The sequence below is a fragment of the Primulina tabacum genome, chromosome 9 (assembly GCF_025594145.1).
Source record: "Primulina tabacum isolate GXHZ01 chromosome 9, ASM2559414v2, whole genome shotgun sequence".
Lineage (NCBI taxonomy): Eukaryota > Viridiplantae > Streptophyta > Magnoliopsida > Lamiales > Gesneriaceae > Primulina > Primulina tabacum.
In genome coordinates this window covers 35,312,856-35,363,846 of record NC_134558.1, presented here as the reverse complement: position 1 = coordinate 35,363,846, position 50,991 = coordinate 35,312,856, and the positions used below count along the sequence as shown (strand labels likewise).

Sequence of the window (50,991 nt, the reverse complement as noted above, 5' to 3'; positions counted from 1 at the left end):
ACGATAGAAACTGGAATACCGTGGAGTCGGACTATCTCTCGGATATACAGCTCTGCATACTGAACCATGGTGAAAGTCGTCTTAATAGGCAAGAAGTGCGCTGATTTGGTAAGACGATCTACAATCACCCAGATAGCATTCGATCCTCTGGCTGACCTCGGCAATCCGGTCACAAAGTCCATGGTAATGTTCTCCCACTTCCACTCGGGAATAGGAAGAGGCTTGAGCAAACCTGCTGGTCTCTGATGCTCGGCCTTCACTAACTGGCAAGTCAGGCACTCGGATACAAAACGCCTGATGTCCTTCTTCATTCCTGGCCATCAATACAATAGCTGCAGATCTTTGTACATCTTCGTACTCCCAGGGTGAATGGAGTACGGGGACGTATGGGCCTCTGATAAGATGTCTGCTCGGATAGAATCACTGCTAGGAACCCATATCCTATCTCGGTATCTCACAATACCGTCGCTGACTGAATACAAAACACTGCCCTTGGCTTCATCTCTCTTCTTCCACTGTGCCAACTGCTCAGGTGCTGCCTGACCGCTGCAAATACGGTCAATAAGAGAGGACTGGATAGTCAAGGTAGATAAACGAGGAACTCTACCTCGAGGGTAAGTCTCAAGATCAAACCTCTGCATCTCGATCTGAAGAGGTTTCTGAATCGTCAAATGAGCCATCACTGCGACTTTCCTGCTCAAAGCATCCGCAACTACATTAGCTTTACCCGGGTGGTAGCTAATGTCACAATCGTAGTCTTTCACAAGCTCCAACCAACGTCTCTGACGCATGTTCAGCTCCTTCTGCGTAAAGAAATACTTGAGGCTCTTATGGTCGGTAAAGATCTGACACTTCTCTCCATACAGATAGTGCCTCCAAATCTTCAAAGCAAAAACTACGGCCGCTAACTCCAGATCATGGGTAGGGTAATTCTTCTCGTGGATTTTCAGCTGTCGAGAAGCATACGCTATCACTCTCCCATGCTGCATCAAAACTGCACCTAAACCAAGCTTCGAAGCATCGGTATAAAGGACAAACTCACCAGATCCTGACGGTACAGCCAAAACGGGTGCTGAGATAAGAGCTTGCTTCAAAGTATCGAAGCTCTTCTGACACTCCTCGCTCCACACAAACTTCACATTTTTCTTTGTCAGTGCTGTGAGTGGAACGGCAATAGAGGAAAATTCTTGGATGAATTTTCTGTAATATCCTGCTAGCCCAAGGAAACTGCGGATCTCGGATGCATTCTGAGGCACAACCCAATCTCTGACTGCTGCAACTTTCGCCGGGTCTACCTCAATGCCACTGCTAGAAACAATGTGGCCCAAGAACGCCACCTTCTCTAACCAGAATTCGCACTTACTGAACTTTGCGAATAGTTTATGTTTCTGCAATGTCTGCAACACTGTGGTCAGATGCCTGCTGTGCTCCTCCCGACTCTTGGAGTAGACGAGAATGTCATCTATGAACACTATCACAAACTGGTCAAGGTACGGCTGAAATACGCGATTCATTAGATCCATGAAGATCGCTGGCGCATTCGTCAGACCGAACGGCATCACTAGGAACTCGTAGTGGCCATAACGAGTCCTGAAAGCTGTCTTCGAGACATCAGCATCTCTCACCCTCAACTGGTGATAACCGGAACGCAGATCTATCTTGGAGAAAATCGAAGCTCCCTGCAACTGGTCAAACAGATCCTCAATCCTCGGCAGTGGGTATTTATTCTTCACTGTAACCCTGTTCAACTCCCGGTAGTCAATGCAAAGCCTCATCGTGCCATCCTTCTTTTTAACGAATAAGACTGGCGCGCCCCATGGAGAAAAGCTCGGGCGAATGAACTCCTTGTCGAGAAGTTCCTGAATCTGCTTCTTAAGCTCTGCCATCTCTGTCGGTGCTAGATGGTACGGCGCTTTGGATATCGGAGCCGTACCTGGCATAAGCTCAATGGAAAACTCCACCTCTCTCTCTGGTGGCATACCTGAGACGTCTTCGGGAAAAACGTCTAAGAAATCTCTGACAACCGGAACATCTGAGGCTGACTGGCTGGGTTCCTCGGGGACAGATAAAAAGGTTGCTAGAAATGCCCGACACCCTCTATGCATGAGCTTCCTAGCCTGAACATAAGGAATAATGCGCGGTAAGGAAAAGTACATGTCCGGCTCAAATAAGAACTGCTCCATTCCAGGCGGTCGGACAAGAACGGATCTCCGCTGGAAGTCTATCAACACTCTGTTCCTCAATAGCCAGTCCATCCCTAGGATGATGTCAAATTCCGGCATCGGTAGCACAATCAAATCCGCATAAACAAGATTACCGTGCAGCTCAAGGTCTATATCTCGGATAACATTGGTGGCTGCCATCTCCTCGCCTGACGGCAACACTACTGAAAAGGCTGTATCTAGCCCAATGGTCTGGATCTTGAGAAAGTTTGCAAAGATCTCCGAAATAAACGAGTGAGTGGCCCCTGAATCTATCAAGGCCTCGGTAGCGGAACCAGATATAAAAATTCTCCCTGAAAGAGCGGAGCTCTAAGTTGAATCCCACTACAAGATCTAAACTTATAGACACGCAAAGGTCTAGGTTCCTCTAGCTTAATTTCCCCGAAATAAATCTGAGTAGAGCATGCAATCCTATAACAGTTCTAAGTTCAAAATCTAAATCCCGATTCCCAAAACGCGGAAATTCGAAGAATAACTTAAAGTTTAGAGGTACCTGTCAACAACATAGTCTCCGGGTTGGTTTCCGCGGCATGGAGAGCAAAAACTCTGCCTTGGGTAGGCAGATTCCTCTGAGGACACTGCAGCAACATGTGGTCTGGACTGCCACACTTAAAACACTTTCCTGAGCCAGCCATACATGCTCCAGGATGGCGACGCGAGCACCTGGGACAAACTGGGTGCTCCTGAGTCCTCGGGGCTGGGCGTCCCCGCTGCTGCTGCTGCTGCTGCTGCTGCTGCTGGCCTCTGTTCCTGGGCGGTCCATGAAAAGGCCTCTTATTCTGCTGCTGATGCTGATGAGGAGGAGGGCGGTGCGGTGCCTGGACTGGGCGCTTGCCCTGGCGATCCCTCTCGATATCCCGCAGATCCTGCTCTGCGGCTAAGGCCTTGGAAACGGCAACCTCATAAGTAGCAGGGTCAGATACCCTAACATCCCGGCGCAAGATCGGCCGTAAACCCACCAGGAAGTGCATCAGCTTGGCTTTGGCATCATTCGCTATCAGGGGCACAAAGTGACAGCCCCTCTCGAACTTACGGATAAACTCCGTAACCGACATATCCCCCTGTCTCAGGCTCATGAACTCGGTGGTCAGCCTGGTGCGAACCTCCTCAGCAAAATACTTGGAGTAGAAAACCTCCGTAAAGCGGGTCCAAGAAAGTGTAGCCAATGTCAGGGCTACCGAAGCTCCTTCCCACCATAAGCGGGCGTCTCCAGTGAACAGGTAGGTGGCACATCGGACTCGGTCTGCATCTTCCAGCTCCATAAAATCGAAGATAACCTCGAGGGATTTGATCCATCCCTCGGCAACCATGGGGTCAGATGTCCCAGAGAATTCCTTCGGGCGCATCTTCATGAATCGCTCATACACTGCCTCGGGCCCTGTCGGCCTGGCTGCGGCTGCGGCTACGGCTGCGGCATTGCCCCCCGCAAACTGTGCGAAGAACTGTGCCATCCCAGCTAACATCTGGGCACTCATGTCCGGTGGTGGCGGTGGAGGAGGTGGTAGGTCTCCCTCCGGTCTATGCTCCTCTCTGTCCTCTCGGCGAGGCTCCACCTCTCTGTTGCGCTCTAAAATGCGTCTAGGGGGCATACTGTTCCAACATAACCCATACGTAACTAACATGTATAATTCCATAATTTATTTTAAATGAACTCTGAAATACTGAAAATCTGGAAGCATGCTGACAAAATAATTCATGCTATAACTGAAATGCTGAACAAAATGCTGAACTGAAAAAAAACTTACAGACCAAAGGCGTGGCTTCGTGAGCTTCTCGCGGTCAGTAGTAGTGAAACCCTATACAGAACCACCGCTCTGATACCAACTGTGAAGGCCCTCGAACTACTTGCTTGGAAATTTGCGGAAAATTAAAAATTTTCTTTTTAAAAGAACTTAAATGGCCTCATTCATAAAATCACTGGTGAATCAAGTTCAATATTTCAAAATATTGCAGCGGAAGAAAATCAAAGTTTTGCCAACAACAACGATTTAAAAATATCCAACAACTGATAAAAATTGTTTGCGAAGAAAATAACAACTGCTGCTCTGAGGTCATCGGGTGCCACTACTGCCGACCCAAGCTGGCTCACTGGTCCCCGCCCTCGGCCCTGGCCTCATCAGTACCTACAACAATCAAGTCTAGTGAGCCTAAAGACTCAGCATGCATAAATCGCAGGTAACGAGTAAAAATCTGAATTTAAAATATGCATGTGATAAAATATCCTGTCCTGAGGCATACTGAAAATAATCTGTACTGAGCAATTATAATACGTGCATAACTGAACTGGAAATCACTGTAAAAATATTTGCTCCTTGGAGCCTGTACTGAAATATCTGGTAAAATTTTCTGTTGAGATTATGTTTTACGCCTGTGGCCACTGCACTAAGCTGAACTGATCGGTAACTGGCTACCGAGGAGGCTGAAACTGAACTGAGCTGGCCGGTCACTGGCGACCGGGTGGTACCATACTGAACTGATCGGTCACTGGCGACCGTATAAAATAACACTCCCACATAGTGAATGAACCACAAGCCATATCGCATAAATCTCAAAAATAATCATTTTATATTTAATGCACGTAAAATAATTAACTGGCGTAATGAAAATTCCTGTAATTTTACCAACTGGATTGGATTGGATCGTTCCCAGGCTCGCTGCAACCTAACTGTGCCATGAAAAATATGCAATAGTTTAAACATGACCAACTATGCAATTTACGTTCAAAAGATGCGACTATGACGCCTAATGACTTCGCATTTAATCATGACTCCGAGCCAACCTGAACCGACACTGAACCGACGTATAGTCATGATTAAAATACGCTGAAAAATCATAAAATAATGTTCCTAAAATGGTAGGGTCGAAATCTAGGTGGAATGGAGGCCAAAACACGAAACGCTCTTTCGAGAGTCAATTTGGCACATTGCACCGTAAATTCTCGTACGACCTCAAAAATGATCCAAATGACGAACGGTCGAAAACATGACCTTCCCAACTCAATGAGGCACTGTCCAGTCCAAGACCATGGGCTAAAAGCCAACCAAGAACTCAAACGACGCTTCTGAACAGCAGCATACTTGCTGTCAAAAAAATACAGCAGCTGCGCACTACAAGACTTGCATTGGTTTCGAGACTATCGGCCATTAGGGGCGTGAACCACCGACCAGAGACTCTTACCAACATCCCAAGGAATGATTTGAACCATGGCTAAGGGCCCTAGGCCAGCCACAATCCGCATCACACCAAATCTTAACCGAAGGGTCCAACCGAGAGCAACGTGCATGCGTGTGTAGTGTTTATGCTATGATCGATGTCTTGCGTCGTTCCAGTGGCCATTTGATTGACCATGGCACGATCTAGACATCTAGGAGCATGATATGAACCGTGGCTAAGGGACATAGGCCAACCAAGATCCACACCAAGCCACAAAAGAAACGAACCATATGCTGAAAAATGGAAGGGCCGAATGGGGAAAGGGGCTGTTCTTGTTGATTATTTAAAAACCGATGAGCCATGGACCAAGCCACCAAAAGGGCGACTTAGTCACGTCTTAGACATGCTAGGGAAGTGATCCAACCATGGCTAAAGGCCCTTGGGGCAGCCAAGATCAGATCCTTCCTCCTTGACATCCAAACTGAATTTCGAATCACATTTCTGAACTCACAAACCAAAAGAAATCGTGAAGCTTGTCATGAAAGGGCCGAAATTCTGCATGTGTGTTCCCAAAATATTTTGACATGTATCTCGGTTTTTGCTTGCTAAAACATGATCATGTACTGAAAAATAAATGATAATATGACTTGATTGAGGTTTGAAAGAAATCTAGACATGCCTGGTTTCGTTTCGAAAGAAAACGAAAAGAAGAGGCGAGACGGCGCGGAGGAGACGGAGTGGCTTGCTTCTCTACCTTTCTTGGCTCTCGATTTTTCTCCCTTTCTCCCTAGCTGTTATCCACGTTTTTTCTACTGAAAAGGGGTCTTATTTTCGGTGGAGGTGGAGGGGGGAGTGATGGTTATGAAGGTGAGGAGAAGGGTGCACAAAAATAGGATCATATCAAGACCAAGTCCACTCCCCTTTTGAATTTGAATTTTGAATTGATATCAAATGAGTTGGTGGATGCTTCTAGGAGGTGGTGGCCGAAATTTAGCTTGATTCTAGACTAGGATATGTCCATTTATTTAATTAAATTGTGCTCCCAAAAATCCTAGAATTATCCTACTAATTACATGCAAAGAATTGGTCAAAGTTGGTGAGTTGGAAAATGAATCTTCTAGCACTAAGGGTGGCCGAAAAATGCATGATAAAATAAAGGGAAATGTTGATTATCTAGTCAACTAATAATCCTTGAAAGCCTTACTAATCCTTTAAATAATTTAGTGAGCTAACCCCTTAATTTAATAACTTAAATGAGTTCATTTCTTAATCACCTCAAATAATTAAATTAAATCTTCAAACCTTCCTTTCTAACTTAAATGAACTTAGTTACTAGCTAAATTAACTTCTGGAAATATTTCTCAAATCTTAAATTCTATCTCAAAACTCCAACTCTGGTCCGGCCTCACTGAAAATACTGAAATGCTAAAAATCAAACCGCTGAACTGAAATAATAAATAATTAACTTCAAACAAATGCATTTAAAATAATCATGCAATGAAGTCAATTAAATTTAAAAACCTAGAATTATGCATGGCTTATACGTCTACTGATTTACGGGTTCTACAAATATATATATAAGTTTTCATGCAGTGTAAAATTCATTTAGATTTTCTGTAATTTGTTATTACAATAAATCATAATGATGCATCCAAAATTAAAAGTTAGTAAATATGCACCATCAAACACATACTAAAATCTCATCACTTATAATCATGCAAGATCTGCTCCACAGTCGTGGTTATTCCCATTCTCACCCATAAATTTTCTCCTCTCACCGGAGAACACAAAATCCAAATGATACAGCACCGGAACCATCGTCATTGAGCACAAGAAAACCAGAACCGGCCCAAAAATCCACAACAGAAGCGGCAGGGCCGCGTAGAACATCCTGTTCCCCACCGTGTTCAGCAGGAAACCCTTCTCCAGCAACCCCGACACGTACTCCGCCGTCACAATGCCGCCGCTCTGGTTCCCTGGAGGACAGTTGATGAGGAAGTTGACCTGGTTGATGAAACGTATGGAGAGGGAGTGACATAGGAAGGAGAAGACGAGGATGAGGAGTAGGGTGACGTATTTTACGGCCAGCATGAACTCGCCGTGGGCGCCGTAGACAACGTTGTTTAAGGGTTTCTTGATGCTGTAAGTGCTGCTGATCACGGCGGCGAGGCCGCAGCAGAGGAGGATGGAGGTGGTGGCCATGAGGGTGGCTCCCATGATCGTGTTCCGGAGGGTTTGGACGGCCAGGATGTTTTTCTTCTCATTGTCCTGGATCGGATCGATCGAAAATATACCAATGAAAATTAACCACTGCAAGGGACACACTGAACCCCCAGTACTTATGCACGTCAAAGTTTTCGAGCAATGATCGTGAAACTAATTATCACATGTCGATATCATGCAAAATTTGTGGAGGAAATATATATATACATAGATTGGTACAATCGGTACGCGCATTTTAATCTATGAAATGTTTTATTGATAAATATTTCATTTAATTTCAAAAATTATAAATCAACACAAAAATGTCCATTATATATTAACTTTGTTATAATAATTAAATCATAAATTTTAATTTTGAAATTAAAGTGGTATGTTTACCTGTAAGGCTGTAAAAATCAATAGCCACAGGGGGAAAATAATGCATGTAGCTATCGGGGAGTAGCACGTGAATCTCTCTCACATTATTATCGCATAATCTTTGGAAACGGAAATGCGACATTTGTGTTTGCACACATGAAACGCATTAATAGACTTTTTTCATCTCATATTCCTTTGCGTGTCAAATTCATATACTATACATTTTGCGTCACGTATTTATACATATAGTGATAATTGAATTAGCATGCTAGAATATATCAAACTCATGTTTTTTTTAAAGAAAAATAGTTCTTAAAAAGTTAAGATATTTGCAAATGAAACAAATAAACATATTATTTAACATAAAAAAATGCATGCTCTCGACTGATAAAAATGGCGGATACCTTCATGATGGAGGCCACCCAAAATCTCCTTCCACGGGCATTAGTTCCGATGATCGTCGAGAGGGGACGGGTCCGAACCATATGCCATAGCCATACATGATAAGCTACGGATATCAGCAACCCTAATGGAACAAGAATCACATCCAAATAGCACTTCTTCCACTCCATTTTGCTATGCTTTTGAGGGATAGTTTTGATACTTTTAATTTCTTCTTAATATATGCTAGCTGAATGGGTAGCACCGAATATATATCACTTATATATAGAGAGAGAGGCGTGTGTATGGCCAGTCCGAGTGAAATGAACTTAGACTTGTTTGCAAGCAAAATGAGAATTCTAAACAAATTTGAGGGGCAAAAAAAGAGAGCTCTCCACTTTGTGAATAAACAAGAGATATTATTATATATGTCATGTGGGTCTGTTCATGTGGAAAATATGTGTAGTTTTTCATTTATTGATTGGTGTGGATTTCAATGTCGGTCTTCAAGAAATTATGCATCCAAGTCAATCTTTTTGCGGAGTTTTTGTATTTATAAGCACATTTTTTTACGGTGTGGTGTGTATATTTTACAATGGATCATATCGTGACAGAAAGGAAGATGTTGCATGTCGGGAGTGCAATAATTTGCATACCATGCTAGGAGAATAATCAAAATTTTATGGTCGGGTTGTTGCATAATTTTTTTTTAAAAAAAATTAACTTTAAGTATAGATCAAGTTGATCTGTCTCACGACAAATAATAAATGAAAAGTTTGGATAACGTGATTACATATTCGGCCAAATTATTTACGTGCACATCAACATTTAGTAGTGGTGCTTTAGATTCATCGCCCATAATAAATTTTTAATACTTAATATGTGGTAGCTTATGGAATTGGTTTTATTTTATTTTCAAAAAATATTATATAAATTTTTTATGAGGAAAAAGTTAATTGATTGCATAAATTAAAGATACTTCTGTTTTGTACGAATTAAATATGATTTTAAAAAGGAGAAAGAATTGATTTTTTTTTTTACAAAGTAGTTTTTTTTTAACGAAAAATTTATTTAATCCGGCCAAATTTTGATGAGGAGTAGGGTGACGTATTTTAAGGCCACCGTGAACTCACCGTGGGCGCCGTAGACGACATCGTTTAATGGTTTCTTGATGCTGTAAGTGCTGCTGATCACGGCCGCAAGGCCGGAGCAGAGAAGGATGGAGGTGGCGGCCATGAGGGTGGCGCCCATGATCGTGTTCCGGAGGGTTTGGATGGCCAGTATGTTTTTCTTCTAATTGTCATGGACTGATTGAAAATAATTCCTTAGTTAGCCCATTGTTAGTAATTAACAATTACCATTAATATTTTTTAAAAGTTGGAGAGTGTATTATTACAATCAGTGGCGGAACCACAAATATAGCTCCGTCCGAGCTGAAATTTTAAACTCTAAAATTTTTTAATATTTTAAATTTATCTACCCAAGTTAATATCATATTATTTCAAAATTATACAAAATTTACATATATATTTTTTTTTAAAAAATTGAGCTACCCAAACTAAAACCCGGGCAAATAAAAATGTGGCTCTGCCTCTTATTACAATGATAAAAAAACTCGAGACTTCGTCTCAAACCATCGTTATCAGGTCACATCTTCTAGTAGTTGTCACATGAAAGATATCGGGCAATGATTCTGGAACAAATCATCATATATATATATATATATAATGCAAAATTTGTGGAGTAAGTGGTAACAATCTGAATTTAAAGAAAACATTTTATTTGTAGATATTCAATTTAATTTGCAGGATATTATCCTCTAAACCATCCTCTTACTTTAAAAAAATTTTATATTATAATTTAAATTATGAATTGTATTTTATAATTTAAATGCCATACTCATAAAAATATTAATAATTTTTTTTATTTAAATGATCATATACTTATTTTAAAAATTAAAAAATATGTTGCATCTATCACGTCATACTACGTTGTCCAATGAGACATTAGTTGGTTGCTCGCATGAAAAGCATTAAGAGACTTTCTTTTTAAATTCTCTCCCTTATTTATCCTTTTTCCTTTGCGTGTCAAGGATTATTATATATAAGTGAACTTTTTCCACTTTGGTGGATTATTAGGTATCACCATTTATATATTATTTTTCTTTAATGTAATAATAGAAAAAGTGCCCATCAACGAATAATGATATGGTTAGTTACATAAGTTAATTTCCTTAAACCAATCAAAATCACTATTTAAGGTATAAATCGAACTTCCCCGGTTTTGTCCAAGTTTTAGAGTAGGTCTCTTATGAGAAGGTCTCACGAATTTTTATCTGTGAGACGAGTCAACTTTAGCGATATTCACAATAAAAATTAATACTCTTAGCATAGAAAGTAATAATTTTTAATGGATGATCCAAATAAGATACATGTGATACCATTTCATGCAATTTTTTGCCCAAGCTTTAATGTTGTTAACGTATTCGGTTTTGTCCAAATATCGAATTTTCATTATATCGAAGATTTCGGTACGGTATGGTAATGATACCGAATTTTGGTACGGTATGAAATTTGAAAATTTCGGTATATACCAAAAAATACCGAAAAATTATATAAAATTTTAAAATATATAATATTTTTAAAAAATAAATTTATAAAATTTTAAAAATATAATTTTTTTCAGTATAAAACGGTATATCCGATATCGTACTGAAATATCAGTATACCTTCATGATGGCTGCCACTGAAAATCTCCGGCCACGAGCGTTGGTTCCGATGGTGGTCGAAAAGGGTTGAGTCCGAACCACATGACATAGCCATACGTGGTAAGATATGGACATTAACAACCCTAATGGAACCAGAATCACATCCAAGTAGCACTTCTTCCACTCCATCTTGATTTTGGGTGTCTGTATATATTTAACGTTTTTTATTCTTTATTTTCTTCTTATTTCTTGCTAGCTGAATGGTAGCAGCGCAATAATTATAATTTTGTTCATTTGCATTATACGAATAAATATAATTTTGTTAAAAATTATATTTTTAATATTAATCATGATATAAAAATAATAGTAGGAATAATAATTTAAAAATAATAATAGTAAATATAAATTTGTGATTTTTGAAATTTTTTTATCAAGGTTAGTATTTTAAATATAATTATTTTATTTTAATATGAACATGAGAAAATATTATTGCACTTGATATTAATGGAATTATAAAGTATTTTATTATGTTTTTTTAAAAAAATTATAAGTGTTCAGTATGAAATAATGTATAGTTACGCAATAACTTCGATCATTTTAATATAATCTAATATTCTAATTATGTTTATGTTAATGCAAAATAGTATAAAAATTAATAATTCTAATTAACATATTTTTATCCAATGATATATTTTGAATTAACTTACATAAAAATTTAATTTAATTAATGAAATTAATTTTTAAGGTTAAATTTTATTATGTGGTTATATAGAAGATAATTTTATTAATACTCTTAATTGTTAAAATGATTAATATAAGAAATTAATATATGTAGAAATTATAATTACACAAGTTCAAAATCTTACTTTTTTAATATAAATCATAACATATTTTTATTATTATAAATAAAAACATAGGTTTTATTAAATTTATTTTGTAATTAAATTAATTTGACAATATTTATTTTAATAATAATAATAATAATAATAATAATTTTTTAAGTGATTCTTGAAATTTAATCTAATATAAAATATATATTTTAATATATGTGTAATAAACAAATAATTAATTTTTTTTATGATTGTATGACATTGTATCTTAGTTTTCGCTCCAGACATGGATACTATGAGGGTCTTATTCTACGTAGGTGGCTATGTTATTATTGAAAATGGTAGGGTTGGATATTGTATCCCCACGACCAGGCCCATGAAAATCTCACTGTCTATTACATTTTTCCAATTGGTGAAATATGTGCTTCGCATGCTGGAGGTCGACTCATCAAAATTCTGCATCAAATTGTCAACCAAATATTCTTATAGCTCATTGTCTCGTTATATTGAAGAGCGTGTCTATATCACAGATAATGATAGTCTACAATTTATGTTTGATTTGCCCACACTGGATTGCATCAAATTGTCAACGAATTTTTTTTTAGACCACACTAATCGTGTGTGTTACAACCGAGAAAAAATTCAATAGGGTTCTACTATTTAATTATATTATTGTTAATCGGTTAACAAATAATTTATTGAAGTTGTTTCAAGCAATCAACTTTGTAATTATAGGGAGAGACACTAAAATTCTTGTGTTTTTCTAAATTAATTGACCAAACCCATCATTCAGTCAAAACCCATCAATAACAAATTTGAATCTAAATGATTTCTATACGAGCTCGATATGATTTTTAAAATTTATACATTATAAATATACCTATAATTTACACAAGCTCACAAGTTCAAACCCGAATTCAAGCCTTTGCTAAATAGTTTCAATAATAAAATCTGAACCAAATATATGACGCTCGAATGCAAACTCTGAAGCAAGCTCAAATTCAAAGCGAAATAATTATTTTTTGTTCTTGGCATATGCTAAAATGGTTTCATGTTTTTCAAAACGTGGTTAATAGGATGGTAGCGGTTTAGGTGGGGATGTCAACTCAATATTTTCTCATACTTGATCTTGCAAACACCAAAAAAAAAAAAAGAAACTCAATCGACACGACAGAAGAAAATTGTGAGATTATATTATGTTGAGCTCAAAAGGTGAGGCTTTCACCATCATTATGATCCGGGAACGCAACACATCTGAAAACTTTACATTTTGAACACAACACGCTTCCAATCTGCACAATTTTTACAGAATAAGGCGACACGATCGAACCCAGAAAAGATTTTGTAGCTAAATACAAATAACATTTGAAATATAGGAACGCAGGCAGGCTTAAAGGACAAAATCTGTACAAAAGAATACAAATTTGGCGATTGCTTACAGATTTACAAGCTGGGCAACGGCGGTAAATCCGGTTGCTCTCGGCAGTTTTGACGTTGGTTTTTTGCCCTTTACAAAACTCACAAAGCAGCCACCCTCTTCCACTGCAAGATTCACACATAATCCCAGAATCCAACTTTCAAGCAAAACAAAAACCAACAGAATGTCAAAATCAATGGAAAAACAGAATAGAAGGGCGAGTTTGGAACCAAAGAAACACCAACGAACAAGAACACAATATCTCAAATCCAAACAAGTGAAACTTTAGAGCAAGAATTTGTGTACTGTTACTTGTTGTTGGACAGGAACGCATCCAGCCGGTCTAAGGTCGAGACGGGCTTTTGAGTTGGATGGCGATGGCTTACTGATGCAGGGGAAGTTGAGCTTCAAATTACAACTGGAATGGGCCGAAGCAACATCCATTTTCATAGCAACTGCCATTGCCTATTCTCCGTCAAGAATTCCACCACAGCTACCATATCCATACATTTATCACCTTTGTGGGGTCCAAATCTGCCTCAAAATCATATCTTTTATCAAAAAATTGTCAGACCACAACCCAACTTGTGGCCCTAAATTTAAGATCAAATAGCGTAAGATTCACTTAAAATTCTTCAACGTTAACCCGTTTCGCCGCTGATTAAACATTTAAACGCAACCTTAAGGCCATCTCCAACCTCGCCATTTTGGCGCCATTTTGGTGCAGGGTTGGAGATGCCCTAAATCTTGCACAAAAGTTCTTTGAGTATAATAAATAGCAAACATGGCCGAATCCATGCGAGCATGGCAAAAGACTGAAGACGTAATGATATTCTTGAAAATGTAATCTTTCAACAAGGTTTTAAAATTTTAGCAATTTTAATGAATAGGGTAGATCGTGATCCGATTTTGAAACTAAATAAATGCAGGCACTTCAAAAAATTTTTATGACAATAAAACTCGTATGACTGTGTATTGACAACTTTTGGCCTTCCGTGTGGATGCAATTAGCTTGTAAAATAGAAGATTCGTCATGCTCTAAAACACACCAAAAACATCCGCTCTCTCCCTCGTTCATGTTTTCTTTCTCTTGTTTGCACACTACGCATGCTGCTTTTGATTATGTGTGATCTGCTTATAAAGTTCACGTACTATTTCGTTCTCCAGTGTGGTAATTTGTGCAACATTGCTACTTGTCTGCCCATTGTATCATGAGAAATACTCGTCCGGCTAAATCCTCGTAGCACATACACGAGGTGATGAATCTATTTTAAAGAAACTGTAGTTGTTACGTACCTCGATTTGGTTTACTGTTTACTTGTTGTTCTTATGTACACGATATTCATACTTTCAATAATATACTTATTTCGTTTATTGATTTATTTTTACTAAATTGCGTTCGTTTACTGCTTTTTACTCGCCATCTTCATATTTTCTCTTTTTAGCATTTTGTATAACAGTGGAGCAATGCAAAGTACTACCCGCAAAAGATGCTGCTCCATTTGCACATCCAAACAGAAAACTGAGAGAGATGGTTGCTTCTTAATTGTTGTAATTTTTCCTATCGTGCTTAATCGTGTAGAAATTGAATTTTAGTTTTCTCAAGAGTCTATAATTTCTCCCAAGTTTCCCAAAAAAAAATGTAGCAGTTTCAGTCTAATGCAATTGATAAAAAAAACTCCGAAGAAAATTTGGATCATGTTAAGCTCATAAATCCTCTCTCTACTGTCATTTATATTTACATATGTTGTTAGTGAGCATTGGAGTAGAGATGGAGAGAAAAAGGGCCAGTATTTTGGTTATTAAATAATCAAACGTAGTATCCATTGTTCTCAAAGTACACGAGCAAACTTGCAAAGAATCGTAGACTTTATCCATAAACCAAGGTGGAACTGCATATTTACCTATGCATTGTGCAGAAAGAATGTAAAGACTAAAAGGCAGTCGGCGTCTACTAGTTTCTCAAAATTTCATGCCTTTGAAAACGAGAAATCGTCATCAGTCATTGTTCTAGAAGAATATATATCAACTTCGCTTGCGTAAGATGAAAAGTCATCATCGCTATCCTTTTCCTTTAACTCTTCTATTTTCTCAACGGCCTCCTTCAAATCCCATCTTTTATCCACATCCCAATCGCAGCAGCACATTCCAATTTTGAGTAGTCGAAGCATCTGCCCTTCACCACGTCTTGCTAAATTCATGTCCTTATCGAACACCTCACCTGTCCACTCTTCTCTCACAACAGAGTTAACCCACGTAGCCAAGTCTGCGCTAGGTCCTTTGCCTTGTTTGAGATAGTTTGCAGGAAACTTGCCTGTCAGCAACTCGAGAATGAGAATTCCGAGGCTCCAAACGTCAGTCTTCCTCGTTACACGGTCATTTTGAGAGGATTCTGGTGACTTGTATGCTACCATAAATTTTTGAGCATGATCCTTGTTGATTACCGGTACTAGTGCATAGTCAGCTAGAAGGGGTTCAAATGTGCTGTCGAGTAGGACATTTGACGATTTTAGATGGCCATGAGGAAGACTTAATGTGGGAAGTTCCTCATAGAGGTAAGCCAATCCTCTTGAAACACCTTTGATGATTCTTAAGCGTGTTGGCCAATCAAGACCTGGTTGGTTCGGGCCCCTTTTACCTTCTCAAGAGAATTCAAACATGTTAAGATCATGTAACTTTTTAAAAAAGAAATGTGATTTCTGTGTTTTGTATATTTTCATTCTCTCAGGTTATAATAGATACATCCGAACAAAATCTGGAGATGAAAAACTTACTGTGAAGATGACTAGCCAAACTCCCATTTTCTGCAAAATCAGCGATCAAAAGCTTTTCTTCTTTCCTGTGATAGAAAGCAACCAAAGGCAACAAATTAGGGTGTGACAGCCTTCCTAGCTTTCTCATATGTTCTTGAAAGTCTTCTTTTCCGACATTGCTCATTTGTCTGAATCTCCTTACAACATAAGGTTGGCCGCTAAAAAGCACGGCTTTATAAGACGAGCCAAAGCTTCCACTCCCCAACACTTCAGCGGATGCCCTTAGCAACTCTTCCAACTCGAATCTTTGTCTATTGTTTCTGACAAATTGTAGTTTTCCATGTTCACTGTTCTTGAATGTCCCACTCTGGCTAGAAATTGGATCTTCTCTGTGGGATTTGTCTATTGATTTTTGGTATTTCAGCGGCTTTACACGCCTGCTGAATATCAGGAAAAATATGATAATAGCAGCTAATGCAATTCCCACAGCAACCGCAATGATTAAGCCGATTTTCCAGGTCAATTTCTTTGGTTTGCAAATGTCTAAGGGCATACCACATAGCTTATTTCCTGACAGATAAAACAGACCCCAAAATACAGAAAATGAGTGAGCGAGTAAATTTTATTGCATGGCGATATTTGGGAGAGAGATGGTCTTTCTATAATCTAAGTAATGTTCTTTCTTACAATAAAAAAAGGTGTTATTTCTAACGTTATCACACGATCAACGTAGAAATAGCAAAATGTAATTAAATCTATTATAACGTTATGTGCCGAACTCTTGAATTTAGTTCAAATGATTATTTAGGAAGTGCTTGATGAAATTGAAATGACTAATTTCAAATTTCTTGACTCCCTTCGATGAACAAATTTGAAGTGAATTTAATCAGCTTTATATCAAGTTATACAATTTTAATAATAATAATAGTCGTGAATTTCAAATCCGTCCAATAAGTATCATTTAAAATCATCCAAATCAAGGGTCGCAGTCCTTCCCAGCACTCCTAATAGAAAACAGAACAGTAAGACCAATAATAAGCGACTGTTTAGCTGTCAGTAGCATATGAACAACGTGCATGTCAGTTACAGTTCTTAAAGAACATAACTAAAAAGTTGAAAACAAAGCTACAAAAAATATTTTGGACAACCGTCATCTAATATTTTAATACCTCTTCTGGATTAGAAGCCCCTTTGATATTGACGTAAACAGCTAGCAGTAATCCGATAACTGATTTCGATATTTAGACCAGTTCTGATTATCAAACTAAATTGGAGATAAAAACAAGTCGATAACCTTGAAATCAACTTCGAAAATAATCAAAAAAGTTAACTATATGATCAAGAAACTCAGCTACGTGATATAAAATCGATATAGACGCGACAAGGATGATCAAAATCAAGAAAGTATGAATATCGAAAATTACCATAAAATGAGCTTGCATTCTGGCTGCGAAGTGTAGCAGGTATAGATCCCTCTAGCTTATTGTAAGAAAAATTTACTGTCAAATTCTCCTGCCAAAAATCCGGTATTTCCCCTTCAAACTGATTACTCTGAAGCTGCAAATCCACAAGCCTTGGCAGTTGAAGCAAAGACATAGGAATGTTTCCGGTGAATTCATTATTTCCTAACACCACTCTCCTCATACCCTTCATCCCTGAAAAAGCTTTATCCGGTATTTCACCGTTGAATTTGTTATTTGCCAAATACAAACTTCTCAGTTTTTGAAGCTTGTTTAAATCACTTGGAAACGACCCTGAAAAACTGTTGTTCATGACGCTTAGGCTGGTAAATGATGACAAGTTTGATAGGGATTCTATGTCGATTTTTCCTCCAAGCCCCATCCCTTCGAGTCTCAATCCTGTTAAAACACCATGTGTGCAGACACAGCCAATCCAAATAGGAGAACACAGGTTAGCAACTGGTTCTTTCCAATCACTCAGCATGTTGGCATTGGTCAGCGATTCTTTGAACTTGAGGAGGGATTTAGACGTGTCCGTCTCATCACCTGATGATGGTATAACACAAAGTAGCACGACGCAAAACACAACCAAACAATGACGAATGTTACGATCCATGATCATTATTCGAGAGTTCAACACTTAATTATGTACAATAATATAATGATCTTGAAGGAATATCTTGGCTGAAAAAATGTTGTATGAATGTCTAAAAATGTTTTGGCATTGTTTCTTGAAACGGTGATTGATTGTTTGAGGAAGGCATGTTGGATGATTAATGATTTGAAGATGACAAAGGGAGATATGTTCGGATACAAAGTATGCCATATTTAAAAGGATTAGCTGTGTTTTGGCCGGCTTTATTTTTGGCTTTATTTTTTTGTATTTTTGGGAATTAAGTAGATTATATCTCTTGGTTGGGTGGTCATTACAAGCAAGAATATTATGTGGGATTTTGACCTTTTTCTTGTAAACAGTGTTTCAGTTGTCACCTTTTATTTATTCTGCAATTAATGAAATAGAGAAAAAGAATAGTGTCGAGTCTTTTTTCTATTTTCATTTGTTTTACTGAAATGCAAATTTTCTCATTGGAAAATTTGAATAATCCTTCTAGTACTTGAGAAAAAATAAATTCAATTTGTTTTTTTGACAGATATCTACTTTAATTGAAAAAATAAATAAAATTTATGCGTAATATTTAAAAATTTATGAACTCTTTAGCCATTAAAATCGTTTTGCAAAATGCTGGAGCTTTTTGTTAGTGTCAACGTAACTCATATAAGAAACTTATTATGTTAACAATATGCTCCAATTTTGCGTAAATCCTGAGGCTGTACATGAGCTGTATGTGTCCTATTCTTCTTTATTATTTTACTAAATTGGGTATTTTTTTTCAATAGAGTTCCAAAAGGGGTCATTAAATGCACTAACATTTATTATTATTATTAATAATTTGTTCTCATAGTCAAGTCCGCATAGCACAAATTGTCGGGGTACGACCATCTCAGAAGTCTTTATTCCTAAGATTGTTGGATCGTATCCATATTGACAATAAAAGGTAATATTTTTGGTATAAAAATTTATAATTTTTTATGGATGATCTAAATATAATATTCGTCTCACAAGATTGACTCGTGAGACCATCTCATAAGAGTTTTTGTGTGTATTGTTATATTTGTCAATACATTACATGTTCTTCAATATATTCCACATGAGATGACTATGATCCAATGATTTATATTAGATAACTATATTTTACGTGATATGATGCATGTTTGATCAAGAAATTGCCATGAGAAGTGGGCCGAAGGGAAACTAAATCATGAAAAAAAAAGAAGAAGAAGAAGAAGAGAGAATTGTGCAAATGATTACAATTACAATTTGATTAACTTGTAAACGATCAAGAATCAAGAAAATGGACAATAGTTCGTTATTCAAGAATGATTCCTATATTTAAAAAAATATAAGGTAAACATAATCTTGAAGAGGGCAAGTCAAAAGTCACTTGTATCATGATTCTTCAAGTTCTCCGAAATATCGTGTTATGAAGAATTAATAAGGATTATTTATTAATAAAACATTAAAAGACTTCAAAATCATCTTTATGATATTCTTGGAGAATATTTTTGAAAAACTTTATAGACTAAATTGATTTTTTGCCTTTACAAAAAGCAAGAAAACTAAGAAACAATCCCTCACGATAACATCATTTGCATTGTTCAACCAGATCAGAAAAATCCTTCAGGGTTCTCGAAATCTTTTCGAGATAAACGATAAGCTTATGGCCCTGTTGTCTCGTTAAATCCGTTTCTACAGCCTCAGCATTTTTTACACCAGCCAATTTGTAATCTCTGTCGTCAGCAATGTCACATTCAAGTATCGCATTTATCTGTAATGCATTTTCCCGAAGGATTCTACACAAAATTTGCTCCTTCGTTAATGTTGCTGTTTTTGTTTTCCAACTTCCCATTTATGTTGCACGAGTCTTCAAGCTTTATCTTTGGGCTTGTGAAGTATCCCCATGGATTTACCTTTTCAATTCTTCGTTTTTGGCGCTTCATCCTCCGCTTTTGTTTCTTGGAACTTAGTCACATGAAAAAACACCTAAGACTCAGCATATGCTATGTGACTGAGAATGCAGTTTTCTTGGTTCTTTGATCAATATTCCCTTGAGCGTCACAGTTTTTCACAAGGTATAACAAAGCTCAACCTTGATATACATGTTGACCGGAAAGGTCATTGGTCAGCAAGATCAAATTCAGAACAAGGATATCTTGCAACTGTATTCCCCCCCATCTTACATCAGTTTGTGGCAATGATTTGATACAAGGTTTACAAGAATATGTAATGGATTTTAACAACTTGAATCGATATTTTCGTAAACAGAGAAATAGTTTCTGGGGGAATCCTTCATGTAGTGTGCCACTAGCAATGGCCACGCCCTTGACTGGAACAACCTTATTCTTTTTGTCACCCATGAGAAAATGATGTTCCCCTCATATAATACCGCGACCAGGATTGCAAGCAAGGGGAAGAATGTTTCTCCCAAGGTTCGACTCCAGACAAGATAAGGAACAAGTACTAATTAGGACCAGCCCCCTTTGGAGCGCATGGCTACTCAAATAGCAACAGCATTGGGCCCTTGTGGAAACAACAGGGGTTATCTCTTCCTTTTGGAAAAGGCCATGTTCGATATCAGTGAGTATGCTCCGAGTGATATGTTTTGCAATTAAAACTCGAAATATTTAAAAAAAAAAGTCTGCAACGTTTGGAGGTTTTGAATATGAGCAGGCCATGAAGATGAGTATGTGATTGAGCTTGCAAATGAAGTGAGAAAGATACTTGTTGGGTTGCAGAAGGAGAAGTTTGATCGGTGGATTGCCTGAACCAATTGCAATTGCATTGCCTGAACCAATTGCAATTGCCTTGATTCTTGAGATTTGACTCGCAACAACAAATTTATTCTTCTCTAACAAAATTTGTAGCTTTTGGATTTGTCACCTTTTTTCTCTTAGATTTACTTCATTTCTCACACATAATTCATATATGAGAGTAAGATTTGTAACACTCGGCATATTGAAATATTCATCCTTGTAATTTTCTTCGTATCGAGTTTATTTCATCAAAATATCAAGCTGATTAAGACAAAGTGGCACTCTTTTTTCTTGACACAGAGGATTGGATAATTCAACAGAAAAACATATATTTGGTGCACACACAGACACTTCATTTGTAATAGTTATTGTCAATTATAAGTTCCAACCATTTGCTACACTCAGTTGAAGAAAATAGGGGATGTCTAATGATGATACTTCTGGCCTTTGAGAATAGTCCAAGCCCTGAAAAAATCATATGATGAACTATATATTTGGAATGATCTGCCAGATCTCACTATTTTGTTAAATCTAAAATAACTGTGAATTTAAAAAATAAGCTAAAACAAAATACAAACCTGTAAAGTTGCTCGATGAGTACAACTAAAGCAACTTCATGATTCAAGACTAGGGATGATAGCTTGATTGATACGTCGGCCCTCTCTTTTAACTGTCTTCCATGGCCATAAGGTCCTCCAATGCAGAACACGATGCTCGAAGCTCCCTGCTCCACACAAGAGGGGAACAGAATAGTTTCCAAATATGAGCATTTCGTGTCCCATACGAGCATTTGATGTACAGATTAACTTGTAATTAACTCGTAAAAGAAAGATATGTTGAGGCAGTTCATACCGTGTTTCCAGCATCCCCAATGAGAGAAGCCATTTGTTCAGATCCCACGTCGGCTCCGTGCTCGTCTAACATTACAACCTGCAGTGAAAAGTAAACTAGGAACATAAATTTCACATTGATGATAAAATCTTCAAATCAGTCACGCTTGTTCAATGCATAGCTTGTCCGACTAAGATACACACGTATGCCTTGGATTCCATTCTTGAGGGAGTCTGTTGCATTGCTCAGACAAATTGTGATCACGTGATGCTAAAATCTAATTGTTCCCTTCGCATTCTTAAAAGTATTTCAAAACAAACTTTTTGTGAACTGGTGACAAGGGTTCACAAAAAGTTTCGAAAAGGGACCTCTAACAAATTACGAGATGATCAAAATAGGCAACTGTTATGTTATACCCATTCATTGGATTTGACAAGGCTCATCACAGATATATCTTCATGTTCAATCTGAGCCATCACATCCCTGATACCGAGGACAAACAAAAGTATCTTAAATAAATTATATATCATTTTGAGATATTAAATAAGAGATAATCGATAGAACAACTAATCATTCAGGCATCACTAGGAGTGAGGATTTTATGGAGAAAAAAGAGATACTCTAGCCTGTTTACTATATGAATCGTGCAAGTGTAACCACCTAATGGTAGTGAAATGCATAACAAGGCTATTCTCACACTTGTTGGGTGGTAGTTGTCGCGAACTGCTCAAGCTGCATACACACACAAACACCACAATTCAAACCTCCACAAATACTGTTTACTATCCGGTACTATTTCGATCCAAAGAACAAGAAGTCGAAGTTACGCTAGTGGACTAGATAAAATCAAAGGTTAACCACAAAAGCAACATCAACGGGTTTGTTGATAGCATTCATCACAAAAGCCAAATCCTCCCATTTCAGGTAGAACGTGTTATTATACTATACAGCACTTGTCAGATTAAAGGTAACTAAAATTCCGACTTTGTCTCAATAAACACGACTTCTGTCCAGCAAGTTAGTAGCCTACCTTTAAATCATGGCCAACCCCATCATTTTAATGCATTGTTTTCACCAAAACAAATGGCTAAAAATTCAAGAAACAAGTAGCATTGTGGATTTTGCTTCGAGATAACCCTATTCAAAGGACAGAAATATGGTTTTTTTTAGAGTATTTTAGATACGTAGCCTTTCGTAAGGACGTAATATGTATAAAGAATCGAACATAAGCCCATTTTTCAAACTCTCGCCGATGCTCAATTCTTCCTGAAGTAAGAAAAAACCTTATCCAAGCTAGCTAATACGAAAACATTTGTAGAAGAGCAAAAAAAGAGAAATTCAACAAACTTGGCATTTTTAGGATTGGATTTGAGTCTAATATCCTGGACAGAGCAATAAATCTTGAGCTTCTCAATATACTCGTCAACTATAAGTTGAACTCCTGGCGACCTCTTCTTCCCCACCGTAAGGATTCGAATTGGTAGCGCTCTCTGCGAAGATAACGATGCCTTCTTCCATATAAAAAAAATTGCACAAATCATACAAAGAATGGAGAGTGAGCGCAATTACCACTGTTTGGCCAGCATACTTGCACTGTTTACCTGATAGAAAAAAGACTTGACATGGGTTTTGGATTAGGTGCTTCAAAATGTGAAAAATAAGGATAAATTCGAAGAAAGAGAAGAACCTGGAGGGTAGGAATAATGGGTTTTGCTGATGGCGAAGAGGGATAATCCCATACCATAAACAAGAATTTCTTGGGATTCGAAACCCGTGATGTTTTCTAAATGAGGGGAAAATGTCAACTTTCATGGAGCAACAATTCTAAAAAAATATATATAAACCCATCTACCGTAGCTCATAAAAAAGATTGAATCTTCGAGCAGCCTAGTTCAAGATTCTTCGGTGTTCCAGCTTGGAAAAATGAGTTATTGGGGAAAAATAACCAAGTCTTACTGGAAACTAACTAAATTTCAGTTGATGAAATTTTGAAACCAGAAACTTCAATAAACTTCATTTTTGGAGGGAGAATGGATCTGGATTTGTGTGGATTTGTCATAATTATATTTTTAGATCTTTCCATCTTCACCTTATATTCATATTGAGTTCTTAAAATTTTGTTCACTAGCTAAGATCTTGGGCTGATGACAACTTTTATTAAAACCATTTTCTTGCCAAAGGTATTCGAATTTTATTTCTTCTGTAATCACATTGCTCTGGTCAGGTGCATCGAATGTGTAAATTTTGGAGCGGGAACCATTTGGTCATTTTTATTTTTGGAACTAAATTACAGAAGCAACTAATTCCTCACCTAGTTAAATTCTCAGACTCGTACCGATATTATTACATTGAAGTTCTTCAGTACATGAATGCATCTGTAGTATATAACGGATCATTCATCAGACTGTATAGTGCTGTTGAGTTGTGTCAATATCCAATCCTTTCAACTTGACCACAGATTCAACGTGCCCCTTCAGCGTATGCACCTCCCTTTGCCTGCACCAACAATTCATTGATCCATATCAGAAAGCAAAATGTGTGCTCTGACAAAAGATTATAGGAATCTGATTCAGATGCCATCCCTGAACCAGCTCAAGAAACTGTAAGATGCACCATAATATTTATAAAACTTGGTCAAAATTCGAGAACATATTGACTACCTAGCAAGTTCTGCACGTCGTTTGGCTTGCTCCGCAATCTCGAAAAGCTCCCTGTAGCTACTTTTGCCAGCAAAAATGTTTGAAATTTCCCACGGTTGAAGACCATGAAGAGTCCTCTGTGCAGCTGCCCATTGTGCTTCTCGTTCTTCTATGACATAGTGGGAGTTCGTTGTAAAGGTAGTCTATCAACAGATTCAATCAAATATTAGTTAAAACGGAATCAAGAAAGTTTGGTTTCGGATATTTGATTATTATTGTATTGAAAATGGCATAACTTTCTTCATACTTGTTGTATTGCACCGTGCCTAGCCACTATTAATCATAGATTTAAGGGTTTTTTGTGGTACGAGAACTCGCAACCGTTATCTTTTGGTACATACAAACTGGATAAACCACCGGACTAACACAACAGCTTGCAAACCACGCTAGTCAGATAAACAATACTAGACAAACCTTGTATGACAAGCTCGTCCTACCAGACTTCCATTTAGGGCTAAATTTAAGGGCTTTTGATTAGGGATATGAGTCTTCAATGTAGTTGATGGAATAGTCATTGAGCATATTCTCCACCAAAGAGAACAAAAATGTAATCCACAAACAAAACAGCACATATGCTGAACTGTTAGTCAATTAGTGAAATAAATATAGGAAACTTAAAAGTGCTTTTCACTAAACAGAAACTATATTTCAACTAAATGAAGCCCTAGAGGCAAGCTACGGGAGTATATCTACATCCTAAGTGCAAATAGAGCCAAACAGAGCTTAGAAACAGAAAAAAGTTACTCCCAATATTGTAGTAAAAGCAGAACGTCTTGTTTCTGCTTCCAGATAAGGATTGTTCACTATAATTTGAGTTCAAAGCGGCGTTGGTAATCGCCTACTGTTGGACAATTCCCCCAGGTTATTGCTTCGCATGGGCGGACCCAATCGTCACGCTCTAATTTCAAGAACCAGACCCAACCCTTGAACTTCATCTGGAGTCCTTTGGTTCTCTCACCTGTTGAGCCACCCAAAGGGATCGGATAACCCATCATATTTTGGGAAATCCAGCTTGGCATTAAACAAAGCAACCATCACCTTTTATCATAACTTTTATCACTGCCTACATAATTTAATTCGATAAAAAAACGAATTTACAAATTAATCACTATCATACATAGTTTCAAATTATCCATCAACTAAACATGTCTCAATGAGGCACGAGCCAATAAATACTACAGGAAAAGATTTGTGGGTCCTCTGATGCGAAAATAATAACTTACGATGCCCTTTTTTTTTTGCGTCAAACTGTGACGGTGAAATTTGACAACCATAATATATTTAAATCCCAGAAGAACTTTAAATTCAAAGAAATGTTCTGTATCATCCATCCATTTGCATTGTGCATAAAAAGGCAGCCGGTGGCCATATAATACAGTTCTCACCAAATGCCTGCCTAGATATCACTAAAATCCAAGAAAATAGAAGAAACACATTTTGTACACAGAAGGGTTCTTTTCACTAAGAAGATGTTCCCGATGGGGCTGCAGCAATCTTGCAAATGGGGCAGCAATTCTTGAGCCGCAACCACTGGTTAATGCATGTAACATGATACCCGTGCTCGCATTCCACCAATGCGCCAATCTCATCCCCGAGAGCAAAATCTTCCTGCAGATAATGGTTGTTTTGTGTTATAGTGCAATCTTCACTCTATTTATACAGCTTTAAAATTATAACGGTATATACATGCTCTCCTGGAGATCTTATAATCAATTGAATAAGAGAATAGAGATCACAGAGTAACACATGATCATACCAAGAAATCAAGCGGTTTAATCATCTAGTGTAAAATTTCAAGTTCAATTAACTGGCCTTTTTTCATATACTCTTAATCTCTGCAAACTAGCATGGAGCAGGTTAATATCTAGCTCCAAGTTTTAGATTTGAAACAAGATGTTCAAAAATTGTTCAAGTTGGATTGTCTATTCTATTACTTTATAACTTTCCTCGGAGCTGATGATAAGGAAAGTACAATAATCACGGTGAAATAAATAACAAAAATTGTTTACCTGACAAATACTGCATTTGATACCATCTCCATCTTCATCCAATCCAAAAGCTCGTACGTCTGATGAGGCCACCTGATATATGCTTCTCCTGAGGCACTTTGTCAGTGCCTCTTCAGGAACTGCTGTACTCACTGAGCCTATCCTATCTTCCAGAGCTAACAGTTCCTGAAGATGTAATGCATATTGAATTCCATTAAAACTGAGAGCAGATATCATAAAAACAACTGGGGTAACGATCTCCATGGAACAAAACTAACGACCCTTATCATTGAGACATCTCATTCAACAATGGAATTTGACAAAGTCACGGCAGAAGAACCTTAAGGCAACACCAACCTCATATGACATGTTATCAATATCCAGTCTCATCTCTCTGTGTTGGTCGTGGAAGTTCAAACTACCGAGGAAAAAACTGGTATCCAGGGCAAGGGTTTGCTATAAACGAGAAGAAAAGCTCATTATTAAATATTTCAATTAGATGTTATGGAGAGCAAGGAAGATAAGAAACCTCATGTGTCAATTCCTCGTCTCGTTCAATCCTCTCAAGAGCTAATAATAACTGCACCATGAGTTTATAATGTTTAAAATAATTATTAGTTTGGGAAAACGAAATGCTAAGGCAATTTTGATGCACAATAAGGACAACACCTCTGCGACTCCATCAATGTTGTATCGCTGTAATGCATCATGACTCATGAAATGGGTACAACCGAATTCACCCGAAGTGAGAGGTAAGGTGTATTGATAATCATCATTGCTGCTGGAAATACTATAAGAGCTTGAACCACTCATAAAACCATTTGCTGAAAAGTGCTGTGAGGAACTTGAGCCACCAATATTGATAGGTGTTCCAGATTGAGGAAACTGAGGGCTACCTGAAGCAGGTTTCCTAGCAGAGGAACTGTTCCTTATATTTGGTCTGGAAGAAAGCCTTGTCCTGTTGTTTATATTCACTCTCCTCTGAGTCCTGAAACAAGTGGCACCATTGTTAACCTCACCAGAAGCACGATTACTATTTCTTGAATCACAGACGGAGCTACTACAAGTTGAAGGGGACGCATTCCCATCAACGGATGATGCAGCGGTTGTTTTTCTACGAGACAAGTAGACTTCCCTTTCTGGGGTTTGCTTATTCATCAGATTCTTTCTGACTGGCTTTGAAAATGATGATGAACTTGATGGTACGACATCGGGTATGGAATTGCATTTCAGACTCCTGAGACCATACCTGCTCCCACAACCGTCCTTAGACGGGCCTTGGTATGGGCTTTTAGAAACTGCTGAAACAGAGGGAGGTAGAGCGTTTGGCTTGTGCAAACCTGATCTGATCGGAGATATTTTTTGAGGTCTAATGCTTGATGATGCACTAGAACTTCCTGTTTCGGTCAAAGTAAATTTTCCAGTTAGACTCGTACAGGGTAAAGGCGTTGGCTCTAGACCTTCTGAATCACCAGAACGACCAACTTCTGATGGATAAGATTTCAGTCGGGAAGACAACTTGCTCACTGAATCAGAATTCAACTCTTTTGCACTGGTTATCACAGAATTGCCCCTAGAGGAATTTCCATATGTTTTGTTCCTATTCAGAGAACGTAAAGAAGGCTTATAACATTTGGATGTATCAGAGGTTCCATGTTTTGCATTCTGACTATAATTAATTCTCCCACTGCATCCTATTCGGTAACAAAATTGAATATTTTGATCCCTTTCAGTAGCTGAATCTTTTAAGTTAACATTACATCCCTTTTTGGTTTTTGTAAGAGCACCTGCACTTCTTTTACCAGAGCATGCATCCATGGCTATTTGTTGTAGGAGATTCTATCCTGTTCCAGCAAAACACTAGCATCTTTAAAATAAATAGTAGTTCGCCTACTTTAAACCACACAAAGGGGCTCTTGCATCTTGTCTGAATAGATAAAAGACGGCATAACTGGGAGAAAAATTGCTCAAAAATCACAACCATGTTGCAGTTATAGGGCTTGTCAATGGTGAACATTACCCAAGCTTAGCTTAGAACAGTTAAAAAAATATGAGGCTAAAAAGTGAGATGAAAAAAGTGAATATGCAGATTAAAGAATGAAGTATGAGCAGATTATGTAATAGTTATAAAACACATAATTAAACAAGAAGATAAGAATCATCCATGATCGCATCTTCCAGGTTGAATAGTTCCCACTCAACCAATATGTCAGCAGGTTGGGACTATTGCGCTAAACTTTAAATATTTACAAATTGGCATGTGTCAGCATCAATAGAACTTGGTTAGAACAGGAAAAAATAACAAATACATTCACATGTAGAAGCTTAGCCAAAAAATAATCAACATCGTATCAAAATCCCAAAAAAAATCTACAACCCACCTTAAACATAAAGAGTGTATCCCGCATGATTAATATTTACAAACATAATCTACACAAATGACATGCTCGAGATGAGACAGAGTGGAAAGAACATGCGGCAAAGCGAGACAGAAGAGATCATATTGTCAAAGTTGTATTCGTCTATGGAGTTTTCATGATTTAAAATTCCATGAGAAGCGGATTTCTTTCTTCTTTCCTTTAATTAAATGAGAATTTTCACATTATCTGATTTTATTGTTTCGTACTTTCAATTCGTGAAGAAATACACAATCAGAATCGCGCCATCACAAATTTCAAGCAAAGATGACTCTGTACTCTCTTCGATTACAGGCAAGCGGCACAAGCTGGAAAAGAGAAAAAAAAAAGTGTGTTTTTCTTCACGAAAATCATCAAACTAATACAGGAAATTGATGTAAAAACAGAATCCAGTTGATCATACAAAAGCAAAACAAATTTAAGAAACACTGAAAATTAAATCCCTCGGCAAGACAATATTGACCTGCTGAGGGAAGCAGTCAAATTCCCAATTAAAAAAAGAGGCCGCCAATCAATATTGCAAGACTATCAATCTTGACTCAATTACAACCAACAAAATACAAACACAAAAAAAACAAAAAAAAAAAACACACACACACACACAAAACACCGATTTTTAAACAAAAGCCATGTCAGAAAATCAAACATGGACTCAAAATTTATACAACCCGAAGAAACCTTTTTTGAATAATATGGGCTCCTAAATCAACACTTCCAAAGACACTGAATATCTGACAAGAATCAATCAAGAAAATAAACAAGAACTGATCACAGCACAACCAAATAGATAATACAATAAAATGAATCAAGAATCAGAACGATGACAATCAAGAAACCAAGAAAATTCAAACACCGGGATCAAAGAGCCAGCAAACTCTATATTTTCCGTCGTTTACCTTTCTTCCACCTTTTTCACTGTTATTCCCTTTTCTCACACCACCAGAAAAAAAGAGAGAGTCCCAACAGCTACACAAATGGGAGAGGGTCTTGGCATATATTCACATAGATATACAGAAACGGCTGAGGTCTATGTCAGATTTATATATATGTACGTGAATTTATGTATTGGTATCCATATTTATATATTTCTCTCGTGTATAGGTATTTGTACGTATATATACGTATAATGTAAACGATCCGAGGCGAATGGGAGGCCGGGTTTTATGCAATTTGGGAAGCCTTTAAACATAAACAAATCCTCAACAAATCACCGCAGAATTGCCGTACTGCCTTTTATTCTGAGGAACAGATTTCAGCCGTCGGATATGTGACGTAGGGTCAACGATTAGGGACTGTTGGGCTGCCTAAGAGTCAGGTCTAGAGCCCACTGGGCCCTACCCCTCCCATTATTGTCCTCCCACTCGTGCTATGCATCCAGGAGTCCCACAATTAGACTCAAATAAAACTTTATTTTTAGAACATACAAAAATAATTTTTTTATTTTTAAGTTTATGATTTTTTTAGTAAATAAATATTTAAGTGGTTTTAAAATATTTGAAGCTAGATGAGATGTGGTGATTATAACTAAATTACTGATTTACTAAATTTATTTTTATGATGTTTTATTAAATAAATATATTTTAAAGACCATCATTACGTGAAAAGTTAATTATTTTAAGACCATCAACATTTGTAATATAGTATATATTCATCACTTAGCGTGATAAATATGTTCTGATAAAAAAAAAGTTTTCCAAGGATGAGGATATGTCGTGAGTAATAGTGCATGAGAAAAACCGTAAAAGAGAAGGTCTCAAATGGAGTCCGTTTACAAAAGAAGACCCATAAGTTATCCCGATATCAAGCTTTTTCTAGAATTTTCTCTCTCACAGGCGTACCCATGCACCATTATTCATATCATATCTTTATATCTGAAAATGAATTCTTTTCTTCTCTTTTAACACTTGAACTCAAGACATCAAAGATAAAATTTTAGATTTTTAGAATTTGGTATCAATTGATATAACATTAAATAAAAAATAGAAGGAAAAAATTATTTTTTAAGAGAAAAAAAATAACAATTATATATGTATATAGTGGTAATTTGACTGAATTTAAATTTTTTAAAGAAAAATGAAGCTCCTGTAAAGAGACAAACATGTCACAATATGCACCTAAACCTTTTGTAGAAAAGAAGACATGAAATTTAGGTGGAAACAAAATAAGGTTTTTGTCCCCCGCAGATTTACATAAAACCTAAAAACCAACCATAAATAGATAGACACCAAAAATATAAAATCGACTGTGGTTTTCACAATTTGCTTATATTTGTGGCCACGACTAATTATAACCAAATCCCACCGCTAACTTCACAGTGCACTTGGCCTCTTCCAAACCAATAAAAGATATTGAATTAATTCTAAAATTTTAACCTTATATTTAGAAAAGGAATATCAATATTATAATAAGAATAGAATATCGTACTCACACATCGTGTTTCAAGTTGATGAAATAGGTGAGCACGATATCAAACGAACGTAAATTTTATTTCTCTCACCAATAATTTTTCTTTCGAGTTTGTCGCAATGAGCTTGTCTAGTTAAGTTTATCTGATTGAATTGTGGTCTGCGGTATGCAATTAATTGATACTTAAAACTATTATTTTGATATATTTTTAAATCGTCAAAAAATAATTAATCGCCATAAATCATATGATATACATTGATTTCCCCTCCATTTTGCATCTTTCCATCCACCAACCGTATTATTGGATGGAACCTCTATGAAACATATATATATATATATATATATATATGATAAAAACTCGTGTGAGACGAATTTTTTATTTGAGTAATCCATGAAAAAGTATCACTTTTTATTCTAAGAGTATTATTTTTTATTGTGAATATCTGTAGGGTTGACTCGTCTCACAAATCTTGATTTGTGATACCGTCTATTTATATATATATGTGTGTGTGGTCACCATCTTATTTTTTGGTCATATAATTAATCTACAGCTATTTTTCTTTGAATTGAACTTGGTAGGGAATGGATTAATAAATTCAAAAATGGAAACGATTGGGTCTCACGAACTTGCTGTGATACAACATCATGATTGAACCTTTTAATTTATTAAAACGAAATTGCACATCAACATTCTATTGTCACGGGCCCACTACTAGCATAGTGTTTAGTTGGCTCCTTTAATTCGCTGTATTTAATTTACTTTGTCAACAACTGTACTTACAAAAAAATATGTATGTCGATCGATCGGATCCTTGTTTGGGTTGGTTGCGTATTGATTGCGTAGGTTACTGTTTAATTAATAGTTTAATATTTTTTGAACGAGTTTGTCCAATTTTGTTTACATGATTGATGTGGTTTACGAAATATAACGTTAATCCGAGTATTTACTTAGTATAGATCGAAAGACAACGACGAAGATTTCATCACCATAAAAAAAATCCATTCACCAACTCAAAAAATAAGAATTTCATTATTACATACCAATTCTTTTTGTTTTTTTAGATAGAAACGAGAAAATAAAGTATTGAAATAAAAATTATGGAACAGTAACTATCGAACAAATATAAGATTATTAAGATACTGATTACATTATTTGTCTATTTGTTTTGTTGATAAATATATATTTGTTATTATTTAATATTGGTGTTCTCACTGCACAAGTCATATATGACAGACTCAAAACTGAAATAACAAACGACAAAAAAAAAAATTGAACTCTTGATTTCTTGATAATGGCTCGTTATATCTTAGCATCCAAGTTATTCATTCCAAATTTTATGTTTCTTGTCTACATGAGTACGTGCTTTTCTTACTCGTACAAAGATCACATCTTTGTTTATTTTTTTTATTGCTCGTCTTGATTCCATCAACTCGACAACATAATGATATATACAAAGTTAATAAAAAAATATTATATACGGTGGTAATCAAAATTGTTTGAAATATCATTTTCTTGTATTTCAGACGCAACAAAAGTTTTTGAAATTTTCATTTTGACGTGTAAAATGTTCTTGAGCATCATGTGATTAAAAATCATTCATAAGACGTTTAGATTTGATTTATCTTTGGTTTAAGAATGTTTGACACCATACAAGTCTGAAATTAACGGATTTGGTTCTTCTTGTTAACACCTACGAACGATCTACTAGAATCAACCGCCTTCTTCAATCTCCTGAATAAGATCCACGATCATATGTTTTGTTCCTCGTGTAGATTGCACAAGAAGTCCACATGAAATTTTTGTCGAGATTTAGATTCAAGTCTGATTGCACCCATCGGATCATGCTAAGAGTTTCTAGTAGTATAGCTAATGATCCCCTATGTATCACTGATAGTGCCTGCAAGAATCTTAATTTATGATTAGCGTATAATACGATCTTTTCAACTCATATATCCCGATCAAATCTGCAATCATTGGTATATGGAAAGTTGCAAATGAATTCGATAACTATGTGAAATATTTTTGAGTAACAATAGTGACATATTATGTGTAACTAAGGAAACATCTTCCCAGAATATGCATGTCTCACACTGATTAGATATTCATTGTACTATTAACTCATCATATCACATAGGATATCTTCACTCGTAGGTGGGCAGTGAATCCCCGAATACAATGCATCAACTACTAACTATTTCGAAACCACACTCAACTCGTCATTTGATAAACTTCAATGAAGTCGACAAACTGATCAAAGTGCATGCTAGTACGTAGAACCTACACATTGTCCGGGTCAAATGACTAATGATATACAACCATAACAGCACAGCCTATTCCACTCGATAAGTGATATCTACTTGGAAATTTCGAGGGAGATTTGTTCAATGCATCATCAAATAATCATTCATCTGTGTGAATGGACATCTTCATGTCCTTACCAATGAAACATGATGTTTACATCACAAATGTTATTTTCATGCTTCGACGACATTTATCCTTATTTTAGGCGGCTGAATCGACAAGGAAAAATTTTAGAATATACCAATACGCTTTCTAATGAGTTTCATGATTTTACATCGAAAAAATACCTCATGGTATTTATTGTATATTCAAAGGTTTTATCTATGTAGCTTGCATTAGTATACAGATAAAATAAATGTCATAATTTCATAAAATCATAAAATAATATCAAAATAAAAATTATTTTTATATAAGAGTCAATAAAACACAAGTTACAAGTTTGCGGTTTCAAAGGTCTAAATATGAAACATCTTCCTTTAAAATGAGCATGAATGTCATTTCGACTACCGTCTATATCAAACAAGAAACGTAAAATCAAGTATGATCAAGATTTAAAATTTTTGCAATCAACCCTCAAACTATAACTTTAACGCTTGATTCAATATTTAAACACAATATCATGTAACTTTGAAATAGTCATTTATTATTTTATTATATATATATATATATAGTAATTTGTTAAAAAGAAAAAAGGAATAAAGTCTACGTGCCTTCCTTGCCTTCCTTGCCTATTGGGATCTTAGGCTGTGCATGATTTACGCACTCATTCTACCAACAAACCCAACATCCAAAAGCCTCTCTTCGCCAACCATTCATCTCTTCTAATTTCTCCATATATCAATCTTTATTATCACAACTATTATTCATCTTCTTGCTCTTCAACGTTCAATGGGAAAGGCATTCATCCGTTTGCATTATATAAGGTACAACATCGATTTGTTGTTTCTTTGCAGATTTGGATATTTTGCGATATCGCATCCATTGATAGGCATTTGTTGGTGAGACGAATAGCTTGAGATAACACGTGCATCAACGTTTTGGGAGATATGAATAGCTTAAATTATAATTTTGTTGGGACACAGGACAGAACATGTTAATTCGATGTATGTGCTCTAAGTCTGTCCGCTATTTGATATGATTATTTGATGTTTCAATCTTTTGATTCGAATAATCATTAATGCGTCGATTCTTAAAAAATTTCGACATTATAACATTTATAAACTTCAGTTTGGTTTTATCAAATATGTATATGTTTATGATAACTCAACTATAAATTTCAATAGATGACGAGTACTTCTGAAAAAACAACAGTTTGATCTCTGAACTCCCGCGTTTGTTTTCGCTGAGTTCCCAATTATAACAATTACTAGAAAATGGAATGGTGAAGACAGAAAATATATCGGGGATGTAAGGAGCATATGTCAGTATATATATATATCGGGAATGTTAAATTTGAAGATTTTCTCTTTGGGTACCATTGTTCTGTTCCCCCACATACTCCACTAGCTGGGTGATCAGTGGAATTTATATTGACAAGCATATATATGTTCCTCAATGCAGGTGGAATATGAAGTGCTAGACGTTATAGATGGCAACAAGAACAAAAGACGGCGCACCTGCCAGGGAGAAGAGGGGAACATCCCCTTCGAATTCTCCTCAAACCGGAACTGCACCACAGCGTAGGAGCCGGCCCAGCCCTTCCAAAACAAGCTCTCCTGCAAAAAACCAAGATTCAGCTACATCAGAAAAGCAAATTCCAAACTATCTCAAGCCTACCTTTAGTTCTGCCACAGACATTCCGAAGCAACAAGGCAAGAAACCCGTTGCCAGTGAAAATGCCTACAAGCCCAGTCTTTCAAGAAGAAGATCATTTGACAGGCCCCCATCGGCTTCTAGCACACAAAAATCACGGATTTCACCAAATCCTTCGCTTCGATCTTCTTCGTTTTCCAGCAAAACTAGTACGGCACCAAAGTCAAAGGATGCTGGAAAACAGAGTTCCCTGTATGCCAGGCCTGTAAGTACAGTAAAGAAGACTGGAATTTATGTTAAAAAGCAGGATGCCGGAAGTGGTACTGCCGTAGTGAAGGAACAAGTCACTAGCCCTTCTGAGAAAATGGATGTTTCCAATGAGTATGTCGTCCCACAACCTGAAACAAAACAAGAAGATGAAGAATCTGCCGTTGCCAAAGCTGAAGAAGAGAAACCTCAAGTTGAGAGCAACAATGAGATGGGAACTGAAATTTTGGTGCTGGAAGACTCGGAGAAGATTAAAGAGGAGAAAGGCGATCATGTCAAGGTTGAAACTGAAGAGGTGTATACCGTTTTTGAACAAGATGACGCCTCCATCGGCATCAAGACAGAAGAGCCAGAAGGCGAGACACATATTGAAGAAACAGGCAGCAAACTTCAGGAACTAGAACACACTTCAAACGAAAGTGATAATAATCAAACTGAAGAAAGTGTTTCAGATATTCCCGTTGCTGAAGTTGAAGAGAAGGATGAAGAACTTGGACAAAAGGATGCAGAACTTGGACAAAAGGATGGAGAACATGGAGAACACTTGGATAACAAGGAAGCAGCAGCCAGTGGAAACAAAGCCACCGAGTCTAAAGAAACAGAAGTGCAAGAAATCGCAGGGGAAGAGAAGCAGGAGACAGAAAGTTTGGCAGTTAAAAAACAAGTACCACAAGGAAAAAAGGATTCTGCAGTTTCAAATGATGTGATTGAGGAAACTGCAAGTAAGCTTCGGGAGCAGAGGAAAAACAAGGTGAAAGCGCTTGCAGGGGCGTTTGAAACTGTCATATCCTTGCAGGAGCCTAAGTAACAAAATACATGCATAAAGTTAAGAAATGAAAAAAAATACAAGATACCTACTGGCACTCAAAGAGGAATGGTTGGCAGAATGCTTTTACTTGAATTTGTTTTCACAGTTGAACTCGTTGTCGTAAATATCACAGAGAATGATATGACAATCAATACTTACTTTTCTCATTTTGCTTTCTTGTTTTTTATTTTTCAGTTCTCTGTACAAAGGCGTCGGTATACTATGTGCAATAGCAAGACATTCTGATTATAGTTACTGAAAATTTTACATCTCTAATCGATGTTTCCTTGAGCTGTGATCGGAAACTCGGTTAAGTCCCTGACTTTTAACATGTATCAAGCACGTTTCAAGGGATTGCATGTTGCCACTGTGGTCACTGCATGGTATTTCTGCACATTTTATAAACTGAAGACCGCTGTACAAGTTTCCCGTCAACTTCTATTAATATTTCAAACAAAAATAATAATGGTCTCTTCTATTTTCTAACAGATATCCGTGCTTATATATGATTAATCAACACTTCAAGTAATGAAATTTAGCAATATTAACAAATTCAAGGTTATTCTCAACTCAAAACTATCACAGCTATACTTAGACCATCACAAAAATGAGACAAGAAACCAGATTAGTCATATTTTGAGCTTTGCAACAAAGGGAAAAAAGGAGTTCTTTTTGGCTTCAAAATTGAAAAGAAAAGACTTTAGAAATCATACTTACAAATAAACACTGCTGCTACCAAGTTGCGTCATCAGAAATTTGCAGCGAAGTCTACCAAAAAAACCTGATATATCCATTGATTTGTTGATTGAAGTTGTACTTGCCAGTTAACCATGAACCAATCGCCACTCCAAAAACATTCAGCCTCAGAAAGCTGAAGATAATAATGGGCTTTTGTGCTACATCTTCTACTGAATCTCTCTTTAGCAAGTAGCATTGTGACATTCATGCGATGTATCTGAAATCTTAACATGTTTTGATATACAGAAATTGCATTCATTTTTCAATGTTATAGCTATGAGGTAACAAGCCTTAACATTGATATTTCCCAGAATTTCAGCAAAACACTGAGATTTCATACGACGAAAAGGAGTAATCCTTGTTTGGTAAGACATGAAGTAATCAGATGATTTACTAAAGCTCATTCAAAAATCTTCAGAGGTTTGTAGGTTACACAGACTTGCAGAAAATTTGGTTGTATATCACGTAAATAATCAAAACACGTATAAGATTATCAAAGCATCTGTCATATGGTTGGAGTCTCAAATAGATCTTTTACACATGGTATCTATGTGTGTATTATGTGGAAAAAATATCCTTCCTGATTCATTCGAGCAGTTACAAGCTAATACAATTTTAATGAGTGCATATTGAAGCAACATTCCCTTTTTAGTAGTAGAAAAAGCATTCCCAGTCTGAACCCATATATCCTACAATCACCGTCTGCCCTTTTTCTTCCTTGGAAAATAATATACGACAATAGTTTTAATTAATTGAACAATCCAAAAGGCATGGCTAATTAAAGCAGATAATAGAACCTATCTCAAGAATTTGCATTGCTTTCTGACAGCTAAAAAAATTCATCAGGTAACTTTGATGATGAAGTTTTGCTAAGCTTATTCAGATGTGCATGTGTAAAAACTCCTATGGCACGTACACTTGAGCCATAAGATAAACCATGAAAGTCACCATGTTTAACAATTATTATCATTTTGTGTCTCTTCTGTAGCATAAGATCAATGACATATCCAATAGATGTTGAACTTGTGACACATGGAGGTGGACTTCTCATGAGTGCTGAGAGAGGCGCATCTAGCTGCATAGAAAACCATCAATAGTAAATCATTATAATCATCCATGATGCCAAAACGGAAGAAGGTAACATTCTCACAAGTTATGACTCATCCATTTCTAAATATAGTCAAAAGCTGTTGCTCCAACATGCAATAATTTGCAATGATAGTAACCATGAATTGAGGTTTAAGACATCTAATAAATAATCGAAGTTTGCGGCTTTTCGTATTAATAATTGAAGTTTGCGGCTTTTTTATATAAATATGATTTCGTTTCCAAAAGCTATACAAATTCGTAGGTAATGAGAGCTCTCCACTCCATGCAATTGCATCCAAATTAATCAACTTTTGGAACGAACAACATTTTTTCGCTAATCACGACTTAAATTCCATCTACCAGACGGTAGCCACGAGTACCGATTTGTAACTACAGAAAAGCATCCTGAATCCTACCAATCAAAATGAACACTCACAATTTTAGAGTTTGGACCCATTTTATCAATGGATGTCTCAGAGAAATAGAGTTTAGCGTAAATCCATGTTTTCTATAGTTTTTTATGCTCGAATTGGAGCATATCTTTAAGATTTTTTCTGAGCATCATGCTACACTATTTGTCTATGCATTCAGTTTCGGTAAGGATATACATTTGAAATGTCTTCCCTCGATGCGATAATTTTCAATCAGCTGCACAGAATGTATTGTTACCTCCAGGCTCCATAAAATGTTCAGTTTCATCCATTTGGTCCCCATCAAATTTCGCAATAGGTACCCTATTAAACTAGATATTGACCTATCTGTTTCCAGGTCTTCTTTGTAACATTTTAAACAGGAATCTCCATGCATTCTAATGACCTAGCTAAAAAATCCATTCTCACAACAAATCTACCAATCAGATCTAAAGAACCTGTTTCCATATAGCAAATACTTCATAAATTTCAGTTCACAGCAATCGGACATCACTCCAATTACATTGATTCTCAGTCCAGCTTTTCTTAATATCAAAACTATACTGAAGATGTCTTCATGAAGTTATGTATGAACCGTTCGTAAGAAGAAAAGAGAAGAAAGAGAAAAGATAAAGCTCTTGCTACTTGTATGCTAACTCTCCAATACCATTTTGGAGTACATGAAAATTCATTTTCCTCATTTAAAAAGGTGTAGAGGAGCAGTTACAGTAAATAAAATTAGCATACCTTATTGCAGTCTTCACGATGCAATATTCCCACGCAGCCTCCCCAGTCATCTATAATGGGTACAACAGAATCCTTGAAGAACCGCATAACAACTTTCTCCAATAGCAGTGCAGCTGGTAGCGGCTGAGCTTCTCTAAATGGCATCATGATACTCTCAATCATGCCACTGAGTGATACCTGGATTAGATGATGGATAGAAAATGAAACTCACTTGACTTCAAACTATGTGTGAAATCCATCAGCATCAATTTTAAATACCTGAGGAAGCACGATAGGACACAACATTGATGTGTTTAAACCCATCAACGCCTCAAGTCGTAGAGCAACCTGCAGTGTCGTGCAGGGAATTATATGCATATGCAAGGCAGATGGCAATAATAGAAAACATCAACATTCAACTGAGTAAGACAATTCTAAGTATTGAGTTGGTAAAAGATAAATATCAAATTGAGCAAATTTTAAATATTAATTCATTCCCTTCAAACTAGTGAAATTAGATTAGCATATCTCCTTCAAGCTTTTAAAAGGAGGCTAGCAATCATTTTTACAATATACTGTAGTAGAGGGGGCACTTTTTACATTAATTTACTAAGGTAGCATATACTCAGAGTAGATAAGAAACTTGATGAGAATAACAATCATTTTTACAATATTTTGTAACCGGTAGGACAACTCTTACATTGCAAATCACTAAAGTAATGTATACCCAGTGGAAATATTTGGAGAACTTCCCCAAAGAATGTCGCCAACTTAGCAAAAAAAGTAGTCAGCTGGGTTGGTCTACATAACCCTATTGCAAAATCTCCCATGTGAAGATTACCATGCACTCATTAGAAGTGGTAAATAGTTTGCATAACTACGCAAAGAAGAAAAGTCCTACATTGCAAGATTAGAAGAGAGTTATTGCAAATAGAATTGCATTTACTATGCTATATGAACCAAGTAAACCTAGGAAGAAGCCATCCACTGTGGAAACGAGAGTAATGATGTGCATATGCAATCCAAGACCATAAACCTAATGGTTTCAGGTCAAGGCTGGTTCTGAGTCTCATCTTGAAAGCACTCAACAGCTTACTTGCAGCCAGTAAGTGGTGCCAGAGACAAGGATTTTCAAATTTCGAACCAGCTCTTTTGGTAGATATCAGAAATGTCCAAAGATATGCGCACTCATTTTGTTTCCTTCACTAGTTGGGATTAAGTGATGCTCGCTATGAAGCAGGAAATGGGTAGATCTTACATGACTAGGTGCACAGCCAAGCACACTGGCTTGCTGCCAAATGCCAATCAAGAGGTGTATTCTTAACAATGCAAGCATGGGATGCATTTACACCTGTGACACTTGGGCCAAGGGGTATCTGAGGCTAAATATCAACAGTTTACCTGAATAGGGGAACATCTTTGGGCATCCAATGTAACCACTTGATCTGCACAAGAAGATTAAGAGAAAAAGGTGCTACAGTAGAAGGGTAGGTTTAATGCTTAAAGGCTTTTACAGGCCAGAATTGGGCCATTAGCATGTATTTTAAGGTTAGCTTCTCAACAGACAAACTCTCAAGCCTCAATCACGAAAAATTAAGATGGGTAGGTCACATGGACTTCTTACAGGTTAAGCTAGTGGTTCGTCCGTCAGCAAAACAATTACAAACTAAAAAGCATGTTACTAAACAAGACTAATATCAAAGTTTTATTGGTAATAGGCCCCAGAAACTGAGAAATAACATACCATGCCTTCTCTACTGTTCCATGATATATCCCTCCATTTCCGAGTAACTTTTCTCAATTTCTGCAAAGCCAATTCAACCTGCAGGAAAATCTCGAACTGAGTGCAGTATGTGATTGGTGAAAAGACATATCAGCGTGTAACTGGTAATGTGAAGGTTAAAAATCCAAAAACGAAAGTCTGGAACAACTAACGAGACAAGATCTGTTAGAAACAACAAATAGTCAATTATATACTTCCGATTTTCTGATATCTAGATGCATGAAACACAGTACTATTAAAACTAGAATATAATTTCCAGATTACAATGACAACCATATTTTGGGCGTCAGTTATGATTCTCATTGTTCAGCCGCATCGAAAAAGGTATCATTTTTAATATATCAAACTCGAGAAGTAATAGATATCAAAGTATAGACAATACAGTTCTATAAGTCAACACTGTTAACGAAGAAAGATTCATCCTCCACATTCTAGTGCAGTTGTTGCACTTGTTTATGATGATATATAAGGTCTGGAAGCTTTGGCTAAGAACAGAAAATTTTAATATTAATTACTACATGATGTTCTCTACATATTGACTTCAATTTGTCACATTTCTAGATAAAATCCAAATAATTTCTCTCCTCCAAAATGACTTGGAATATATATGTTGAGAACATCTACAAAGAATATTTTATACATTAGAGACATCACAAGTGGGCAATTGACCCCATCACGTTGTATGCAAAAGAAATTTACCTGTCCTTCATTTAAGGCTGCCTCCATTAAAAGGTGGTCAGATTCTACTTGCAATACAGATGAGATTGTTCCCACTGAGTCAAGCCACATGCGCTCATAGAGCCTTCTGACCATTCCATAATCTCCCTCAGAAGCAAATGCACGCATCATCGACATAAACAGATGAGGCTTCGGCCTTAAGATAGGTTTTTCCTTAGCTTGTTTTATCATCTCCCCGAAAACACAGAGAGCACCTGCTCATTGTACAAAGATTGACTGCATAAGTTTCGGTCTGCCACAGACAAGTTGGAAGATTGATCATAACAAACACTTGATCCTGCTTGGCTAATAAAATGCTGGATAAGGTATAATTTTTCTTATCTTCTTTGGGTAGAACAGATTCATCTGATGACTAGAAACAGAAGAAACACTTATATAATCCAGAACGAGCATACCTTTAATTGACCCACAAGTTAACAATGCATCCACAATAGTAGTGTAAGCAACACGATCGATGCGTAATTTGTTGCGTGATTTCATTTCTATCAAGATCTTTTCAATAGAATGCAGATCCTTTACCTGACCAAACCCCTATAAATACGACACTTTTGAGTATAATCACTGCAAGTGATTAATGAAACCAAAGGATAATTTTCAAACAGCGAATGAGGAGAAGCCCTCATAATGGAGAATGTGGACATTGTAGGTGGCAATCAAATAACCAAAAACGAAATATTGTTATATCATTACAATATATCATGTGTTATGGGTCATATATGAAGTAACCAACAAACGATTCCAAGTAACGAAATATTACACGACTTTAACAAATTATTTGCACTTGCAATGAACTAGAAATATCAATTCCATATCAACAAGAGCAATAGGGTAAGATTGTCGGCTAAAAATTACCAAAAAGAGGGCAAATGCCAAATTGGTTGTAATATAACTAAGGGTGGCATGCACGACCGACCTGTAGTAATGTAGTGTAAGTGACAAGATCTGGGAAATCATTGTGGTGATAATCTTTCAGAGCTTTGTCCTGCAATAAATATCTGATATGTTTGAGAACCTGAAATTGATATCACCACAGTCATTATCGAAGCTTCAAACTGGCTTCAAAGAAGTGCAGAGACCTTCATCTGTTCATAAAACTCTGTTGCTGCATCCAAGTTTCCAGCCTTGATGCACGCATAAATTAGATGATTATATGTGATTTTGTCAGGATTCAGACCTCTCCTCAATATTTCATCATGTACACCAATTGCTGCCTGAGGACAACCAACACTAATATATCCCTGCAAAGGAACAATAATTGTCAACTTAAATGTATGGGTATCACCCTTGGAATCTTTGAACGTCAAGGGCATAAATAACAGTAGAAGATTCAGAACTACCTTTATCAATAAGTTGAAACTCAGAACAGATGGTTTTCCACCTTCTTGAAGCACATGGCAGAACCTTGCAAGAAGACCATTTGCACGGCGGAGATCCCCTGCACTAGATCGTCGATGACAGAGAGGCAGTGTCAGCAAGCATGGAAATGAAACTGGAGACAACTGATAGTGAGAGATTATATTTAAAAAAAATTATCCTGGCAAGATAGATATATTAGTTTTTCAAACTCAATAACATGTCTAAATCAGAAAAAGAGTTTCATAGATCTAACAGTGAATGATGTAAAGAGAACTCAAATTTTTGAGTGGAAATTATAACCTGATTCGATTAAAGCATTCAAGAGACCACAAATAAGAGCTTCAGACAACTGTGGATTACCAACAGCAGTGCCCAGTTCCACAGACTCAAGCAGTTGAAATGCTTCATCAATTCTCCTGGCATCACCCAATCCCTTCGTGAAAGAAAGCCACAGTTATTCTCAAATACTAAAAATTTACTCCACCTCTTCAAAATATGTGGAACATGTAAAACAAGATGGTTTTGATTATTATCATGAGTCCACAGTTCAACAATGTACCTGACTATATAAAAAGTGTATTTTATTAATCAGAGCTTTTTCAAGTGTTGTTTTATAGAAGAAATCGTTCTGAGTTTGGTTATAATAGTGAAAAAATAGTTCTTAAAAAAATTTCAAAGAGAACCAAGAAAAAAACCTAGAAACAATATTTTCTGATATGTCCACCCAATTACAACACCTTTTTAGCAAAAGCACTTTTTAAACGAAAAAATAGACGCTTGTACTCCACAAAATTTTGCGCCTAAATGCATTCCATGTTGGATGGTATAAGATTGAAAAAAAATACAGTTTTGTAAAATTGTAATTGAGAATGTAATTTGATTTTGGGGGTAGGAAATATTTTCGAAAAATGTTCCCAAAACACAACCTTAGTTCCAGAAAAATTCAACCGCTACAAGATACATCGTTAAATGTGATTGAGAGTACCTTCACAAGTGTGCCATATGTGATAGCATCAACCCCACAGCCCTCCGGCTTCGACATTTCAGCAAACACTCCGAGAGCTGACTCAATGTCATGACAATGAACACATGCCTGCATCACGGCATTCATCACAATTGTGTTCAGCTTTCCATGTAGCTTTTTCGCAATCTCTATTTCCTCAAATATCTGAAACAAAAAGAAAGGTGATAAAACTAAGAATTGGAACAAACTTCATTAATGCTGCCTACCGTGTGTTATTATTGGATTGACAGTATGATGCGGAAAGTTCAATCACACAGTACGCGAGAATCTTCCTTGCTAATTGAACCTAGACTTAAACGTGTTTTTCAACTTGCAGATGCACCAGCTTAATCGCCGACCCATTGGAATTTCAGCAGACACGCATAACGTCGCAAATTTTCACAAACTTTGACCGATTCATCCAAAAGACAATGCAAAATCACCAGAACCGAAAAGGAACGAACAAGGCAACAGGTGAATGACATTACCTGATCCAACTGCCGGCGGCGGGTGAGTTGCACGACGCGGGAGGTGAGCATCTTGAGATTGATCTGGTCCGAGGGGGAGCGAGACAGTTTGCTCGGATATTGTTTGCGTATATGCCTAGCTGTCATTCTGGTCGATGATGGAGGCGACATTGCTGAAGTTCCATGGATAGCGGAGCTTTGCAGTAGTATAAGCATGTTTTCCGGCAATGGAGACTCAAGATTCGGCCATTACTCCACTCTCGGAGGAGGAGCAAAGCTACTGTTGGAGATTTCCTTTAGAAGATAATGTAGCACAGTATAACCAACTTATCTCCATTTTTGTTACACTGAAATTTTTTTATGACAGAAATATATTATGACGTATTATGACGTATTATATTATGACAGAAATAATTATGACGTATTATTTTTAATACTTCAATATAATATAATATCACAAAATTATCGTATAATTTTTTAGACAATGAAATAGTTAAATTAAAAATTCTACATTTTATAAATTATTTTTCTTAAATTATTTTCTCAACACACACAACACTCAGAATGTGAGTGTAACATTACCCGCGAAAAATATCAAATAGCTATTAACGAGATACTTTTCAATTTGGTCGCTCCAATTGATTTGTAATAAAATAAAAATACTGGAAATGATTCTTTTATTATGATTTTGAAGAAAAATTTCTCTATAGAAAATCTACGAATACTTTCGAAGTCCAAAGAAATTAAAAAAAAAAAAACAAGGATCTTGAACTGAAAGATGAACCTTAGAAGCTAGAAAAAGTATCTTGAGCAATTGCAATCATCGGTTCATTAATAGAATGAAGTTGCATGACACGTTAAACAAGAATTTCGAAAAACTTAAATACAAAACTTTGCCGCCTCTGTTACTCAAGATTCAAGAATTTGCAGCACTCTCATTCCGTTGCGTGAATCCAAATACAAGAAGGAACTTTTTGATTTATCAATCTTCAGTTCCTGTTGAGCAGTGTTCTTTCCCTTACTCCAGAATCCCCCAAGGAATGGCCTTCCTGCTGTCATTACTGGAATACAAGAAATTCATATTAATCTAAGAAACATGTACAAATCAAGTTTCAAGTTGCCGCGTGTGTGCATGAGGATGTTAAATTGAGACGATTCAATAAAGAGAGTTCTTCGAGAAAACTAGAAACTCACAATCTGACAACCCCAATCCTCTTGTCGAGTGAATGCTCTGGTATATCCAATTCTTTGAGGGCATTGCCACCCCTTTTCCACCAAGTTCAATTATTTGAATTTTGCACCGTGTGGACTTCAACAAAACACTCCTGCAAAAGAAGGTTTCAGCAGTTCTTGCAAACAATATGATATCTTGGAAATGCTTCGAATGTAGAAAATTAGAAACTCAGAATCTGAAGAGAGCTGTAAAAGAACTTAAATGACGAAATGTAAAGTTTGGAACTGAACTAAGTCCTCAATTTCGTTCCAAGAGTGACAGACTTGATCCCTCCTTGTCGAGTGCATGCTCTGGTATATCAAATTCTTTTGGGCATTGGAACCCTTCTTCCACCAAGTTCAAATGATTTGTTATTTCCATTCCGTGGTTTCAAGAAACTCCTCCTGCAAAAGAAGGTTTTCGGCAGTTATTACAACCGGAAAAAGATCACCTCGTTAAAAAGCATGCCCCAAAGGCAAAAGAATTGGGTGATCAAGAAATATGCAACCCATCGCAAATGAAGTTCACTAAATTAAATGGACATCAACAATCCAGAAAATTTCCAACCATTTGCATTCCATACCTGTAGACCCCATAAATTATGACAATCATCAACCAAGAAAATTGCAGATGCATAGAAATAAAAATCTGGGGGAGTAAACCCATACACCTTGAATGAAATGGCTAGGACAAGAATGGTATATATTTGCATCCAATACATAACACCTGTTGAATCAACTATGTGCACTACATATATTTGCGACACATAACCTAACAACATGTTACGCGTAGATAGTGCGTGATACTGAATCACAACAAATGGCTAAGCTGGATTTAGGCTTATCCAGCGTAGGACACTATAACGGTAAACCCATGTGTATGTCATACCCAAAGGAGATAGTTGTGTGGTGGATGGATATTAGGCATCCATCGAATAAGGTTCAGAGATTCACATAAAAATGCTCTTATTAAGCCACGAATATGTATTAACAGACATCCAATCCCAATTTTGTTGTTTCTTAGTTTAGATTATATATTGAATGCAACTTCCCACCAGTGGCTTTCTATAAATATTTGCACCTGGCATTCCAACATGAACATGTTACTATCAATTGTCTTCAGCAATTACCATCTACAAATAACAATAAGTATTATATCAACTCTTCATATTGGTAATATGAAAATGCGCTAAACAAGTAAAAGAATCGTGGGAATCAGATTGATGAAATCTCCTTTTGTTACCAAAATGAATTACAGCGTGAGCATATGGTCACACAGTGTTTTATTGCATATTTATAAGTGCTTAAAAGTTCCCAATTCACAACCCACTCAAATACAATCAGTAGATCATGCTACACAACATATTAGACCATCCTCCGACCTTAAATGGTATAAACATGTTCAAGATTCAGGTTTAATTTCTAAAAAGTAAGTTCTGCAACTTCCAAAATATACTGAGCCATTCATTCATCACAATTTTTGAGCTGAACCGTGTCAATTAATCATTAAAAAAAAGAGATATTGAATACTACGTATGGCAATGTGGTTGCAAACAAACTTTTGAGATCCCCATACAATCATTAATCAATATATCACAAATGATTCAACTAATTGAAATTTATCAATCATTAAAATTAAATCAAACAACGATTTTTCTATTATCCAAACGACCAAAACCAAGCAATCCCATCAAGACTACCGGTTCAAATGCCCAATCCTTCTAAACCTGTTTCCTGTTAATGTACTTGAAACTAAACAGGCAGTTGCACAATACAAAGCGATGCATAGTTTTCTTCTAAGAATAGATTTTGTTTCGTTATCTTTTCACGGGTTTTGATCAAACATCAAAGAATTCAACAAAAGAAAGAACCAACAAAAGTTCCTCTTAACTTCAAAAGCAAACCAAGAAAATGACAGCACCATAGAAATTTGAAAAAACAAGAAATATATATAAAGGATCACCGGTCTCACGTAGGTTAAATCTGGCTTCCCCGCGGTTCCTTGTCGGGGTTTTCCACCGCCACGGTTCCCCAAATTCGGTGTCTGCCAGTGGAGTCTGCGGTGGTAGTGGTACACTCCGCGATGGAAAATTCCTTTCCAGCTGCCGTATTAATATAGATGATTTTTGTCTTAGAAAAAAACTAATATAGATTATTTATAATCTGGAAAATGATTAATATATATTATTTATAATCTAAATATATTTTTAATTATCTGTGTTTTTCAAGTAATATAGTTATTAAACTAAATTTATTTCCAATCTTTATTTTGACCCGTAACAAAGAAAAATAAAATAATAACAAATTATTAGCAAAATGATTTCATATTGGAACTGAAAATAATAAAACTAATAAAATGATACATTTATGTTTGGGCGGAAAAATTTGGATTTTAGAACGATTTCAAAGATTAAGTAGTAGATTTGAAATCGAAGAAAAAAACTTAACTGTTGAGCAATATAAAAAATTTATAATCTTTCATTGTAATTCTGAGTTAAATTTATAAGATAGATTTGAAACTCAGACCTTCTATCCAAGAGTAGGTCTTTTGTGAGACAGTTTCACGAATCTTTATCTGTGAGACGAGTCAACCATATCGATGTTCACAATAATAAATAATACTTTTAGATAATCCAAATAATAGATCTGTCTCACAAAATACGACACTTGAGACCGACTCACATAAGTTTTTTTTATCTATATATTCCAAATGCAACTAAAGACATCTAGCTTAATGCCGATATATATATATTATTTTATTAAGTTTGAGACACTTAGAGTAATTAAATTTGGTATCATGGTCTGTTTTAATAATTATATATATTAATAAAATGTTAAGATTTTAATGTAATTTATATTTAGTTCCGTGGATAAAATTATTATTTTTTGAGGTCTAAGTTATAAGTTAAATTCTTACCGATAACAACGCAGAGTAAAGAAACCGTCCAATTCCCTTAAATGAAGTATAGCGTATGCCGGAAAAATGTGTAAAATTCTAGTGACCAAACAAATCGAATGAATGCATGCACTTCTACAATCCAAAGCTCCTTAAAAAATTTACACATAAAATTCGACAAACAAAAAATTACTTAAAACATATATTAATAACTTTTAGTTCGTCACATGTTCAAATACCATATATCCCAATACCATGTATAATACTGCCTTGTACTCGTAAATTATACATCAATTTTTTTTTTTTTTTTTGTAAATCTCGAAAAGGAAAATGTAATGGGACGAAAATTAAGAGACTATACTATCTAGCACCATTTTAGATTTTCTGCAAGCTCTCAAGATCAGAGCACTCTGCTTTGCTTCCTTCATCCTCCATGGCTCCGTTTTCAGCGTCAGCGTCGTCGTCTTCTTCGCGATCCTCGGAGGGGAAGGCAGGCATGGAGGATTGGTGTACAATGTTGTTGGATGGTTTCTTGGAGTATTTCCTAAATTTCTGCGAGATGTTGATCAGTCTTCTTTTCTTGTTGAAAGCATGTTCAGTTTTGGCCAGTTGTGTGGCTTCTTCAAGCCTTGCTTCTGCCAAGTTTGAATGAGATTTCGATCTCCCATCGTAATGAAGAGATAACCCCTTTCTGCAAAAAAAACACAAATCGATAAAATATTTACCAATTTGCATTATATATAAATATGATGAGTATTAATTTACTTGGAGTGTTAAACATAATGTAATTTGATTACAGACAAATTTATATTTTTCAAAAAAAAGGAAGGAAAAGTATATTTTTTTATCCATTTAGAGACACAACAAATGTTTCTCCATGCATGCTAAATTTGCACCGATCGAGAACATTTCTTGCACGGCATTCGTCATGCATGCTTATTTTTTCACAGATTCATCGAGATTTTCCAATTCATAAATCTTTATCAGAGACCATCGAATGAAACCAGGGGCGGGTTTCAAACAATCTAATGGTTGGAATTTAGGGAAAGAAAAAAAAAACCAAGAGTTTTGCCAGCAAGTAACCAAAGAAGAAAACAAAAACCACAGATCAGGAGAGGAGCTGCTCAGTACTTAATGGGCAGAGATGTTTCCAAAGAAGCCAAAGAATTCAGAGCTCCACCGCCGGAGATTCTGCTCTGAACCTCTCCGTGATCCTCGACATCATCATCACTCGGTATCCCAATTGACGAATCCTCTGAATCAGAATCCACTGCTACATATTTCTTCAAATTTCCATCGCCGCCGTACGCCGCCGCCTGTGACATTGTGTGTTTACAGCGCAAGACTCCAAATCTCTCTATTTGATTTATTTTCTTGAAGTGAGATAGTTATAATTTTCTTTATCACTCTATGGCAGCTCCAAGCCTCAACCGATCATATACATATTTTGTGTGAAAGAATGGAGAAAGGACTCCTATTTATTGAGTAAGCCAGTGGGGTTACTTAGAAAATATAATATATATATATATATATATATATATATATATATACTTGGATATGTTTAAAATAATATATATTAATTTTTTATTTAATTTAGTTTGTTTTTGCAAATGGCCAAATGGGCAAGATTACAAGGTACTTGTCCGGGGAAGAGGAAAAGCGGTAAGAAAGTTGAGTGACGGCGGAGATAACGGACGTTTGTACTTTTAATGGATCGGTTGGTTTTGTCACATTAGTCTGAATGAATTGGTTTTTTTTTTTGTACTCCATTACACAACATTTTTGTTCTCTTTTCTCTTTTGTTTGTTTTAGATTCAAACAATTAAAAATTATATTAATATTAGCTTATAATTTAGGGATAAAAAATTTTTTTTACTCGTGTATAAGAATAACTAATACCAATGGTAATAATCTGTGAATCCAATTGTGAGCCAAATATTTTGGTCCTGTTTTTTCATTTTCTCTAAATCTAGTAAAACTTAATTCCATGGTAATTTTTGCGAGAAAAAGATTGCTTCGAATCCGGTTAATAAATCAAAATTCAAATTTATTCTCGATCTTAACATCTGTTGAGTCGCCGTTCGACAACGTTTTTAAAATCACGACAATATTCAAAATTAAACAGACAATAATAAAACGTATAACGGTATTACGTAACGGAAAAAATTTGAATTTGAATTTTTTATTAGTAGGCGCCACCAATTTTTTTTAAAATAATCATTTTCCGG

At 36.3% G+C, this 50,991-nt stretch overlaps 7 protein-coding genes and 1 long non-coding RNA gene across 18 annotated transcripts; 1 reads left to right on the top strand and 7 right to left on the bottom strand.

Annotated features, from left to right (window-relative positions):
• Positions 1 to 7,058: 7,058 nt before the first annotated feature.
• On the bottom strand, positions 7,059 to 8,696 carry LOC142556632 (uncharacterized). Its single transcript, XM_075668112.1, has 2 exons — positions 8,360 to 8,696; positions 7,059 to 7,643 (listed from the first exon to the last, which is right to left on the bottom strand). The coding sequence occupies exons 1-2, from the start codon at positions 8,525 to 8,527 to the stop codon at positions 7,089 to 7,091; spliced, it is 723 nt and encodes a 240-aa protein (XP_075524227.1). The 5' UTR covers positions 8,528 to 8,696; the 3' UTR covers positions 7,059 to 7,088.
• Positions 8,697 to 12,873: 4,177 nt separating this feature from the next.
• LOC142556631 (uncharacterized) lies at positions 12,874 to 13,941 on the bottom strand. The gene is made up of 3 exons (XM_075668111.1): positions 13,603 to 13,941; positions 13,313 to 13,447; positions 12,874 to 13,165 (listed from the first exon to the last, which is right to left on the bottom strand). Exons 1-3 carry the CDS (start codon positions 13,750 to 13,752, stop codon positions 13,079 to 13,081), a joined length of 372 nt encoding a protein of 123 aa, XP_075524226.1. The 5' UTR covers positions 13,753 to 13,941; the 3' UTR covers positions 12,874 to 13,078.
• Positions 13,942 to 14,710: 769 nt separating this feature from the next.
• LOC142555563 (putative LRR receptor-like serine/threonine-protein kinase At4g31250) lies at positions 14,711 to 18,396 on the bottom strand. Its single transcript, XM_075666481.1, has 3 exons — positions 17,468 to 18,396; positions 16,065 to 16,613; positions 14,711 to 15,928 (listed from the first exon to the last, which is right to left on the bottom strand). Exons 1-3 carry the CDS (start codon positions 18,123 to 18,125, stop codon positions 15,261 to 15,263), a joined length of 1,875 nt encoding a protein of 624 aa, XP_075522596.1. The 5' UTR covers positions 18,126 to 18,396; the 3' UTR covers positions 14,711 to 15,260.
• A 2,783-nt stretch (positions 18,397 to 21,179) lies between these two features.
• LOC142555565 (putative RNA methyltransferase At5g10620) lies at positions 21,180 to 29,976 on the bottom strand. 6 transcript variants are annotated; one of them, XM_075666484.1, is made up of 10 exons: positions 24,367 to 24,720; positions 24,042 to 24,202; positions 23,394 to 23,489; positions 23,276 to 23,307; positions 23,054 to 23,196; positions 22,367 to 22,438; positions 22,123 to 22,189; positions 21,728 to 21,805; positions 21,454 to 21,599; positions 21,180 to 21,340 (listed from the first exon to the last, which is right to left on the bottom strand). In XM_075666484.1, the coding sequence occupies exons 2-10, from the start codon at positions 24,100 to 24,102 to the stop codon at positions 21,301 to 21,303; spliced, it is 735 nt and encodes a 244-aa protein (XP_075522599.1). In that variant the 5' UTR covers positions 24,103 to 24,202; positions 24,367 to 24,720; the 3' UTR covers positions 21,180 to 21,300. The 6 variants fall into 6 exon arrangements, with proteins under 6 accessions (XP_075522599.1, XP_075522603.1, XP_075522602.1 ...); XM_075666488.1 differs by lacking the exon at positions 22,367 to 22,438 and having other exon boundaries at positions 24,367 to 24,682; XM_075666487.1 differs by lacking the exons at positions 24,042 to 24,202; positions 24,367 to 24,720 and adding an exon at positions 23,559 to 23,907.
• A 5,130-nt stretch (positions 29,977 to 35,106) lies between these two features.
• On the top strand, positions 35,107 to 36,621 carry LOC142555562 (uncharacterized). The gene has a single exon (XM_075666480.1). The coding sequence runs from the start codon at positions 35,107 to 35,109 to the stop codon at positions 36,343 to 36,345; it is 1,239 nt and encodes a 412-aa protein (XP_075522595.1). The 3' UTR covers positions 36,346 to 36,621.
• On the bottom strand, positions 36,155 to 45,006 carry LOC142555561 (pentatricopeptide repeat-containing protein At5g10690). 3 transcript variants are annotated; one of them, XM_075666477.1, is made up of 13 exons: positions 44,677 to 45,005; positions 44,171 to 44,353; positions 43,486 to 43,618; positions 43,167 to 43,264; positions 42,906 to 43,067; positions 42,743 to 42,841; positions 42,225 to 42,360; positions 41,791 to 42,023; positions 41,053 to 41,130; positions 39,588 to 39,656; positions 39,330 to 39,506; positions 37,063 to 38,158; positions 36,155 to 36,337 (listed from the first exon to the last, which is right to left on the bottom strand). In XM_075666477.1, the coding sequence occupies exons 1-12, from the start codon at positions 44,869 to 44,871 to the stop codon at positions 37,913 to 37,915; spliced, it is 1,809 nt and encodes a 602-aa protein (XP_075522592.1). In that variant the 5' UTR covers positions 44,872 to 45,005; the 3' UTR covers positions 36,155 to 36,337; positions 37,063 to 37,912. The 3 variants fall into 3 exon arrangements, with proteins under 3 accessions (XP_075522592.1, XP_075522594.1, XP_075522593.1); XM_075666479.1 differs by lacking the exons at positions 36,155 to 36,337; positions 37,063 to 38,158 and adding an exon at positions 40,710 to 40,753 and having other exon boundaries at positions 39,339 to 39,506; positions 44,677 to 45,006; XM_075666478.1 differs by lacking the exons at positions 36,155 to 36,337; positions 37,063 to 38,158; positions 39,330 to 39,506; positions 39,588 to 39,656 and adding exons at positions 39,711 to 40,205; positions 40,710 to 40,753 and having other exon boundaries at positions 44,677 to 45,006.
• Positions 45,007 to 45,461: 455 nt separating this feature from the next.
• LOC142555560 (uncharacterized) lies at positions 45,462 to 47,988 on the bottom strand. 4 transcript variants are annotated; one of them, XR_012822434.1, is made up of 3 exons: positions 47,840 to 47,988; positions 45,850 to 46,272; positions 45,462 to 45,716 (listed from the first exon to the last, which is right to left on the bottom strand). It is a non-coding gene; the product is annotated as an uncharacterized LOC142555560 (long non-coding RNA). The 4 variants fall into 4 exon arrangements; XR_012822435.1 differs by having other exon boundaries at positions 45,462 to 45,980; positions 46,120 to 46,272; XR_012822433.1 differs by having other exon boundaries at positions 45,462 to 46,272; positions 47,831 to 47,988.
• Positions 47,989 to 48,939: 951 nt separating this feature from the next.
• LOC142504632 (KID-containing protein 1) lies at positions 48,940 to 50,192 on the bottom strand. The gene is made up of 2 exons (XM_075617498.1): positions 49,895 to 50,192; positions 48,940 to 49,454 (listed from the first exon to the last, which is right to left on the bottom strand). Exons 1-2 carry the CDS (start codon positions 50,086 to 50,088, stop codon positions 49,139 to 49,141), a joined length of 510 nt encoding a protein of 169 aa, XP_075473613.1. The 5' UTR covers positions 50,089 to 50,192; the 3' UTR covers positions 48,940 to 49,138.
• Between the last annotated feature and the right edge of the window lie 799 nt (positions 50,193 to 50,991).

Coding starts and splice junctions, on each gene's coding strand:
- LOC142556632 (XM_075668112.1), bottom strand. CDS start 8,527: ATGGAGTGGAAGAAGTGCTATTTGGATGTGATTCTTGTTCCATTAGGG. Junction 7,644..8,359: donor GGGTGGCCTCCATCATGAAG/GTATCCGCCATT, acceptor GATCCGATCCAG/GACAATGAGAAGAAAAACAT.
- LOC142556631 (XM_075668111.1), bottom strand. CDS start 13,752: ATGGCAGTTGCTATGAAAATGGATGTTGCTTCGGCCCATTCCAGTTGT. Junction 13,448..13,602: donor GCGTTCCTGTCCAACAACAA/GTAACAGTACAC, acceptor TTTGCTTGAAAG/TTGGATTCTGGGATTATGTG. Junction 13,166..13,312: donor GTTGCCCAGCTTGTAAATCT/GTAAGCAATCGC, acceptor AAAATTGTGCAG/ATTGGAAGCGTGTTGTGTTC.
- LOC142555563 (XM_075666481.1), bottom strand. CDS start 18,125: ATGATCATGGATCGTAACATTCGTCATTGTTTGGTTGTGTTTTGCGTC. Junction 16,614..17,467: donor GAATGCAAGCTCATTTTATG/GTAATTTTCGAT, acceptor TTTATCTGTCAG/GAAATAAGCTATGTGGTATG. Junction 15,929..16,064: donor TTTGGCTAGTCATCTTCACA/GTAAGTTTTTCA, acceptor TCTCTTGAGAAG/GTAAAAGGGGCCCGAACCAA.
- LOC142555561 (XM_075666477.1), bottom strand. CDS start 44,871: ATGCTTATACTACTGCAAAGCTCCGCTATCCATGGAACTTCAGCAATG. Junction 42,361..42,742: donor CTTACACTACATTACTACAG/GTCGGTCGTGCA, acceptor TCGTATTTATAG/GGGTTTGGTCAGGTAAAGGA. Junction 39,507..39,587: donor GTCCTATCGTGCTTCCTCAG/GTATTTAAAATT, acceptor CATCTAATCCAG/GTATCACTCAGTGGCATGAT.
- LOC142504632 (XM_075617498.1), bottom strand. CDS start 50,088: ATGTCACAGGCGGCGGCGTACGGCGGCGATGGAAATTTGAAGAAATAT. Junction 49,455..49,894: donor GAAACATCTCTGCCCATTAA/GTACTGAGCAGC, acceptor TTTTTTTTGCAG/AAAGGGGTTATCTCTTCATT.
- LOC142555562 (XM_075666480.1), top strand. CDS start 35,107: ATGGCAACAAGAACAAAAGACGGCGCACCTGCCAGGGAGAAGAGGGGA.
- LOC142555565 (XM_075666482.1), bottom strand. CDS start 28,211: ATGGATGCATGCTCTGGTAAAAGAAGTGCAGGTGCTCTTACAAAAACC. Junction 26,850..26,922: donor ACGAGGAATTGACACATGAG/GTTTCTTATCTT, acceptor TCTCGTTTATAG/CAAACCCTTGCCCTGGATAC. Junction 26,014..26,414: donor TCAAATGCAGTATTTGTCAG/GTAAACAATTTT, acceptor CATTATCTGCAG/GAAGATTTTGCTCTCGGGGA.